Raw genomic sequence first — 72,089 nt, forward strand, 5'->3', positions numbered from 1 at the left:
CTACTATCCAGATGTACCGTAATTTCATCCTTAATAATAGACTCCAGCATCTTTCCCACCACTGAGGTCAGACTAACTGGTCTATAATTTCCTGCTTTCTCTCTCCCACTTTTCTTAAAAAGTGGTATAACATTGGCCACCCTCCAATCCGCAGGAACTGACGCCGAATCTATCGAACTCTGGAAAATAATCACCAACACATCCACGATTTCCCGAGCCACCTCCTTCAGTACCTTGGCATGTAGACCATCAGGCCCCGGAGACTTATCAACCTTCAGACCTAACAGTTTCCCCAACACCAAATCCTGGCAAATATAAATTCCCTTAAGTTCAGGTCCTTCAGCCACTGTTACCTCAGGGAGATTGCTTGTGTCTTCCCCAGTGAACACAGATCTGAAGTACCCATTTAATTCTTCTGCCATTTCTTTGTTCAAAGTAATATATTCCCCTGTTTCTGTCTTCAAGGGACCAATTTTTGTCCTAACCATTTTTTTGCCTTGCACATACCTAAAAAAGCTTTTACTATCCTCCTTTATATTATTGGCCAGTTTACCTTCGTACCTCATTGTTTCTCTGCTTATTTCCTTCTTAGTAATCCTCTGTTGTTCTTTAAAAGCTTCCCAATCCTCCGTTTTCCCACTTATCTTTGCTATATTATACTTTTTCTCTTTTAACTTTATATGTTTCTTAACATCCCTCGTCAACCACGGCCGCCCATGGTCTACATCCCAGGGTACTGAAGGAGGTGGCTCGGGAAATCGTGGATGCGTTGGTGACTATTTTCCAGAGTTCGATAGATTCGGCATCAGTTCCTGCGGATTGGAGGGTGGCCAATATTATTAAGAAAAGTGGGAGAGAGAAAGCAGGAAATTATAGACCGGTTAGTCTGACCTCAGTGTTGGGAAAGATGCTGGAGTCTATTATTAAGGATGAAATTACGGCACATCTGGATAGTAGTAACAGGATAGGTCAGAGTCAGCATGGATTTATGAAGGGGATCTTTCTTCATTTTAGGAATGAACTGATCCTGCAACTTCTGCATTATACACAGAAATATCCGCCATTGTTCCTCCACGGTCATCCCTGCTAAGGTATTGCACCATTGAACTTTGGCCAGCTCCTCCCTCATAGCTCCATAATTCCCTTTATTCAACAGAAATGCTGTCACTTCCGACTGTACCCTCTCCCTCTCAACATTTACAGAGCTTTCCCACAGACTATACAGAAACATCAGGAATGGAGTAGGCCATACAACACATTGAGCCTTCCTCATTATCGTTCCTGTTCAAACATCTCCACAATGCACTTATCCCACACAATGAATATATCCGTTAATGTGATTAACCTTGGGAAGCTATAAAATAGGAAGTGCAATAGTCCCTTTGGTCCATCGAGTTTGCTACCCAATTCAATATAATGATGGTTTGCCCTTTATTTCCACACCGTTCTCCTGCTCGCCCACCATTCCTTTTCTGTCTATAAATCCTTATTTATATTCAATGTCCTGGCTTCCAGGTTCGAGTGCATTCCCCAGGTTCACCAGTCGCTGAGTGCAGACATTTATTCTCATCTCATTGCAGAATGGCCTGTCTGTACCTAATACTGTGGCCCCTTGTTTTAGACACCATAGCCTGGGGAATTATCATCGCTGCTTCCAATCTGTCTCACCCTGTCAGAGCTTTATATATCTCACTGAGATCTCCATCCATTTTCCTAAACCCCATGGAATGCAGGCCCAGTCGCCCCAAACTCTGCTCCCACAACAAGCCTGTCATCACAAAGATCAGTCTGGTTATCCTTCGCTGCTCTCCCTCAATGTCAGGTTTGTCCTTTATGAAGGTACAGAGACCAAACCCGCACACAATACTGCACAGTGTTTTAGATGGGGAGTCACCAAGGCCCTGTATAACTGCAGTACGACACCCTTACTCCTGGACCCAAATCCCTTTGGAATTAAGGTCAGCACACCACTGATCTTCCTAACTGCTTTCTTTCCTGCAATATTGCTTTCAGTGACTGGTGTACAGGGAGATCCAGATCCTTTGCAATGTTACAGCTCCCTACTTTGTGGGTCTATGTACCCTGGTCAGCGTGCCAATGCCATTCCCAGTATTGACTTCTGGCTTCAGACCTCACTGTGCTGCAGGGACCCCGGAGGGCTGCGAAGAAGGAAACAACAAAAATGAGTATATGTCCCTTTGTATATCAACATGTTTCAAACAATCCCTTTACAAACGATAGGCTTCCAATCTATTGTTCCCAACAAAGGGCACACCGTCACCTCTACCCACATTGCTCTCCATCTGCCACGTATTTGCCCATTCACTCCACTTGTCTTCGTCGCCTTGAAGCTTTTTTACAGCCTCCTCACCCACTCACAATCCAACATCCTTTAGTTCTGTCAGCAGGTTGGGATATATTGCATTTGATTCCCACAACCAAATGTTTGATGAGTACTGTGAACAGTTGGGGCCTGAGTACCGATCTCTATGATATCCCAGCAACCTTCTTCTGTTACTTTTTAAAATAATATTTATTTCCTCAATCTAGGTGTGATTGGCTGTCCCTGGTTGCCCCTTGAGAAGGTGGTGGTGAGCTGCCTTGTTGAACCGCTGCAGCCCACTGTGGATTCAGTGACAGTAACACCAATGAATGCTAAGCAGCAGTGGTTAGATTGTATTTTATTGGTGATGGTCACGGTGTGGCATTTGTGTGGCGTGAATATTACTTGCCACTTGTTAGCCTGGATACTGTCCAGATCTTGTCGCATTTGGACATGGCCTGCTTCAGTATCTGAGGAGCCACAAACATTGCTGAACATTGTACAATCATTAGTGAACATCCCCACTTCTTACCTTATAATAGAGGCAAGGCCATTGATGAAGAAGCCCTGAAGATGTATGGGCCTAGGTCACTGCCCGAGCAACTCCTACAGACTTGTCCTGGAGCTGAGTTGACTGGCCTTTATCATCCATAACCATCTTCCTACGTGTCAGGTATGATTCTAACCAACGGGAAGTTTGCCCCTGATTCCCATTGATTCTAATCTTGCTAAGGCCCCTTGATGCCACACTTGGTCGAAGGAAACCTTGATTTAAAGGGCTATCACTCTCACCCCACCTCTGGAATTCAGCTCTTTTGTCCATGTTTGAATCAAGGTACTGAGATCAGGAGCTGAGTGGCCCTGCTGGAGCCCAAACTGGGTGTCATTGACCAGGTTATTGCTGAGCAGGTGCTGCTAAAAAGCACTGACACCTTCCACCACTTTACTCATGATCGAGAGTAGACTGATGGGGTGGTAACTGGCCGGATTGGATTTGTTCTGCTTTTTATGCATGGGAGATATTTGGGGTAATTTTCGATGTAATTGGGGAAATGTCGTTGTTATAACAGTATTGGAACAGCTTAGCTAGGGCAGTGACAAGGGCTGGAGGACAACGTTTCAGTACTATTGCCAGAATGTTGTCAGGGTATGTACCCTCTGGGGTATCCAGTGTCTCCAACTGAATCTGGATATCGCATGGAGTGAACCAAATTGGCTGATGACTGGTAACTGAATTCCTGAGGACCATTGGAGGAGGATGAGATGGATCATCCACTCAGCACTTCTGACTGAAGATTGTTGCGAATGCATGAACGTTATCTTTTGTACTGATGTGCTGGGCTCTTCCATCATTAAGGATAGGGATCTCCTCCTCCAATGACTTGTTTAATTGTCCATAACTATTCTCAACTAGAAGTAGAAGGACTGCAGAGCTTAGATCTGATCCGTTGCTTGTGGGATCACTAAGCTCTGTCTATCACTTATTGATTATGCTGTTTGGCACACAGGTAGTCCTGGTTCGTGGCTTCACCAGGCTGACACCTCATTTTCTGGTATGCCCGGTGCTGCTCCTGCCCTCCTGCACAATCCATTGAATCAAGGTTGATCCTCTGACTTGATGGTAATTGTTGTGAGGGGGATATGCCAGGCCGTGAGGTTATGCGGGAGTACAATTCTGCTGCTATTGATGACCCACAACACCTTATGGAAACCCAGACTTGAGCTGCTAGATCTGTTCTAATCTGTCCTATTTAGCACCGTGATAGTACCACCGAAAATGGTGGAGGTTATTCTCAATGTGAAGATGTGACTTTGTCTCCACAACGACTATGCAGTGGTCACTCTTACCCGATACATCATGGACAGATACTTCTGCAACTGTCAGATTAATAAGGCTGTGGTCAAATATGGCTTATCCATATTGATGGTTCCTTTAGCACCTGCCGCAGACCAAGTCGAGAAGTTATATCCTTTCGGACCCAACCAGCTCGATCAGTAATGCTGCTGCTGAACCACTCTTTTTGTGGACATTGACATCCCCCACCCAGAGTACATTTTGTGCCTTTGCCACCCTCAGTGCTTCCTTCAAGTGTTGGTCAGCATGGAGGAGTACTGATTCATCAGTTGAGAGAGGCTGGTACATGGTAAACAGCTGGACGTTTCCTTTCCCATGTGTAAATTAACGCCATGAGACTTCATGGGATACAGAGACACTGTTGAGGACTCCCAGAGCAATTCCCTTCCAACTGTATCCCACTGTGCCACCACTTCTGCTGTGTCTGTCCTGCTGGTGAAACAGGAGATATCCAGGGAAGGTGATGGGGTGTCTGGGACATGGTCATACTCACTGAATCATACCTTAAAGACAATGTCAGGCTGTTGCTTCACAAGTCTGTTTATTTCTATTCACTGTTTCCTGCCAGCTGTCCCATTCTAGAAGCATGTCCATATATTCGCCCCAATCCACTAAGATTTGATTTTGCAAACTGGGCTTGGAGCTTTACCAAACTTTTTCTGAAAATCCACGTGTTTTATCTCCATTGCTTCTCTTTCATTTGTCTCCCAATCAGTTTCTCAAACATAATTCCCATTTTACAAATCTATGTTAGTGTTGTATATGACCATTACTTTCAGTCCCAATAATTTCTCCCAAACCATTTACTTACTATGTTCTATGTTCCATGTACTATTTCGTTTTCCCACACCAGACTTGGTTTTCCTGGTATTGTCAGAAAGTTCTGTGAAGTAGTGGATTCATAGTTCTGCCATTTCCCTGTTTCCCATTCTCCATTCTCTAGTTTCAAACTAGAAGGAACCCACACTATTTTTTCATACTTCTCACATTGACATAATTTGACAAGCTATAACAGTTTACCCTTATAACCTTTGTGAACATTATCTTCAGAAACCTATCAATTCCTGTCTTAAGCTGCTCAGCTCCACATCATACACGCACAGGAACATAGTCTCTGTACCAACAGAAATACAGCACGATCTATATTAGTCCCACTTTCCAACACCAGGCACATAGCCTTGAATGTTATGACACTTCCAAGTACACTTAACGGTTGAGAGATTAGCCGCGATAACTCCCCTCACAGGAAGTACATTCCAGACCTCAACACACTCTGGGTGAAAAAAAAGTAATCTTTAAATCCTCTCTGAATGTCAAACCCTTCACTTTAAGGTGTGCTCCCTTGTTCTTGACCCTCTGTCTTAAAGGAACAGCTACTGTCTATCCACCCTGTCTATGCCCCTTGTTAACTTATCCTTCTGAATCACATCCCCCGCAGCCTCCTCTGCTCCAAAGTAAACAACCCGAGCTTATCCAGCATCTCTCCATAGCTGATATGCTCCTTCCCAGGGAACATCCTGGTGAATCTCCTCTGCAAGCCCCTCCAGTACAATCACACCCTTCCTGTAATGAGGCTCCCAGAACGACATACAGTACTCCATCATGGACTAAACCAAGCCCTGTACAGCACTTATAATCTACTCCCTGATTAATAAAAGCTACACCCAAGGTTCAGTTCTTAACTTGTCCATTACCCTGTTCAGTCACATTCAGGGATGTGTGGAGAAACACCCTCTGAGCTCCCTCGTGTGCTGCCAATCATTGTGTAAACCCCATGTCTGGTTCCTCCTTCCAAAGTACATCACCTCATATTTATCAGGATCACTTCCATCTTCCATTGATCTGCCCATCTGATCATTCCACTCGAATCTTCCTGTAAAATCGGAACTTCCTCCTCACTGCCAACCACACGGCCAATCTTTATGTCAAACACAAACTTACTTATCGCAACTCCCACCCCTCCACCCACCAACACACCCCCCCTCCCCCTCCAGATTCACATCTATACCATTTATGAATGCTACAAACAATAAGGGACACAGCACTGATCTCTGTGGTACACCAGGGGACACTGGTCTCCAGTCACACAAACAGACTTCTCCCACCACCCTCTGCCTCCTGACACTAAGACAATTTTCGTTGTAACTTGTCAAGTTATCTTTGATACTGTGAGATTTTACTTTATTTTTTTCAATTTCCAATGTGGAACTTTGTCAAAGATCTTGCTGCAAAACTAAATAAGCGACTTCCTCAAACTAATTCAATCAAAGTCATTAGGTGTGACTTCACTCTGATAAAGTCATGATGATTATGCCTGATCAAACCTTGCGACTCTGATTGGAGTTGGATTTTCTCCTTCTCTATTTTCTCCAGTAGTTTCCCGAACCGTGATCTAATACTTGCTCATCCGTAGTTACCTTGGCAAATATCTACCACGCTTACTGTGAAGTGGAATCATATTAGCTGCTCTCCAGTCCTCTGGCACCTCCCCTGTGGTCAGATTCCAAGTAAAATTTCTTCCCTTGACTCCAACAGTGTCCAGACCTGCGGATTTGTCCAATTTTATACCAGACAAAGCCTCAAACCCCTGCTCGTATTTTACATGAATCTCTTCAAGAGCTTTCCGGCCCATCTTCTTGAATTCTGTGCCTGCATCCTCCTTCTCCCAAGTAAAACAGCTGTGATGTTTACATGTACCAATCTATCAATGTTCTCCGGGTTGACGCACTGATTGCCCCTTTGGTTTCTAATGGACACTAACTGTTTGCTGATTATTCTGTTCTACTTGTCCGTGTAGAATACCGTGGGATTCTCCCTAATCTCGCCTGCTTGCACTTCTCCATGTCCCTCTGTTATTCAGTCCCCTCTATGTTCCTAAGCTTCCAAGTTTCACTACAATCACCTCTCATCTTTTGAAACTCGAGATCACAGGCTGAGTTTCCCCATCAGACAATCTTGCCATTTTATGGATTAGTTTGGAGAATACCTTTTGCAGTTCCTCTGTAGTCAGTACATTCTATCTTAGATTGGGACTCCAAATGGAACGCAATACTCTAATTTCAGTCTCAGCAACACTCTATGCAGCTGGTGCATGACATCTTCTATATTGCAATTACATACACATGAATGTTAACCTAATTTTTCGTTTCCTATTTGCACGCGTTCTTCCCAATTCCTTTCACTTTAACTTTTCTTATGAAGTTAGTGGGAGAGTTCTTAAAAAAGATCCTCCTGAATATCCAACCATACGTTATCCATTAGCTCCTTGTTGCCTCCGTCCACAAGAATCATCTTCAAACCGTTCCAAAAAATGTTTGCCACGTATGGTTTTGTTTCATCGATGCATGATCATCCTCCCCAGTTTTCCCATTACCTTCTGTATATCCAGTAACACGTTCTTTGTAATTCAGCCCAGGAGACACCCGACCGCGGATTACAAGTTAACTGATCTGTAGTTCACCACTCTCCATCTTCATCCGTTCTTAAACTGTTGGATAATATTTATAACTTTTGCCATATCCAGAGTGGCTAAATGTCGTTCAGGAATATATTGGAAAATAACATGAAAATTCGCAATGCAATCAATACGTCTATTGCTGCTTCCTCTTGTATGAAGTATATCTGATCTGTCAGATATATAAATACTCAATCCAGTTTTCTTTTCAAAGATGACCTCAACACTGATAAGAATGATCTTAAACTTTACTTACACAAGTCCCATGCTCACTTGGTATTTCTGGGAGAATTTCTGGATATTCTGCCTTGAAAATAGACACAAAGAAACTGTTTCTTTCTCCTGTGATTTCTCTGTTCTCTACAATAAATTACCCTGCCCGCACGCATAGTGTTCCATATTTGACCTTGTTTTTACATTAGTTTCATACACTGATGTACTTTTTTTTAGCAGTCTTTATGTTTTTTTTAGCAGTCTTTATGTTTTTCTTTCGCAGTTTGTATGTTTTTCTTTTGTTTGCATGCTGTTTCGCTTTTTGATTTCCTTCTCAGTTTCTTGGTCATCCGTTGCTGGGTCCTACATTTCTCCGAATCCACTGGCTTACTACAACACTTGGCATTTTTCTAAGCTGCTTCTATTGACCTAATAGGTAGTTAAAGGTGAGGCTAAAAGTGTTAGGTCGGAGAGGAGGGTGGACCAGATTGATGGGAAGGAAGATGAACACATAGGAACGTTCAAAAGGGGGAGTGTGCTGAGTTGGAAGATTGGACTGGGATAAGGTGGAGTTAAGGGAAATGGGGAAACTGGTGAAATCTACATTAATCCCCTGTGGTTGGAGGGTCCCAAGGCAGAAGAGGAACCTTTCTTCATCCATGCTTCGGGTGGTTAGGGTTTGGCGATGGAGGAGGCCCAGGACTCTCATGTCCTTGGCAGAGTGGAAAGGAGAGGTAAAGTGTTTAACCACAAGGTGGTGGAGTTGGTCAATGTGGCTGTTCCAGCGATGTTCTCTGAAATGATCCACGTGTGTCTCGCCAATGTAGAGAAGACCACACTGAGTTTAAAGGATGCAGTAGATGAGGCGTTCTGTCTCCCTTCATCACCTATCACTTTCAACACCACCTTCATCTACCTATCGCATTCCTAGCTACCTGCCTCCTGCCACACCCCCTTCACATTTAACTCTCAGCTCCCTTGACCCAGAAGCCTCATTCCTGATGAAGGGTTGTGCCCGAAACGACAATGCTCCTGCTCCTCGTACGCTGCCTGACTGTGCTTTTTCAGCGCCACTGATCTCCAGCAGCTGCAGTGCCCACTTTCTCCTCACACCTTCAGGGCTTGCATGATTCAGATTTATAACAGTTACTTCAAATAAAACAAAAACTACCGTGTACTCAAACAGCATAAAAGAAAACCAATGCATTGTGGTCACTGTTCCCAAAAGGTCCTTTTAAACTAAAGTTTTCAATTAGCTTTTCTGATCATCCAACATCAATTTCTAAATAACCTGATCTCTAGCTCTGTGCTCAACAAAATGTTAATGCCAGTTATCTAACACATGCTCATGAAATCCATTTTTCCCAGCATTAGCATTCAGTTTGGTTAACACAGTTTAGATATAATGTAAACAGTACATTATTACTGCAGTAGCCACAATTGTGTATATCTCATTTTCCTGTTTTATAACGTGCCCAACATTTGTATTGCAGCTTTCACTTTGATATATAACCCCCATCATTGTTTCCTGCTCCTTGCTGTTTTTACGTTCCACCTTACAAGATTCTGTAGAATCTGAGTGACGTGGACTTTGGGGAGATTAATGGTAGAGATCATCTTGCCACATCATTTATGATCTTCTTAAGCATCATCGTGACATTTTCTCCAGATCTCCCGTTATGCTAGTGGAGTAGAGAAGGACAATGATCGTTCAACAATGCTCTGTATTTCCCCCAGAGAGCTGAGACTGCTCTAACCTGGGTGGGAACCTTACAGCAGGCTGGTAAAGCATTGCTGCTGCTGTACAGGATCTTAGTGAGATCACATCTGGAGTAGTGTGTACAGATTTGGTCTCTTGGATGAAGATAGGATGTTGTTATATTGGAAGCAGCTCAGAGATGGTCCCCTCAACTGATTCCTGCAATGAGGGTGCTAACTTATAACGAAAGGAAGATCAGGTTGATCCAATAGCCATTGGAGTTTACAAAAATGAAAGAAGATCTTATTTCAACGTAGATGACAGGAAGGAGTCAACAACTGAAGCGAATTACACAGATAATGGAGGAATCCATTCCGTTCTTCAGCCTGTTACATACGAACAACAGAAGGATATTCAGGCCTTTGACCCTGTTACACCAGAATAGGGCGAGGCTGTTCACCCCCTGGAGCCTGATGTATATTTACAGGAGGAGGCCAATCAGCCCCTCGAATCTATAACACTGGCCCCTGGGTAATCCATGCTGCACCAGTATCCTATTACACAGCAGCAGGATCAGTCCATTCAGCCTCCTCAAGTCTGTAACATAGGAACTGAAAGCGGTCACACAGTGACTGGAGATTTGTTACACTGGGATAGCAGGAAGCCATTCATACCCACCGAGTCTGTTGCAAGAGAATTGGATAAGGATAAAAACTATTTGAGACTTATTTCATGAGAAAGGAGGAGGTAATTCAGACACGTGTCTGTTGTATGGGAACAAGAGAAGACCAATCGCCATCTTAGTCCCATCTCTGGGATACATGAGGAGACCGTTCAGTACCTCCACCGATTATGGAGAAATATGAGAAGACCCATCAGCCCCTCAAAATGTTGCACAGCAACGGGAAGTTTCCATAATCCCCCACTCCTCTAACGCATCAACAGGGGGTGGTCATTCTGGCCTTGGAGATGATAACATGGGAACGCCAGAAAGACTTCATCCCATCGATTTTGTACACCAGCAGGAGGATGGGTCCTGTCAGCCACACATACCGCTTATGCAGCAAGTGGAGCACACCTCTTAAACCCTTTTGCCAATCAAACAGGAATTCAAAGAAAACGTAAAGGTTTTAGAAAGGGAAGAACTTATAATAACTGCATACATTAGGGAGTAAAATGTAACAATAAAGTATTGTAATTTAAGGCAAATTATTAGAATCCATTGTTGTGGACATTTGCAAACGTAAACCACAATTCATCGGAGTCAACGTGGTTTTACAAAGGATAAACCATGATTGAAGTGTTTTCTTGAGTTATTTAAAGATGTGACAAACAAGGTGGATAGTGGGAATCCTGGAAATGGAATATATCTGGTCTTCGTGAAGGATTCAGATACGTCGCTTCTCCAAAGAGTGCGTGGTAAGATCAGACAGCATCGGTTTAGGAGTAATTTATTGGCTTGGATGGAGGATTGGTTAACCAACAAAATGCAGTCAGATGAATTAATTGTGTCATTTTCTATTGGAAAATGCAATTTGTTGGGTGCCATAGATTTCAGTTCTCATGCTTCAACCATTTGTGATCGACATTATTACTCGGTTGACGGGATAGAAAATATTATAGCTACATTTTCAGATGACACTAACATTGGTGGGAAATTACTTCGGAATGATGATGCAAGAGATTTAAAAACTATATGTATAGATTGGGTGAATGGGCAAACATTTGGCAATGAAAATTAAAGTGGATAAATATGGGGTTATTCAAGTTGGCCAGCCTAATAAAAAGGCAAATTATTATCTAAATGGAGAGAAACTTCAACGTGCTTAAGTGCAGAGGGATTTGGGTGCCTGCTTGCATATCACAGAAAACCACTTGCGGCTACTTGAAGTAATGAGGAATGCAAGCATAACTTGAGCGTTTATTTGTAAAAGGATAGAGTGGAAAGGTTGCTGTAGCTATGCAAGGCGTTAGTGAGGCTGCAACTGGAGTACAGTTTGGGTGTCCTGCAGAATGAGGTATTTCCATTGGAGGCAATTCAGAAGAGCTTCATCATACTGATTCCATATTTGAAGTGTTTGTCTTATGAAGAGAAATTGAGCAGTTCAGGCCTATACTGTCGAGTTTATAAGAATGAAATGAGATCTCATTGAGGTCTGTAAAATGCTAAACGTAATTGAAAGTGTCGATGTGGAGTGGATATTTTTTCATGTGGCGCAATCGACAATAAGAGACTAGAGTTTGAGGATCGAGAGATGGCAGGAAAGTGGAACAGAGGCCGCGATGACATCAGCCATGATTGTATTCCATGGCGGAGCAAGTTCGAAGGGTTGGATTCCTGACTGATGCTCCTTGTTCATATTCAGCTTTACGGCTGTGTTACACAGTAATGGGGGAGGATGATGTATCAAACAGGAAGCAGGCACTCCGGATAAATCAGTCTAAATCAGTTTGACAGAACGTCACCAGAGGAGTCACACAGTGACCAGTGCTGGGTCCTCAACTATTTACAATCTATATCAATGATCAGGAGGATGGAACAGATATAGAGATAATGAGTTTGGTCATGTTGCTGTGATAAGCAAGAGATTAAATTATCAAGAGAGGGTGGAGGGTCTACAGATAGATACAGAGAGGTAAATGCAATGGATAATAATTTGGCAGCTGCAATATAACATGATATAATCTGTCATTTCATTTACAGGAATAACGGAAGGCAGTATGTTACTGAAATGGAGAGGGATCACAGGGATTAATAATACTGTGTATTGGGGGGTTCACTCTGACCCGTTCAGACAGGGGAGGTTTTACTCAATCCCTGATTGTCTGCTCCTTGACGCTCCAAGTGACCCCATTGCTCTCCGTGCACATGGAATACTTTGAAGTGTTTGGTTGGTGATGGGGGATGCTGTTATCAAACGTGTATCAAGGGGATGGCCTTTATTCAAGATACATTCATTCCTTTCTACATGGAGATCTGAAGACGATGGGAATGTCTGCCTGCTTGTGAATGAAGAGGCTGTGGCTGCTGTCAGGACAGGGGTATTCACCAACATGATGTACTGTGATGGGCACGCTGCAAGATTAATACAGAGAGTGCGCCTTCAGTTCCTCTACCTCTCCCCATTGACACGGCTACTCCGCAGATGCCATGTACACCATCGGGAATCCCACTATACTGGATACACCCGGCAGCTCCCTGCTGAGGGAGAAACAATGTATTTACCTCACCTAATATATCCTCCGTCACTGAATGGTTACATTGATGGCAACATGCTGGGAGATGACGGATATGTCACCCAGAACATAGAAGCTGAATGAAACTGTGACCCGAACAGCCACTGGCAGCACCGTCCTTCCCCCTGGTGTGAAGCTTCAGGACGTGTTAAAGGAGTTGACACCGCTCTGTGACCAGCTCCATGTTCAATTAGTGTCCCCGCACACTCTGCTCCTGGGTTAAGTGGAGCTTGGGAAGCTGTTCCGGAAATTTCCGGGGTGGACGCAGCAGTTCTCTTTCCCCACACACACTCACTGCGTGGTTTCAGAGCCTCCCCTCTCTGCAACCTCTGTTCCATTTGTTGTTCATGTTGCAGACCCAGATGTTGTAACTCCAGTCCCCAGGCTCCATCCAAAGTTGGGTCACCAAATCCTCAGGTCTGCCTGTATGTCTGAGGCAGCTCACAGCACAGCCTCCAGCAAACCATCCCCAGCTGCTGCACTAACTTTTCAATAACAGGAGTCAGTTAGAAACCCCTCGGCTACAAGTGTTGTGGACCAGACCAGATTCCCGCAAAATATTTTAAGAAGGCCGCTTAGACTCAAACCTTTCCTTATTTTGAATATAGATGGGAAGTGTGCCTTACAGATATGTTGTGATTGGTCAAACCACTCGACATTAGGCAAAATATAATCTATTTAAATGCTTTAGTTAAAATACAATCAAAGAAAAGAACATTTCGGGATGACTTATATGTTGGAACAATTACACATACAATTGATACCATACCTTATTGGTATACACCGCTTGGCACAAAGATATATTCAAATACAGATTCTGACATTGTAGTTTTCTGATCCAGGAGAAATCAACATAAATAGAGATCGCAGAGAGAAAGGCAGCTGGGGATCAAGTTTTGACACTTCCAACCATTCTGGGACCCGAGCAGCTTCTGAATGCTGCAGCTAAAAACAAAACGAGGAAATCTGGTCTGGGAGAGCTGGCCACTGCCCTTCCATTGTTTTGACCGTTTTAATAAAACCTAAAGGCTTTCTCAGTTATTTACTTAAACTGTTTTCAGACAGCAGTTCTGCACCTCTGCCTTTAAAAGCTCTCATCAAAAAAAAACCCGAAGAGAAAATAACCTTTTTACTGTGATAGTATTCTCACAACTCCACTTTTAATAAAATGATCCATCAATATACACAAATGGATTCATTTTAGACCGCCTAATCTTCCACTATTAGTAGACTGGAATGAACATATATTACATTGACTCTGAGCATACAAATGTTCACAACTCGATTCGATTTCAGTCATTTCACTCCTGCCACAGAATGCCTTTTGTCTTTCTTCATCCAAGTCTCCACAACATGTCAAAACTTAGGTTTTCTCGCCCTGTCAACTTTATAATTTCAATAAGCTCAATAAAAACGGACTGGTATTTTTCTCCCTAAACTTCTCCAAAATCTTTAAGGGTCACGATCAGTGACAAAGATTTGTCTCAGGTATGTTATTGGCAATTTAAATGCTGAAATGTTGTAACGCCAACGCCAAGCTCAAGGCCTCCTTCCCCATTGTGGAATAAATCTGTTGATGTTTCTACTGGACACTCCAACCACACGTTACATAATGGAGCACTTCTCATCTCTCCAACACTCCCTCTGAATGACATAGCTCCTCATGTCTCAGCATAAAAATATTACATCCTTCTGTACCACTTCGTGATGTAACCGCTTCACCTGCTAATGCTGGCCTACGCCAGTAAACCTTACTCTCACAGGGATATGTTTTAAGAAGATCTCGCACATTCTTCTCAATCACTCACAGAAACCAAACTTTGATTTCTGAACCCAATCATCATTATCAGCCATTCAGCTTCTAATCTTGCCATAGTAACTCTCTGCTCTTCCACACGAGTTCTCACGACTGCAGGAAGTGAATTGTTAACTTCTCCAAAATTAGAGTCTCTCTCAGAGTGCCATAACTTTGCTCTGTTTTAATGCCCTTCCCCACCTTTCAAAATTACTTTGTTTGATTCTTTCAAACACAACGTGCGTTTAACCAGGGATGCTATTTTAGATTCCCGAAACACTGTCGGCTTTTGGCACAAGCTCATATGCACTTCAGATGGCTTTCTTCACCTCCTCCGATAGGGATGCAAATACCTATCAGCTTTGTTTGGATAAACTAAATCCACATGTTCTCTGGCCACTGCACTTGTTTAGCCACTTTCTGAAATGAAATTAAAAAGGATCCCCCATCATTCTCATCAAATTTAGATAATGCCTGGATGTATTTAAACAGATCCTGATCAGGCCTTTGGCTACTATAGGGTTGCTCAACCTCACTATCCTCTAATGAAAATCCATACAAAATGAAGAGGAATTTAGAATAGCTTAACTATTGTAAACCTTAACCGAATAATGGATACAGTACGTTCTGCAAATGAACTGTTCAATCTATTAACATCATCTAAACACACCCCTTGGCAAAAAGGAACATTCAGACATGCATTCTTGCATACGGTTCTCCAATCCAGGAGGAAACACCATCAAGTGAGGCTTTAGAGAGAGTAACAGCTAGGGATAATTTACTAAAACTTCCAACCCCTCTGGGACCCCAAGCACCCCGTGATTGTTACAGCTGCAAGAAAAAACAAACTAGAAAGCCTGGTCTGTGTGAGCTGTCCATTGTTACTACTATTTATTAAAAACCCTAAAAGCCCCGTGAGTTATTTACTTGAGCCGTTTTCAGTAGGCACTTTGGCTTTTAAGACCTCTTACTAAAAAAATTGAGAAGCTAACGTTTTATTTAAAAAATAACAGCATTGTCAGGCAATTTAGATGCCTGGTCCTTTACTCAGTGGGCTTGCTCGTGTTACTGATCGCAAGGTCACCTGAGAGGGACAACCACAGGTACAGACCAAGTAACAAGGATTTGTCTCGTAACTTCTGAAACACACCTGCCCATGGACCATAACATGGAACATACCAGGAAGTGAACAACAGTTTGACACGCACCATTTCAGTATTTCTGAGCTACACAATGCCAGCACTCGATACACCAGGGAGCCAAAACCCAAGGCCAGGGACAGAGAGATTCACATTAAAGACAGAAACAGACAATTAATTAACTTAAAAGATGTTGTGGAAATAAGGGGAAAAAGACAGGGCAGTGGGACTAACTGGAGAAGTGAGATCTTCGTGAGTAAATTTACAAGAATTAGAACATTGAATAAAGGCATTGTCAGATCAGCTGGAATGGTTTGTTACATCAAATTCTGAATCTGCTTGACAGAACAGCACAAACAACATAAACTGGGACAAGATGACAGCCCAGCATGGAGAGCTGTGCAGACCATGCTAGTGTGTTGTTCAGTGAACTGCACTATCGGCCCAGCATAGAGAGTATTGCAAACGTTACTATCATATGCTAACTTTCCTCGCATCAGATTACTGCTTGCAATGGGAAGGTTTGCTCTCTGTGTGTGTGCGCGCGATTGGCGTGGTTGAATGCGAAACTCACTGTTTGAGAAGGAACGCACATGGAGGAAACTTTTAAATAAGAAACAACTGGCAGGCTTTTTATTAATCAACAGAGAGAATGAGGGAAGTTTCATGGACAGATGAGATAAAGTGTTTGAGAATATTAAAATTTTGTCATTGCCAGACACAACAGCAATATACATCGGCGTGCACATGAATGACAGATGGATGGGGGTTTGGTGTGAATTCGAATCAGATTTGCTTCGGCAGGTTTGAAGCCGGGAGCGTCAGCAGCAGATTATTTGCTTCATTAAGCCTGTATTTCATAGCTCAAGGTTCAAACAGCAGATGGAATAAGCAGTGAGATATATTCTGGAGTGGTGAGTATTTCAAGTTAGAAATGGTCAGGATGTGGTGTCAATATTAAGCTCATGATCAAAGGGATCACCCAGAGTTGTGACTTGTCTGCTTCAGCTGTAGATACTGGCCAGGGATGGGATGGAAACAGTGGAAGGAAGTGGAGTTTGTAACCAGAGCAGTAGACGGTGACTTCTATACTCTTAACAGCAAAGGCAGTGATACAATGCATTGTGGTTCTCCCCTGAAACTGAATAGATCAACATAGAGACCCGTAGTAACACTGCCAGAGCAGAGAGCGAGACAGTAATTGAGCCCATTCATTGATGTAGTTAGTAGTCGTCTGTAGAGTGAATATCTGGATTGAGAGATTCAATAGGAACAGTAATAGTGGCAGGAAGTGTAGACTACATGAAATAACAGTAATACAGTCATAACCGATTTATAGAAACAAAATCTGGACAGTGACACTCACCAGGAACACCAACGATAGCCAGGAAGGGATAATAAAAATATTGAATAATGAGAAGAGCGTAACAGATCCGCGATGATAATGAGAGCCAATCAAATACAGAAAGATACCAAACATAATTGGATAAGCGCCTGTCTATTGTTGGAACATGCCAGTCCAATGTTCTCAGATTCTGATCCATTGTTTGAATATTCCAGTCTAATGTTCTCAGATTCTGATCCATTGTTGGCACATTCCAGTCTAATGTTCTCAGATTCTGATCTCTCCTTCCCCTCTCTCTGGATCTGTGATCCCTGTCAGTGCTGTCTGTGATGCTCCCGCTCATGTTATGGAATAATACATTGAACGGAGCCCATTTATCATTAAAAGATGGAAATCCTCCACTGGCATAATTAGAATCCATGGAGATTGGCATTAATCGCAGTCACTGAACAAATAGGCTCAGTTAACCTGTTCAAAACATCACTTTTCATTTATTGGGTTTGGATGGAATGGATGAGGGTTGTTGAGGGATGGATCATAAACCTTTCAATCTTTTAACTCTTTTTATTAACTTGTATGTGAGAGTATTAACAGGACACTGCAGGGGTGTATATATGTTCCACTCTGTTTATGAAAGGAGGCAGTTATAAAATAACAGATCAGCCGCATAAAAAAAAGTCGGGTTGGCAAGTTTCTCGATACCTGAACAAAAAGTACGGTACTTATTGACCAGTGTGAGTCTACTCCTGGTGTTAATGCCCTGTTGTCAAATCCTTTCATAACCTTGAGACAGAGCATTGAGACTGCTGCTCAGGAACAGACCGAAGCAATTCTGTCCCTATGGGCCTCTTACAGAGGGATAAGAGAAGGCCATTCAGCCCATATTAGCCTAGTGCTACTTGAAAAGGTGGAAAGCTGGAATATTGGCACATTTTGCCGAAAGATTCATTCAAAACAAAGAGATGTGTCGCTGCATCTGTATAAAGTGTTACTGAGAGGGCACCTGGAGTACATTGTGTTGTTTGTGTTTCTGTAACTCCACCAGATACAGTTTAATGGCTGCTCGTAATCCACGGGTTGCTATCTCATTTAATGTCTCGGATCTGTTACACAGGGTCAGGAGGAGGCCATGAAGCCTCTTGAGTCTATTTCAGAGGGACAAGAGGAGGTCATTTAGCCTTTCCAGTCTATTACAGAGGGACACAAGGAGCCCACTCAGCCTCTCGAGCCTGTTGCAGAGGGGCAGGAAATGTTTATTTAACATTCAAGTCTGTTACGCATAAATGTTAGTTTCAAACTAGTTGTGGAATAGGAAAGACTTGATGTAAACATTAAAGTTCTAACTTTGAATAAGGCCAATTTTGAAAGTGTTAGGCGAGTCCTGTGAAAGGCAGATTGGAATACCCTATTCACAGGTAAAGGGATGGTTGGAAAATACAAGGCCATCAAACGTGGTTTCAGAGAGTCCAGAGCCAACATGTTCCTATTAGTGAGATGGGCAAGGCTGGTGGGTGCAGGGAGTGCTGGATGGCTAGATATATTGATGTTATGGTCAAGGTAAGGAAGGAGGCATATGTCAGGAAAACAGAGCTGAGATTAAGTGAATCTCGAGGGGAGTATAAGGGCAATAAGTGTATTATCAATGGGGAAATTGGGCCAGAAAAATGTGGACATGAGATGGCTTCAGAAATAGTGTTAATGAGCCATTGAAGAAATTCTACAAATCCTTTAATGGCAAAATATTAACTAGGGAGACAATAGGGCACATTAAAGGTCAGTAAGGCTACCTATGTGTGGAACCATAGGAGATGGAAGGGATACTAAACAAGTATTTTGCCTCGTATTTAATGTAGAAGAGGTTACAAGAGCGAGAGAATGAAGAAATATATAGTGATATCTTGAAAAGTATCTATATTACAAGGAGATGTTGGACATTTAAAAACATATAAAGGTGAACAAAGCCCAGGGACCTGATCAGTTGTATCCCAGAATATTGTGGGAAGCTAGGAAAGAAATTGCTCAGCCTTTTGCTGATATATCTGTAATATTGATTTCCACAGATGAGGTGGCAAGAGACTGGAGAGTTGCTAACATAGTGTCATTATTTCAGAAATTAAGGAAAACCCAGGTAATTATAGATTGGTGAGCCTGACGTCAATGGTGACTAAATTGTTGGAGGGGATTTTGAGGGAAACGATGTATATGCATTTGGAAAGACAAGGACTGAAGAGGGCTTTGTACATTGGAGATCACGTCTCACTGACTCGGTGGAATTTTTTGAGGAAGTGATGAAGATGATTGATGACGGCAGGACAGTGAATGTTGTCTTTATGGAATTCAGTAAGAAAACCAAAATGTTCTACATGGTAGACTGGTTAACTAGGTTAGACTGCCTGGAATCCAGGGAGAGCGTGCAATTTAGATCCAAACTTTTCTTGAATATCGGAGACAGGGTGTGACTGTTGGCATTTGTTCATTAACTTGGAGACCTGTGACCAGTGGCGCTGCTCGCAAAGATCAATAGTGGGTCCACTGCCTTTTATTACTGAAACAAATCATTTGCACTTGAGTATATGACGTATTGTCAGTAAGTTTGTAGATAATTCCAAATTTGGTGGTGTAGTCGACATGAAGAATGATCTCTCAGAATATAATGGGAACTTAGTTAGGTGAGCTGAGGAGTGGCAGATGGATTTTATTTTAGATAAATGTGAGGTGTTGCATTTTGGCAGGAAAAGTCAGGGCCAGACATATAGGTAGGGTCCTGTCGAAAGTTGCCAATCAAGGAGAACTCCATAGAAATTATAGAATCCCTACAGTTAGGGGACAGGATTTTCGGCCCATCGAGGCCACACCGTCCCTCTAAACAGTATCCCACTGGACAAACCCCTACCCTATCCCTCTCAGCGTGCATTCCCGTCGCCCTCAGGTACTATGCACAATTTAGGATGGCCAATCTACCCTTACCGTATATTGTTATACTGTCGGAGGGAAACATAGCACCCGAGGAAGCTCACACAGACATGGGGAGAATGTACAAACTCCACACAGCCACTCATTCAAGGATGGAATTGAACCAAGATCGCTGCGCTCTGAAGCAGCAATGCTAGCCACTGAGCTACTGTGTCACCTTGTGGTGCAGTTTCTCAGTTCCTTGAAAGTGCCGTCACAGGTAGACAGTGCAGTGAAGAAGACACTTGGTGATCTTTCCTTTATTGGTGCGTGCTTTGAGTCTAAGCAATTGCATGAAACGTTGCATCTGTACAGGACATTGGTTTGGCCACTTTTGTAATATTGCCTTTAATTCTGGTCAACCTGCTGTCGGAAAGATGTTGTCAAACTTGAAAGGGTGCAGAAGAGATTTAAAAGAATGTTGCAGGTGTTGTAGGGTTAGAGTTACAGGGAGAGTTTGAATAGGCTGGGCGTATGTTCAAGTGTTGAGGCTGAGGGTGGACCTTAAAGAGGTACATAAAATAATGAGGGGCATAGAAAAAGTAAACAGTCAATGTATTTTCCCAGGATAGACGATTCCAAATATAGAATATAAAGGCTTAAGGTGAGAGGAGAAAGATTTAAAAAGGGACGTGAGGGACAACATTTTCACACAGAACTGCTGCGTGTATGGATTGAACACCCAAAGAGGTGGTGGAGGCAGGTACAGTTACACCATTTGGATGGGTATGTGCACGGGAAGTGTTTAGAGGGAGATGGGCCAACTGCTGGCAAGGGGGACGAGATTAATTTAGGATATTTGGTTGGTATAGATGACCAGACCCGAAGGATCTTCTTTCATGTTATACATCTCTGAGAGTCGATTGACACTTGAGTGTTTAACATGGGAGCAGGTGGAGGCTATGCAGCTTCTGAAGTTTATCAGTCAGCGTGTTTGCTCAATTACTGACAGTCAAATACAAAAATACATCATTCACATTTTGATGGTGTTTTACAGAAACAGGAGAAAGGCTTTTAGTCAAGAAAAGCTGTAAAGAATGTGAACAGGCCATTCAGTCCCTCAATCCATTCCACAGGAGCATCAGTTGAGCACAGAGCTATTGGAGCCTGTTACTATGGAGCAGTTGGAGGATATCTATTTTCACAAACTTGGGATCAGGAGGGAATCATTCAACTGCTTGAAACTTGGACATAGGAGCAGGAGGCAGTCACTCAACTGCTCGAGACTGGGACACAGGAACAGGAAGCAGTCACTCAACTGCTCGAGACTGGGTCTCAGGGACAGGAGGCAGTCATTCAACTGCTCGAGACTGGGACACAGGAACAGGAAGCAGTCACTCAACTGCTCGAGACTGGGTCTCAGGGACAGGAGGCAGTCACTCAATTGCTCGAGACTGGGTCGCAGGAACAGGACGCAGTCACTCAACTGCTCGAGACTGGGACATAGGAACAGGAGGCAGTCACTCAACTGCTCGAGACTGGGACATAGGAACAGGAGGCAGTCACTCAACTGCTCGAGACTGGGACATAGGAACAGGAGGCAGTCACTCAATTGCTCGAGACTGGGATATAGGAACAGGAGGGTGTCATTCAACTGTTCGAGACTGGGACACAGGAACAGGAGGCAGTCACTCAATTGCTCGAGACTGGGACATAGGAACAGGAGGCAGTCACTCAACAGCTCGAGACTGGGATATAGGAACAGGAGGGTGTCATTCAACTGTTCGAGACTGGGACACAGGAACAGGAGGCAGTCATTCAACAGCTCGATACTGGGACACAGGAACAGGAGAGAGTCATTCAACTGCACTAGACTGGAATACAGGGACAGGAGGCAGTCATTCAACTTCTCGAAACTGGGACATAGGTACAGGATGGAGTCACTCAACTGCTCGAAACTGGGACACCGGGAAATCTAGAGGCTTTGTGAGGCCCGAGGATCCTGTTATGCAGGAACAGGAGGAGGGGACTCACTCCCCACCAGTATGGGACACTGGGAGACAAGGGGAGTTTGCTTGGAACAAACACAAATATATGAATAAGTTGCATTCGTGGTCCACACAATCCTGCCCCAACATTCACTAAGACCACGGCTGATCTGATAGTGATTCCCTCATTCCATTTTACGGAGACTGTTCTCTCTGCAGCCTCTGCTCCATTTGTTGGTCATGTTGCAGACCCAGATGCTGCAACAACAGTCACCATGACTCATCCAGAGGGTCGGGTCTAACCGGATGAGTCTGGATTTGAAGGGTCCAATAACAAGAATGAAAACACAAAATGAAGGTATTGCCAGATGTTTAGTTCTCTCAATTTCGCAATCCAACTCACATAACCAGCTCATCCATTATACTTTCAGGTTGTAGCACTGTGTCGATATGGCTAGCGTACTGCTGAATGCAACCCAGCAATATCCAGAATGGAACGCTGTGCAGCCCACACCAATACTTGATCTATAATCATGGGCTAATTGTCCAGCTTGGGGAGCTCTGCAGACTGCACTGGTTCATTCATATATAAACCCAGGCTGTTGCATTGTTTGGTAACATTGTGTTAGATCACTGCCCAGTGTGGGGAAACTTGCAGCCAATGTTGGAAGTGACAGGATGTGCAGCTCCCATCTATTTTTTTTTATATTACATTACAGCGTGGAAACAGGCCCTTCGGCCAAACAAGTCCACACCGACCCGCCGAAGCGCAACCCACCCATGCCCCTACATTTACCCCTTACCTAACACGACGGGCAATTTAGCATGGTCAATTCACCTGACCTGCACATCTTTGGACCGTGGGAGGAAACCGGAGCACCCGGAGGAAACCCACGCAGACACGGGGAGAACGTGCAAACTCCACACAGTCAGTCGCCTGAGGCAGGAATTGAACCCGGGTTTCAGGCGCTGTGAGGCAGCAGTGCTAACCACTGTACCACCGTGCCGTCCTTTTGTTATGATGAGCTGTATTATTTATTCATTATTTTTTGTTTAGTTTTGTTTTTTCTTCTGTCTGTGTAGTGTTTTAATTTGTTTTGTATGTACATGAAATTGGATGTAATTTTTTCAGTTATTTGAGTTGTGTTGTTATTGGTTTATTATAATACTAAAAATCTCTTCTTAAATATTTGTTTTAAATTAAAATGCTAACATTGATAGAATACAGTCCCAAAAAAACTCTCATTAGAAAGACCACTCATGGTGGTTTATCCTGAGGATCACCACATCTCGGGTGATGGGGTGAGGCTGAGAGAGTGTCCCCTTCATGGTAATCTCTGTCAGTGTGAGGAACTGAACTTGCGCTGTTGCTCTGCCTCTACATCACAAACCTGCCGTCCTGCCAACCGAGTGGGAGACTGTGTCACTGTTACAGACAGAAACAGTCACAGACAAAGTTTAAGAGAAACATGCATAATAAGGAAAGTGGTACAGTTCAGAAAACGGTCAAGATAACGCCTGAGGGTAAAAATGTTTTTTTGCTCGAAATTGTATTTATAACGAGACGTGTTTAGAAGTTGTTTTTGTTTTGATATCATTAAGGTGAGTCAAGTAACTCTTATGTGTTACACACTGGCACACTACCATTTTCCTGAAACTGGGAAATATTTGGAACATTATCTGGAACATTCTATAATCGGCATTCTCCAGAATATTCTCTGACTGTGTGGGAGGTATTGCAAAGGAGAGAGAGAGAGAGAGAAGGTGTTGTATGCAGTAGTGAGAGTGGGGGACCATGAGCCTTGTTCGGGGGTAGTTGCAATCACAGATATACAGTGATTGTGAGGGAGCAGACAGAATACGGTGACCCTTATCCTGACAGAGCGGGGAAGGTTATTGATTCTTGTCCTGTATTGCTGGACATTTCTTCAGACCTCAAATACTGCACTGAACTCGGTAGTGAGCACAGACCATGCTCGGTGGGTCTGGTGTTGTGGCACCTTCTGGGATGGGAATGTTCACCCTCTGTACTCGCCCATCCAATACGCCCACCGTGCTCTGTAAACAAACCATGGTGTAATTGCACCTTATTTACCAATCTGCCATTTCCCTGCCTTTGCTCTGTATCCATCTAATCCTTTCCTATCTGTGTATTTGTCCAAATGCCTTTTCAGTGTTGTTATTGTACCCACTTCAACCACTTCCACTGGCAGCTCAGTCTAATTTGTCAGTTCACCTTGGATTCCATGCGATCGAGCCTTCTAGAGCGGCCTCCTATGTGAAACCTTATCAAAGGCCTGACTGAAATCCATATATAATATGTCTACAACCCTGCTCTCATCAACCTTCCTGGTCACTTCCTCAAAACTCTCTAACAAAATTTGTAAGGCATGATCCGCCACGCACAATGCCATGCTGACTGCTCCAAGTCAAACTCTGTCTTTCCAAATGCATGCACATCTTATTTCTCAGAACCTTCTCAAGTGGTTCAGCGAAAACAGGTGTGAAGCTTACTGGTCTATATTTCCCAGGCTTTTCTTCGCAGCCTTTCTTGAATAAGGGCACAACATTTACTACCGCCCAGTCTTCCGGGATCTTGGTCCCTAAGCTTTTTCTCTCGTCTCTTACAGTGCTCTAAGATATATCTGGTCAGGACCAAGAGATTTGTCTGACTTTGTGCGTTCTAATATGTCCAACAGCAACTCTACTGTGATATGGACGGTACCAAGATATGACAACTAACCTCTTACAGCTCCATATCTCCACTGTGTCTTGGCAAGGGGTGCCATGAATGTGAAAATCACTGCGATGTAGAGACGTAAATGGAAACAGTTTAAATACCAATAGTTCTGATTAAGGCGAGTATTACACCAATATTTAAAGTTGTAATACTTGAGATAATATCCAATGAGGTTTCTTGAATGGTGCAAAGTAAATAAAGGGGGATGGTAATGTTATAGTGGTTGCACTATAATCAATAATGTGAATTAGAGGAACAAATATGCAGGGGGACTGGGTAGACTTGCAGGCACAACAGGGTTGTTAGAATAGTGATTTCAATTTTCCTAACATAGACAGGGGCTTCCAGATGGTTAAGAACTTAGATGGAACGTAATTTGTTAAGTGTGTTCAGCAAGGTTTCCACAATCAATATATAGAGTATCGTACTCGGGAAGGGACAAACTTCCACTACTGTTGGGAAATAGGGCAGGATAGGTGAAGGAGATAAAGTGGGGGAGCATTTTGTTAAAAGTGATCAGAGTTGTATTAATTTTAAAATAGGTATGGTAGGGACAAAATTGGTCCACAGATTCAAGTTCTAAATTGGGGCAAGGCGTATGTTGTTGGAGTTAGAGAGGGGATTGCAGGGGATGATTGGAGCTGTTTGTTTCCAGGTAAAAGGATCTCGGGCAAGTGGGAGGGCTTTAAAAGTGAGATAGCTCGAGTTCACGGTTTCCATTTTCCTATGAGGATGAAGGTTATGTGAGACTGGAAGAGAGATCCCTGGATGTCAAGAGATACTGAGGCTTTGACCAGAAAAAAGGAGGCGTGGCTCATGTTCAGGCAGCTCGTATCAAGGGAATCCCTGGAGTATTACAGGGGATAGAGGAGATTACTGAAGAAGGAAATCAGCGAGACCATAACAGGGTATGAGGTAGTCATGGCTGAGAAGATTAGAGTGAATCCAAATTCAGTATAGGAAAGATAAAGAGCAACTAGAGAGAGAATAGGATGCTTCAAAATCCAAAACCGATATGCATGCGTAAAACCTCAAGAGATGGGTGAAGTCCTCAATTTCCCCTCTGTGTTTATTATGAAGAAAGACGTGAAGATCTGTGACCTTTAGGAGGTTAGTTGTCATATCTTGGTACCGTCCATATCACAGTAGAGTTGCTGTTGGACATATTAGAACGCACAAAGTCAGACAAATCTCTTGGTCCTGACCAGATATATCTAAGAGCACTGTAAGAGGCGAGAGAAAAAGCTTAGGGACCAAGATCCCGGAAGACTGGGCGGTAGGAAATGTTGTGCCCTTATTCAAGAAAGGCTGCGAAGAAAAGCCTGGGAAATATAGACCAGTAAGCTTCACACCTGTTTTCGCTGAACCACTTGAGAAGGTTCTGAGAAATAAGATGTGCATGCATTTGTAAAGACAGAGTTTGACTTGGAGCAGTCAGCATGGCATTGTGTGTGGCGGATCATGCCTTACAAATTTTGTTAGAGATTTTTGAGGAAGTGACCAGGAAGGTTGATGAGAGCAGGGTTGTAGACATATTATATATGGATTTCAGTCAAGCCTTTGATAAGGTTTCACATAATAGGCTGCTCTAGAAGGCTCGATCGCATGGAATCCAAGGTGAACTGACAAATTAGACTGAGCTGCCAGAGGAAGTGGTTGAAGTGGGTACAATAACAACACTGAAAAGGCATTTGGACAAATACACAGATAGGAAAGGATTAGATGGATACAGAGCAAAGGCAGGGAAATGGCAGATTGGTAAATAAGGTGCAATTACACCATGGTTTGTTTACAGAGCACGGTGGGCGTATTGGATGGGCGAGTACAGAGGGTGAACATTCCCATCCCAGAAGGTGCCACACCAGACCCACCGAGCATGGTCTGTGCTCACTACTGAGTTCAGTGCAGTATTTGAGGTCTGAAGAAATGTCCAGCAATACAGGACAAGAATCAATAACCTTCCCCGCTCTGTCAGGATAAGGGTCACCGTATTCTGTCTGCTCCCTCACAATCACTGTATATCTGTGATTGCAACTACCCCCGAACAAGGCTCATGGTCCCCCACTCTCACTACTGCATACAACACCTTCTCTCTCTCTCTCCTTTGCAATACCTCCCACACAGTCATAGAATATTCTGGAGAATGCCGATTATAGAATGTTCCAGATAATGTTCCAAATATTTCCCAGTTTCAGGAAAATGGTAGTGTGCCAGTGTGTAACACATAAGAGTTACTTGACTCACCTTAATGATATCAAAACAAAAACAACTTCTAAACACGTCTCGTTATAAATACAATTTCGAGCAAAAAAACATTTTTACCCTCAGGCGTTATCTTGACCGTTTTCTGAACTGTACCACTTTCCTTATTATGCATGTTTCTCTTAAACTTTGTCTGTGACTGTTTCTGTCTGTAACAGTGACACAGTCTCCTACTCAGTTGGCAGGACGGCAGGTTTGTGATGTAGAGGCAGAGCAACAGCGCAAGTTCAGTTCCTCACACTGACAGAGATTACCATGAAGGGGGCACTCTCTCAGCCTCACCCCATCACCCGAGATGTGGTGATCCTCAGGATAAACCACCATGAGTGGTCTCTCTAATGAGAGTTTTTTTGGGACTGTATTCTATCAATGTTAGCATTTTAATTTAAAACAAATATTTAAGAAGAGATTTTTAGTATTATAATAAACCAATAACAACACAACTCAAATAACTGAAAAAATTACATCCAATTTCATGTACATACAAAACAAATTAAAACACTACACAGACAGAAGAAAAAACAAAACTAAACAAAAAATAATGAATAAATAATACAGCTCATCATAACAAAAGGACAGCTCTTGTTCATCAAGAGCATTAACTGATACACATTTTTATGTTCATAGTTCTTCCTCTCCGGGGGTGGGGGAGTTCAGACATCCAACACAACAGAATATTTTTCCTAGCACGGAAAGTACAGAATGATAGTATAAAACTTTTTTCCCATATTTATCTTTGGAAAGTACCCTGGGCAGGCCCAGGAAAACAGAAACCAAGTCCATCTCCAATTCAGTCCCCAATACACACTTTATCACATCTGACACAGTGCTCCAATATAGATGAAGTCTGCAGCAGGACCACAAGCAATGAGTAAGAGTGCCTGTAGACATTCTGCATTTAGGACATGCTGAAGATAATCCCACTTTGCATTTTGAGAGACGATTTGGGGTCAGATAGACGCTACGAAGAATTGTCAACTGCATGGAATGGGTCCTATTACAGATCAAAATCCTTCGAGCATTTTCACAAATATCCTCCCATGTCTCCGAGGTGTTCTGAACCCCAACTTTCTCTCGGAGATATCACAACGCTGCACAGTCTCATCTGAGGGGACACTCTCCAACTAATGATAAAGGGTATTGACACAGAGTGTATTCTAAGCAATAAGCGCCCTCTTCCCTTTATCGGATCTGTAAGAGTGTGGTAAAAGTGTGTTTTTTTTTTAAATCAAATCTCTGATCTGGAAAAAAAAAACAGAAGAGATCTCTACTAGGTAGTCCATACGTACGAGTTATTTGATCAAATGATATCATTGTTTCCCCATCAAATAGCACGTGGTGGCTCAGTTGTGAGCATTGTTGCCTCACAGCACCAAGGTCTCGGCTTTGGTTCTGGCCTTGGGTGACTGGCTGTGTGGAGTTAACATTCTCGCCGTGTCTGTGTGGGTTTCCTCCCACAGTACAAAGATGCTCATGTTAGGTGAATTGGTGATTGATAAATCACCCATCGTGTTCAGGGATGTGTAGGTTTGGGCATTAGTCAGGGTAAATATGGGATGTTAGGGGAATGCGTCTGGGTGGGTTACTCTTCAGAAGGTCGAAGTGGACTTGTTAGGCCCAAGGGCTTGTATCCACACTGTAGGGATTCTACTAATTCTAAATCACTCAAGCAAGGTACACCCCTTGCTGTCGACAGTTGAAACCTGGAATCCATTATTCCCAGATGACAACCCGGTGTACCAATTACAGGGGTAAGAAACATGGCTGTATAGTCGTCGATCTGACGCATTGTCATTCATGCTTTCACAATATTGATAATTATTGGGTTATGACAATACTTCATAAATGTTGTCAATTTAGTTGAGAAAAACAGACTAATAAGGGTTCACTTTATCTAATAGGGTTCAATATCTCACAGTATTGAAGCCGAGTCCTCAGCAGCCAAGGCACTAACATAGGATAAAAAGAGCTTAATTGATAGTTTTTTTCTGGGCGATCTACTCCCCACAATCTGTGGGGTAGTTGTAATTTGGTTAGCCTGATAAAGAGTCGCTCATGCTGCCAAATAAAAGAGCTAAACCAGCCATTATGTCTCCTAAATACCTATGTGGGAAACATCAAAGGAAGCATTCGCACGGGGTGTAGTAAATGAGGAAGGACATTCTTTAATAAGAGCTATCCGAACACGCCAGGATATTGGAAGTGCCTCCCATCTTTGAAGGTTTTGTTTAATTTTGTCAAACAAATGGACATAGTTCACGTTAAATAAATGATCAAAGACGGATGTAATGAATATACTGAAATCGAGAACCTCGCCCCCCTACACCCCCGTGACCATTTAAAAGGAAACCAGGATTTGCCCTCATCAGGAATTTCCCCAAGACCTCCCACAGACATGGCCTCCAATGTTGTAAAATTAATCATAGAGCCCGAAAAGGCGGCAAGCGAATTATTGCATTCCATCACGTGAGCTGCCGAAATTGCGGGATTTGACAAAAACATAAGACAATCTGCATACAACATAATTTTATGTGACTTTTATCCCACTTCTGGGGCAGGCATGTTAGGGTAATATTCCCAATTGTGCAGGATGCCACCGAATCTAAGATTGTTGCAGGGATGGGGAAGAGATCAACCCTCGTGTGCCATTTCTGCGGGTTAAAGAAGAAAATAAAATCCCTACTTGTGAGGGAGATCTGCCTCCAGACATCCACCAGCTCTAGTTCTAGACACAAATCCATTAATTGCTTACATTATAACGAGGGCATTGGGGGAACTTTGGACATTCTGTCCATCGTGGGGTCATAAGACAGTCGAAATTTCCTTCTGCAATCATGTGCCATGAAGCAAGATAAGTGAATTTAGAAAATGCATCTACCAGGATTTGAAAAGGGTGCACCGGGTGGCAATAAACATTTAAAATACTGTATTAATTCCCGTAGTTCAAGACTTTGCGATTATGATCCTTCCATGGGTGTTTCATACAATCTAGTAATTTAAATGGAAGATTCTTCCTATCCATGATGACTTTCCCCCCACTCTTAGTATTAAAAGACGAGAAATAAACCCGATCGAACCCGCCCTGCTGTAACGTCAAATGTTTGTGTCATCAAGGTGCATCTCCTGCAATAGGACAACTCTCTCTTTTTTAAGATGAGAAAGTATATTTTTCCTCTTGACTGGCAGATGGCTCCCCTTAATGTTCCAGGTACACCATTTAAGCACATCATTATCCATAACACACTGCAGCAACACTTGAACTCCAGAGAATTTCATATCGAATGAGCATTAATGACAAAAGACTCATCGAGCCTTAAATCTGTACAAACTAAAACTACTGCAACTCACAAGCTCTCAAAACTTTCCAAAGCTAAAACCATTAAAAAAGAACGAAACAAAATCCAAAGTACCAATGACACTTGATAGGGTTTTTACCCCCCACCGCCCAATGGGGACGCTGACGGCATAGGTCTCTGTTCTACAACACTGCCAAAGGCCCTGCTTTTAATTGTATAGGTCCTGCTCTTGTTTGATTTACCAAATCCAATACCTCGCATTAATCCAAACTAAACTCCATCTGCCACTCCTCAGCCCAGTGAGTGATATTACTGCCACCTCACCTTCCCCTCTCCAGGAGGCCTGCACACTCCGGCCTTGATTTTCACAAAGACCCTGAGCTTGGTTGGCCTTCTGTGGTTAGGGGGAGGAGGGACAGATTGCAGACACAGTCAGTGAGGAGGAGAGGCTGGACAGTAATCAGCGGCCTGGTATCACTTCATGGTTTTAGGAAGAAGGCAGTCACACGTGAGAGTTGGATAATACTGATCGGTTTTTTGGGGCCAGATATTATGGTCTTTTTCCGTCTCTGGTATTCAGTAATGAAAATCTATTCGAGACCCTTCATTGTGCAGAGTGTGTCTGCAGGATTTCTTTCCCTAATATTGCAGACTACAGATAATAGCGATTAAAGCTGTTCATAGTTAACTTCGATGGCACAGCACGTACACCCAACAAAGTAAATACAATGACTTCAGATGCTGGAAATCAGATTCTGGATTAGTGGTGCTGGAGGAGCACAGCAGTTCAGGCAGCATTCGAGGAGCAGTAAAATCATCAGGAAGTGCTTTTGCCCGAAACGTCGATTTTACTGCACCTCGGATGCTGCCTGAACTGCTGTGCTCTTCCAGCACCACTAATCCCGTACACTCAACATCCTACAGTTAAGACAAATATTTTGCACTTGTTTAATACAAAGTGTTTTGTGTAGTTCAGTATTGGTAGCCTGATTATAATAAATCCACACCGAGCTGAAAGCTGACGCTTAAAATATGACCCAAAATCTGGATATGGTAGTATCGTGGGTAATGTCCCTGCCTCTGAGCCAGAGGTCTGGATTTGATTCCTGAACGTGCGTGCTGGTGTTCCAAGCTCTGGACTAGAAGTTCTGGATTCAAGTCCTGCCTGTTGCAGAGGTATGTCACAGCATGTCAGAAGAGGCTGATGAGCAAACACACAGGAGAATAATGGTACAGCTTTATGGATATTGCCGAGTGATGCTAGTGTCCCTACCTCCGGGCACAAAGGTCCAGGTGCAAATACCACAGAAGTGTTTCATAACACACCTGAACTAACTGATTAAAACGGATTTAGAATTGTGGCCTGATGGAGAAGGAAGAGGTGTCAGTATTGCATTTCAGAATTTAGGCCTAGGATGGCTGAAAGTACAGCCATTCGTGTTGATTGGAGTCACATTTTGCAGCAATAAAGGTTTATAAAATCAAAATGGTCATGGATAGGGTGAGTAGTCATGGTTTTATCCCCAGATTGGGGCATACAAAACTTGAGGGCATTGGTTGAAATTGAGAGGGGAAAGTTTTTGACGAGCCCACGAGCACCATTTCACAGAGAGGGTGTGCATGTGGAATGAGCTGCCAGAGGAAGTGGTGGAGGCTGGTACAAATACAGCATGTAAAAGACATCTGGATGCTGACAGACCTGCCGAGCTTTTCCAGCAATGACTGTATTTGTTGCAAAATGCATTCATTTTAACACAATATTCGGAATACATTAAACATTTTATTTTTTAATGACGCAGCGACATATAAACATATCTTCAAATAGACTGAGACCATTTTCTGCTAAGGGTATGGCTCTGTGTATGACAGTAGCAATGATGCATCAACATGGAACAGGGAATGTGATGGAGACATAGTTTGGACAACGTACAAGGAGACCTCACATGGTCCAGTTTGGGAGAGGATGACATTATTGTGTGATTCCGCTCAGATAGAGAGAAAATGTAATCTGCCCGAGAAGGAATGGCCGATTACACTCTCTCTCCTTCATTGTTCCTCATGACAGCAATGTGTGCGAGCTAAAACAAAAAATCTACAGTCATCGTTACCATTCTTATTTTTATAGAATCCCTACAGTGTACAAACATGCTCTTCGGCACAAAACGTCCATACCAACCTTTCCAGGCCCGCTCCCTGACATTTACTCCAACCGATGCACCTAACCTAGAAACCCCTGAACACTTCGGACAAATTATCATGACCAATCCATCTAACCAGCACAGATTTGGACTGTGGAAGGAAACTGGAGCAACCATTAGAATGGGAGAATGTGCAACCTCTACACAAATAGTCACCCGAGTCTGGAATTGAACGCAAGTTCCTCGTGCTGTGAGGCAGCAGTGCTAACCACTGAGCCACTGTGATACCCTTGGGCGATCCCTGGCCAGAATTTTTTGGAATCTCTCCACTGCCTAATGTAAAGGGAATTAAGCCAAATCCAACTGTTCCAAGATGAAATCCCATTGCTAGCAGTTTGTGTGAGTAGAATGTCTTCAGAAGCAGAATAACATTTTGAACAATCTCTCAATTTTTCCTTTTGTCATGAGTTACAATAATATAGGGACTAAGCGCGTTCAACTTGAAATTGCAGAGATTTTGTTTATGTGTGTATGTGTGTGTGTGTGTGTGTGTGCATGTGTGTGTGTGTGTGTGTGTGTCTGTGTGTGTGTGTGTGTGTGTGTGCATGTGTGTGTGTGTGTGTGTGTCTGTGTGTGTGTGTGTGTGTGTGTGTGTGTGTGTCAGTGTTCTTAAAAAGGGAAATATCGATTCTTTATTTGAAATTTCCAAACAGTTTGCCAGTCACCTCGCCACCATAGTTTAAGTGACATTGCTCTGGATCATAAACGTGCTATTTTAGCAGATTAAAGAAACTAGCCTGACTTGTTGCTAAAACTGACCCTGACCCAGTCTGAGATCGATATCATCGGCCTTATCACAAACCTGGTTACATTTGACATTTGTTGTGAGCAGTGGAGCAGTGGGAATTGAAAAGGAAACATGATGCGAAAAGTCGGGGAACTATAGACCGGTGAGCCTGATGTCAGTGGAGGGTCAGTTCTTGGAGGGGATTCTGAGGGAAGAGATTTACATACATACTTATGCCCGAAACGTCGATTCTCCTGATCCTTGAATGCTGCCTGACCTGCTGCGCTTTTCCAGCAACACATTTTTCAGCTCATACATTTGGGAATGCAAGGGCTGATCGGGGTAGTCAACGTGGCTTTCTCCATGGGTAATCATGTCTCTTTAATTTGATTGAGTTTTATGAAGAGGTGACAAAAAAGATTGGTGAAGGCAGTTTAGTAGACATTGTCTACATGGACCTCAGTAAGGTGCTCACAATGTTCCAATAGGTATGCAGATGAGTAATGTTCGGTCACACGAGAAACAGAGGAAACCAGTCACAATTGGCTTGAAGGAAGAGGGATATTTTTCAGACTGGAGGCTTGTGAGCAGCAGTGTGCTGTATGAATCGGTACTGACTTCACTGCATTTCATCATTTGTGTAAAAGATTTAGATGTGAATATTGGGGCCAAAGTTAGTAAGGTTACAGATTACATCAGAAAGGTGGTGTGCTAGATTATCTCAGAGTACAACGAGACCACAATTAGATGGGACAAAGGGACAAGGAGTGACAGATATAGTTAAATTTAGATAACTACGAGCTTTTGCATTTTGGGAAGGCAAATCAGGGCAGAAATTATACACTTAATTGTCAGGTCCTGTTGTGGATCAAAGGGACATAGGGCTGCAGGTACATAGTTCCTTGGAAGTGGAGTCGCAGGTAGACAGAGTAGTGCAAAACACATTTGGCACATTTGCCTTAATCAGTCTGAGCATTGAGTATAGGAGTTGTGGTGGCATGTTTCCTCTGTACAGGATGTTGGTGAGACCACTTTAAGAATACTGCGTACAATTCGGTTGTAGAACTGGAGATTTGAGCTTCAGGGAAAGGTTGATTAGGTTGAGGTGTTTCCCCCTGGAGTGTCAGAGGCTGAAGGGTGACATTATAGAGGTTTGTAGAATCATCAGAGGCATGGATATTCTGAACAGCCATGTTCTGCTCCCCAAGATAGGGGAGTCCCGAACAAGAGGGCATAGTTTGAAAATGAGAGGGCGAATAATTTAGAATGGACCTGAAGGTAAATGTTTCACACAGAGAGTGGTGTGTGTGCAGAAAGTGCTGCCAGAGGAAGTGGTGAAGGCGGCTACAATTGCACATTTAAAATGTATCTGAAAGAGGAGGGATATTGGCCAAATGCTGGCAAATAGGACTAGGTCAGAGTTGATGTCTGATCAGAGTGAACAGATTGGACTAACGGGTCTGTTTCCGTTCTGCATGACTGTCAGATTCTATAAGAGGGATGGCGAAGGATTCTGAAAGTACCTTTCAAGTGTGAATTTTCTTCACTGGAAGTTTATTGTGCCTCTATGTTCACATGAATTGAAAGCTGTTTAGTTAAATATTTGACAGGGAAGTGAGTCACGGGTAATAGTGTACAAACAGGAAAGTGGGGCTGAGTCCACAATCTTAGTACCTGGTGGAGAAGGCTCAAAGTATCTAATGTCCCACTCCTGCTCCTCAGTCCCATGTTTCTGCATTCCATCCAGCCCCGCATACCTGCTGGACAGGAACAGTTGGAGGCCACTTACTCCTATGACCTGTTGCACAGAAACAGAGGAGACTAGTCAGCCTCTCAAGACTGTCACACACGCGTTGACGTGATTTGGGAAATGCAATTGGAAAATCCAGGCACGGGTATGAAAGACGCCCCTCATCTCTCTTTACAGAGCTTTCCCTCTCTGCAACTTATGCTTCATTTGTTGGTCATGTTTAGACTCAGATTCACTGAGAATACAGCCGCCATACCTCACTCAGCGCTGGCTCACAAAATCCTCTGGTCCCCTTGCGTGCAACATTCCATAACAGACATTCATGAAAATAACACCCACGAACGTTCCAATAACAGAATGTGAGAGCATCAGAAACAGGAACCGGTCGTTCACTCCCCAAGCCTGCCTTGCCCTTCACTAAGGTCATGACTGATCTGCTCTCTGTCTCAAATCTTCTTTCACACCCAATTTATCATTGCCCACAACTCTCTGACAGGTCAATATCTATCTACCTCCTCTTCAAATACTTTCAGTCATTTTTTCTCCCCAACACTCTTGAGACGAGAAATCCTGACATTCATTCCCACCTGTTTGAAGAAAACACTTGCTGCTCCTATATCATGGTTTATTGATATGAACAAAAGAGGTTGAGACAAGGGTTCAAGTAAAAATGACTGGCCCTGATATCAAGGCAGTGGTTGACGTCTGCTGACATCAAGAAGCTAAACAAAACTGGACTTAATGGGAATCAGAGTAAACTCTCCAGTGTTTGGAGTCAAACATGGCACAAAGGAAGATGTTCATCATCTCAGTCCTGGGTCACCTCTGTGCGAGATCCTCAGGGTAGCGTCCTCTTCACAAACAGCTTCAGCTGCTTCATCAATGTCTCCCGTCCCCACCCTCACCAACATAAGATCAGAATGTGGGGATGATCACTGAAGATTCCACAATGTTCAGAACATTTTGTACCCCCTTCAGCTCCTGAACTAATCTGTGTCAATGTGCAGCAAGACCCAGACTCCATTGAGACATGTGCTGTTAAATGGTCCGTAACATTCATCCACCAGCACTGCCTGACACTGCACATTACCACAGTAAAATAAGAGTTCATTCAGCACCTCACGCTGGTTTCACAGGAATATGGGGAAGCCATTCAGCCCATTGACACTATTGGAGAAGAACAGGGACAGCCCATTCAGTGCCTCCAGCATATTACTTAGGAAGAGAAGGAGTCTAGTGTGATGGACCACACCAGAGCCCCTCGAAAATATTGGAAGGCGGTAACCTAGACTTTTTTTTATTTTAAACGGAATATAAAGTGATTGTTCCAGATGCAATGTGACAGGTCAAACTACTCGGTGTGAAGCTAAACACTATTTATTGAAATACGAAAGATAAAATGAAAGCAAAGAAAGAGGAATTTAGAAAAACGTAATTCTATTGGACAAGTTAACAGAATAACAAATCTAGGAACTATTACTAATTAACTGAACCAATATAGGAAAATCCCATAAACACAGCCCTGGCAAAAAGGAAAATTCAGACACAGATTGTCACAAACATTTCTCTAATCCAGGAATTAAAAACAGCACCAAGAGAAAATTCAGAGAGCGTAGCAGCCAGGAGATAGTCACTGAAGCTTCCAACTCTGTGGAGACCCCAATAGTTTCTGATGCTACTTAGAAACCAAAACCCAGAGATCGTAATTTGTGAGAGCTGGCCACACCCATTCAGTCTGCATTAAAATTAACCCAAAACCTCCCTAGCTGTTTACTCAGTGGCCTTAACTAACCAGGAGAAAGTGAGGTCTGCAGATGCTGGAGATCAGAGATGGAAATGTGTTGCTGGAAAAGCACAGCAGGTCAGGCAGCATCTCGGGAACAGGAGAATCGACGTTTCGGGCATTAGCCCTGAAGAAGGGCTAATGCCCGAAACGTCGATTCTCCTGTTCCCAAGATGCTGCCTGACCTGCTGTGCTTTTCCAGCAACACATTTCCATCTCGGCCTTAACTAACCAGTTTGGTAACGATCATTCAATCTCTCTCTGAAAAGAAACCAGGACAAAATAACCTCTCAAAGACTGCGGCATCATCACACTTGTCAGCACATCGAGCTGTCAAACAGGATTTAGGGGTAACCCAAATAGGCCCTTGGTCCTGTCCAATCGGAAGAGGAAGAAGCCATTCAGTCCCTTGCGTCACTTACACAGGAATAGGAGGAGGCCATTCAGCCCCTGGAGTCTCTTACACGGGAACAGGGGAAGGCCATTCGGCCCCTAAAGCCACTTCCACAGCAACACGATGAGGCCATTCAGCTCCTTCAGTCTCTTACACAGGAACAGAAGGAGGCCATTCAGCACCTAAAGTCACTTACACAGGAACAGGGAGGAGGCCATTCAGCCCTTAAGTCACTTACACAGGAACAATACGAGGCCATTTCCCCTCAACGCACTTGCAAAGGGACAGAATGAGGTAATTGATGCTGATTCCTGATGAATGGCTTATGCCCAAAACGTGGATTCCCCTGCTCCTCGGAGCTGCCTGACCTGCTGTGCTTTTCCAGCAATCTACTCTCTACTACAATCTCCAGATCGGCAGTCCTCACTATCTCCAGATTGATGCTCCAACATGATGAACAAGTGGAGCAGAGGCTGCACAGACAGACTGCTCCACGTTGTTCCTCCTGGCTCCGTTGCTCATGATACACACGTGGGACTTTAACGTGGTTTTCTAGTGTTGAGGAGGGAAGCTATATGTCTTGTGTGAAGTCTCAAAAAGGCACCTTCCATCTCCAAGAAGCCAGCCTGGTGTTCTCTATGTAGGGCGGAAGTTGGTGGGAATGGCTACCTGTTTCAGATCGAAGGTACTGTGGCTGCTGTTGGGGATTATATGCAACATGACGTTCAGTCCGGGCTCACATGCCGACTGCACAATAACATGGGATAGTTAATTTAGGCATATAAACTATTAGGAAAGTCATGTTAGACTGATGAATCGACTCTCTATGTTCAAATAATGCTGATCTTGCTCATGTTGATCTTGTCGAGTGCTTGTCTTGTGCAGTGTAACCTGTATGCCTTACTCTGTCGAAGTCTATTTCCATACTATGATCTGTCTGGCCATGCTTACTGTGATCTGCCTTCACTGCTCAGAAAGAAAATGTTTCCTTGGACTGAGGTACACGTGACAATAAATCACACCAATCAGTCCTGGGTAAAGTATGGAATTTCTCACCCTATCAATGTGTCTTTTGGAAATACACCTGCTACACCTCGTTTCAGCATCACCATTTCTTCGTATTTCACAGCTTTGCAGATTAAACTCTCAGGTTCTTCACTCTACCCTCATGATACCGCCATCTGTATCTGTGGGAAGGATAGCATTCCTTACAAAGGAGATCAAATCCGTAGAGAGTGTCCCAAAAGCTCTCTCCGCAAGGCTCTACAACAGCAGGAAGATGGCTTTGCTGATGTACTCGAATCATCTTACAATGAAGGACAGCATACCATTGACTGCACCCGTTACTTACACAGGGTTTGATTCAGAGCAGTCACAGTAGACTTGTGAGTGGGCGATCATGCTTCCCAAATTTGTTAGCGTTCTTTGATAAAGTGACCAGGAAGGTTTGCGAGGACAAAGCTGTAAATTTAGTCTCTATGGATTTCAGTAGGGCCTTTGATAAGTTTCCACATGACAGGCTGCTCTGGAAAGTTCCATCACGTGGAATGCTGGGGCAACTGGCCAGTCGGATACACAGTTGGGTTGATGATCGGAAGCAGAGGGTTGAGTGGAAGGATGATAGTCAGACTGGAGACTGTGCCCATTGCTGTTTGTTATCTATGATTTGGTTGAGAATGTGCAAGGCATGATTAGTACGTTTGCAGATGACACTAAAATAAGTGGTAGCGTGATCAGTGAGGAAGTTTATCAGAAATTGCAGCAGGACTTTAATCAGGTGGGGAAGTGGGCCGAGATATGGCAAATGAAATTTAATATAGATGTGTGACGTCTTGCATTTTGGAAACTCAAATCAAGGTAGGAGTTTCACGGTGAATGGGAGGGTCTTAAGGGGTGCATTGGGCAGAGAGACCTTGGTTTTCACGGGCACGGTTCTCTAAGAGTAGAGTCACTGGTAGAGAGGGCAGTGAAGAAGACTTTTAGCACATTGGCCTTCATCAGGCAGGATATTGAGTATAGAATTTGGGAACTTAAGCTACAGTTACACAGGACTTTGGTACGGCCGCACTTGGAGTATTGTGTTCAGTTTTTGTAATCTTGTTATAGGGAAGATGTTATTAAATTAGAAAGAGTGCAGAAGAAATTTACAAAGACGTTGCCAGGACCCAATGGTCTGAGTTACAGGGAGAGGTTAGACAAGCTAGGACCTTTTCGTTAAAGTGTAGGAGACTGAGGGAGTCCTTATAGTGCTGTATAAAATCACGAAGGGTATGGATAGGGTTAATGATCTCAGTCTTTTTCCCAGGTGTACAGAATTGAGGATTAGAGGGGATCAGTGTAAGGTTCGAGGGGAAGGAATAAAAGGGAACCTGAGGGGTCACTTCTTTACACAGAGGCTGGCACATGGATGAGCTGCCAGAAGATATGGTTGGGGGGTGAACATTAACAACATTTCAATGCATTTGGATAAATATTCGATAGGAAAGGATTGGAAGGATATGGGCCAACTGCAGGGAAATGGGGCTAAAGTGAATGGACATTTACAAGGTGGAGATGAACCCCTCTGTTAATTAAAGCCAAACACCCAGAAAAGCTCGCCTCACCTCGTAATCTATTAAAATATGAGTGACACAGATCTCCTATATTCGACTATTTAAACAAAAATTAACAAGTTTGTTTCTTAACTTTAATAGTGAACACTAAACATCAACTATTCACAGATACAAGCTATTTACTACCTGACTCTAACTCTGTAAAAATATGCTGTTCCAACAGCCCACATATTAAACATTACAATCTCAAGACCACACAGTCTCTATCTTCCCCACTGTGTTCACTCTTTCAGCTGCTGATCTCCCTGGTCATTTTCTTTATTGCAAGTACGTTTGCATGAACATGTATCTTTGATAGAGAGTGTTTGAGATGGCCAGTTAGCACTCCTGCTCTACAGCAGTGGCTCTGCTGTTGGATGGCAGTAGCTCTCCCACCAGTGTTCAAAATGCTGGGTTTGTATACTCCCCATGATATAGTAATTCTCATAATTTGGTTGCTGTCCAGCTATCCAAATAATAATATTCAATTCTGTTGGCTTCTGGTTTCCTGAGCGTTATTTAAACTCTTTGGTTTCATTTGAATGGCTGTCAAGACAGCAACCAAAACTCAGGTATCTATTTCTCAGCTAATGGTGACATGTGGAACAGTGTGACATTTAGCTGGCATCTGTGGCTTTAATTTCTATTCGGCAAAAGCCGTTCTGTTTTAAAGTACCCTACATGTTTTTGGCTTCGTAACATCTCCCCACTTCAGGAAATAAAATGAAACAGCAGAATGAAAAGATGGCTACATTTCTTTTCCTCCAATTCTTAATCCCAATTTTATGAAATACAGAAGTATTGATCTCAGTTATATCATTCATATCAATTCTGCACACCATTATAACATTGGAATAAGGCAAATCTTACCTATACTTTTTCCTTTAAATCCGTGAAAACACATCTGCTATCACATTGTAGGATCCGCAGCATGTACATTTTGTGAGTTTAAAGTCGGTAAGGTAAGACTCCAATGAAATAGTCTCATATTCTGCTCTTTACCTATTCAAAAAATGCAAGAGATTTGTCATTGTCCACAACCATCTCCGACAATTTGTTTGTCATATTCACATTAAAATATTGTCAGGCCAGTGTGAAACTTAATCATTCTTGTTCAATAATGGAGATTTTGTATTTTCTTTCTGGTGGATATTGAGTTTTTTCGACAAGTAGCCAATTAGCCATTCAGTTCCATCATCATCTTTCTGTATCAATACATCTCCGAGCCCTATATCCCGAAAATCAAACAGAATTTTCATAGGGTTTCAGAATATTTGGTGCAGCTAAAACTGGTGCGGTGATTAATCCTGCTTTAAAATTCTCAAATGCCTCCTGGCATTGTTCTGTCCAACACAATACTGTGTTCTTCTTTAATAAATCCATCAGTGGTGCCCATACACTGCTGAAGTTTGGAACAAACCTATGATAGAATCCACTCAGTTCCAAACATCGAAGCACCTCTTTCTTCGAGGATGGTCGTGGAAATTCCTCAAAGCCCTTCGTCTTTGTGTTCCATGGAGGCATCCTTCCATGGCCAATGTAATGTCCCAGGAACGTCCCCTCTGCTTTCAAGAATTTTGTTTTCTTTAAGTTTATTCCCAAGTTTGCTTTTTGTAATCGTTCAACATGCTCTGTCAACTGTAACATGGGAGCTTTCAATCACTTGCTAAAGATCACTACATCATATAGATAACCTGCACAATTTGTTCATCTGGCCACAGCTCTGTTCCTGGGTCTTAAATGTGGTGGTGCATTATTCATTCATATGAAATACTCGGTAAAGTTTTTTTGTCATCTCTGCTATCTTTACTAGATAGTTTAACTGACTCCACATTTTTTTTTAATTTGAAAGGGGCCACTAAACCTGGCTTTGAAGAGATTTCTTACCACTGGTGGCAATACTAATACGTCATCCCCACGGGAAATCTTCAAAGTTTCAGTGTTTATATCTGCCACCTGCTTCACTCTATGTTGTGCTCTTCAGATACTGTTTAGCAAACTCACCTACTCCATCTACTCTCTCCTTCACCTCATACACATAATCCAAGTGTGAGATTTCCGACTTCGGTCCTGTCAATTTTTATTTAATTAATTTCAAAGGAGCTCTCACTTCATGTACGAATATTAACTCAAAGGAAGTAAAGTGAATAGATTTATTTGGGGCATCTCTAATTGCAAACAATTTAATGGGGCACCTTTATCCCAATCATTTGGCCAACCCTGACAGTACGCTGTTAACATAGTCTTCAGCGTCTGATGCTAAATTTCCAAGACTCCCTGGGATTCAGGATGGGACGCCCATGATTTGAAGTGTTGTATTCCTAAGCCATCCATGACTTCCTTAAACAGTTGAGTGGTAAAATGAGACCCTTGGTCTGACTGAATCTCTCTGGGCAGTCCACAATGAGTAAAGAAAGGTACCAACTCCTCCACCTCCCTTTTTGCCTTGACACTCCAATAATGGAATTGCCTCTGGAAATCTGGTAGACGCATCCACTATGGTCAGCAAATATTGTTTTCCACTTTTACTTTAGAAAGGGGAGCTACACAATTAATCATAACCCACGTGCAAGGTTCTTCGAATGCAGGAATTGGCAAGAAAGGTGCTGGTTTTATTACTGCCTGTTACTTACCTACCATTTGGTATGTATGTCACGTACAACAAATATTAACAGCGTCCTTGCGCATTCCAGGCCACTAGAAATGCTTCTGTACCTTAGCCTGAGTCTTCTGTACTCCTAAATGACCGCCTGCAGTTAGTTTATGAGCTACCTGTAACACTGTACGTTACTGCTAACACAATCTGGTGCACATCGGCCCATTTCCCTTCTGCAGTAACCTATCGGGGTCTCCATTTTAATTTTATGATTCTATCTTTAAGTTAATAACGTTCAACAATATATTCTGATTCCTTTTCTGTGCCTGTTCAGGTTTTTCCTGCACCGTTCCATCAAACGGGGGTCAGTTCATTGAGCATCAACCCATTTGTCTTTTTCGTTCGTTTTTCCTTCCTGCTGTAACTTATGACAGTGGGATCATGTTACTACACAGTCTGGAAAAATTCCTGGTTAACTTTCTTTTAACTCACCAATTCCCTAGTCTTCCTTTGGCTGCTCCACCACAAGGGGTGCCTATCGCACCTCGCCTCCTGCTAAATCGTTCCCTAGAATAAACTGTATTCCTGGAACTGACATTCTGTTACTCACTGTTACTGTTACTTCCCTTATCTTGATTTGGCATCCCATTCTGATGTTACACAAGGGAATGCTTAATTTCTGTCCCCATTCCACAAATTAACATGCTCTTGATTAACATGCCAGAAAGAGTGAAAAAAACTTTCATTTCTTACTATTAGAGGGTGAGAGAAAGTGAGGGCTGCAGATGCTGGAGATGAGAGTTGAAAAGTGTAGGGCTGGGAAAGCACAGCACGTCGGCAGCATCCGAGATGCAGGGGCGTTGACGTTTCAGGCATAAATGCTTTTTTTTTAGATTACTTTACAGTGTGGAAACAGGCCTTTCGGCCCAACAAGTCCACACCGACCCGCCGAAGCGCACCGACCCAGACTCATTCCCCTACAGTTACCCCTGCACCTAACACTACAGGCAATTTAGCGTGGCCAATTCACCTAATCTGCACATTTTTGGAGTGTGGGAGGAAACCGGAGCACCCGGAGGAAACCCACGCAGACACGGGGAGAATGTGCAAACTCCACACAGTCAGTCGCCTGAGGCGGGAATTGAACCTAGGTCTCTGGCGCTGTGAGGCAGCAGTGCTAACCACTGTGCCACCGTGCCGCCAACTAAACAGATCAGGCAGCATCCAAACAGCAGGACAATCGAATATCAGGCAGAAACCCATCGTCAGGAACATGAGGCGGGGACAAGGGGGCTGAAAGATAAATACAAGAAAAGTGGGGGGTAAGGGAGGGGGAAGGAGTTTGATAAATAAATGGGAGGGTGGGGGTGGAGATAGGTGGAAGGGAGCTTGGAAGGCGATAGGTAGATGCAAGCGGGGTATGATGGTGGTAGGTCGGACAGGAGGGTGATAGGACTCCTATCGGTGGTAGGACAGCTGGAATATTCAAACTGTACAGCATCAACGTTGACTTCACCAAATTCCAAATCTCCCCTCCACCAACCTTTCCCCGATCCAACTGTTCAAACTAGCACTGCCCTCTCGGACTACACTAACTAGCCATCTTCCTTTCCACCTATCGACTCCACCCTACCCTCGGACATATCACTATCACTCCCACCTACATCTTCTTATTGCCTTCCCAGTGACCCTCCCACCAGCTCAGCTACTACCCTCGTATTTATCTTTCAGCCCCCTTGTCCCCGCACCATGTTCCTGACGATGGGTTTCTGCCTGATATTCGATTGTCCTGCTGTTTGGATGCTGCCTGATCTGTTGTGCTTTTCCGGCGCCTCACTTCTCAACTATTAGAGACTGAGTAGATCCCGTATCTCACAAAATTCTAACTTCTTGTCCAACTCCCCCGTTCTTTCTGTGTAAACTTTATCTACAGAGGTGAATTCTTTAGAGAGATCAGGCACTGCCTCCATACCCAGCCCTTGCCAAGGCTGTGCAATTTCCTGCAGCTCCTCGGCTCCACTTGGCGTCTCCTTTACCAGTTTCACTAATGCCACTGGGCTGAGCCTCTTCTACCGCATCTTTCCCCAAAGTGTTTTCCTTTAACGCCCAGCACGGTGTGTCCCAGCTTACTGCAGTGAAAACAACTTTTTTCCTGTGCCCTTTTTAAACCACCAGCACTGTAAGTTTATGTGTTCCACTCCGTTGTAGTGAGAGCACCGGAGGCCTTTCACCATCTTCCAACCCTCTTGGGCTTCTTTCTTCACCTGTGGTAAACTATTGTGAGCTACTGTTCGCTTTGTAATGTGTGATCGTCCATTCTCCAAATGTCTATCCCTCACAGGATGAAATTCCTGCCAGAAGCTAAATTTCATCACATGTCACAATGCATATTTACCTGCCATTTCTGCCGTGCTTCTCACTTCTTGAACTTTCTATTCATTCACATGAATTCTTACTATCTCTAGAAGTGAGTCTTTTAACTTCTCCAGCAGAATACTCTCCCCACAAGCCTCACAGGTGTTATCCATTTTTAAGGCCAGTACCCACCTGTCAAAATGACTGGTTATTTCTTTCAAACTCAATATAAGTCTGACCTGGTTCCTTCTCTATTTTTCTGAACTTCTGTCTATATGCTTCTAGTACCAAATCATAACCAATCAAAATAGCCAGTTTGACATCTTGATAATCTCTTGATCCCTCATCTGAGAGCGCTGCACATATCCCACCAGCTGTTCCCACCAGCTTAGTCTGAACTAGCATTACCCACAAGTTCACTGGACACGTCATCTGCCTAGCCATTTTTTCAAATGAAATAAAAAAGATTTTGACATTTTTCTCACCGAAATATGGCAAGCTACTAACCTAGTTGTATTCATCCCTACGTTCTCCCTTCATCTCCATCCTGTTAATTTAACTTTCTTGTCTAATTCCCAACTTCTGAATTTCAAATCCCCTCTCTCTTTCTTTTTCCTCTCTTTCACTTTCGTCTCTCTCTCTCTGTTTCCGTCCCTTCATTTATCTTCTAACTCCAGTTGCCACATTTGCAATTTAAGTTTTTATAACTCTACTGCAGTTGCCTGTTTCTCTGATACATCAAAGTGCTTGACCAACTCCATTACAATTTCAACTTCTCTTTTATCCCTGGTTAAACACAATTCCAACCTATTTGCTAATTCTAAAAAATGTCCTCCTTCTGTCTTTCTAAACTTCCTTGGAAAATTTGGGAACCTCTTTAGTAATGTTTAAAGCCATTTCCCTCACTTTTCATTTAACCAACCACAAGTAACAAAATAAAACCAATTTTCCCACTGGTTTTATTTGAAGATCAAAGTCACTAATTGCAATGAGTTGGAATTTTCTGGGGCCTGTTGTATCTCAAATCTGTTCACGTTGGCCCAAGTGCCACACGGCAAGGCCCCAAACTGTTATGACATCAATGTCGAGCCCCTCTGTAAATTAAAACCACACACCCAGAAAAGCTCACCTCACATCATAATCTGTCAAAACGTGAGAGACAGAGAACTCATAAATTCCACTAATAAACAAAAAATAACAATTTATATGTGTGCAAGTTAGCTCGCTGAGCTTCAAGGTTTGTTTTCAGAAGTTTCGTACCCATGACTAGGTGACATCATCAATGAGAGTATCTGCTGAAGCTCTGGTGGTATGTGCCACCTCTCTATTTATAGGTCTTGGTTTCTTAAAGTGGGTGATGTCATTTCCGGTTACTTTAACAAGAGAATGCAGACAGGATCTAAATTGATGCGTTTATTGATGGACTTCTGGTTAGAATACCATTCCTTTAAGAAGGTCCTTGCGTGTCTTAGTATGTGTGTGTGCTTTGTCTCAGTCAAAGTGGTGCCCTTCTTTGTCTGTATTTATGGAACATAGTGATAGTGCGTCATGTCTTTTGGTGGCTAGTTGGTGTTCATGTATCCTCGTAACACGACAACAGGACAGTTTCAATGGTGGAAAAATGATTTTATATACACTGTTTAATCAATGTGTGTGTGCAGATAAGTCGCATTTTTCATATGTGCACAACACATTGTCAAAGAACAACAGAGACACAGTTAACGAAAAATGATGCATATGATGTATAAAATTGATAAAATATTAAAACATGATTTGATCCTCTCAACGTTCCCTCCTTTTCTGGGATTCCCAATTCTAGTCTCTCATTCTTACCAGGAAGTGTGCTCCAAATTCTTGATTCTGGTGTCCCAACTTATTTCAGTTAATCCCCTTTCTTCCGGGATTTCAATATGTTGCCTGCTGTGTTCTTTCCAAAGCTAGTGTCTGTCATATTATTGGAGATAAATATTCTGGCATCAGACCCAGCATTTGAACATATTACTCTGTTGTACATGCACTGTACAAAGAACCACAGCACACAGGCATTGCCAAAACATTGGGGGATGTTCATCTACTTCTTTCGATAATGTAGTTTTCTCATTTTCCACATTTCCATATCTATGTCCTTTCTCTCATTGTCCCTTTGTATCTAGTTAAGAAATCCACGAATTATTCTTCGTGTCCCATCTCCAAAAACTCCTTCTTTCAGTTTATATCTAATGCTCTCTTCAAGATGTAATGTGGCTATAATTAAGCAATGTAACTACAAGGACATGCGGGTGGAGCTGGCCAGAGTTAATTGGAAGGGGAGCTGAGCAGGTAAGACCATGGAGCAGCAATGAGAGGAGGTTCGGGGGATAATTCGGAAGATAATACAAGAAATACAACCCCAAGAAATTGAAACATACTCATGGGAGAACAAGGCAGCCATGAGTGATAAGGCATCAAACCAAACGAGAAAATATACAATGTGGTGAAGATGATTGGGAATCCAGAGAATTTATTGGCTCTGCAACTAAATAATGCTGGCATCACTGACACTACAAAGCTCTTAATCATGGTCAGGGAAAGAAACAGAGGAAACACATTGACTTTAAACACAGCAGATGGTATTTCTCAAGGAAAAAGATTCAGGTGAATTAACCATTTGAATTAAGATCAGTTAAATGCTTCTGCGGATTGTGTCAGCTTGGAAGCATGACCCGGGGAGACAGACCCTCAGCAGAATGAGAGTATGAAAATGGAAGTATTTCCAAATCAGAAACCAGGTTAGGTCACTGACTGCAGGGCTGATGGGTGAATGGGTGTCAGTGAGAATTGGGGAAAAGACAGCAGAATTGCATTGCAGGTATTGCAGCTCGAAACTGCGTATTCATGTAGTGCTGTAGACCACAGCAGCAGTAGAGGCAGACCTGCATTCAACCACAACCTGTGACGTTTTGCCCAGGATAACACCTCAGTCTGTCATGACCATCAACACCATCTTTGGCTCAGTGACGAGTGTGGGTGAACATGTCAGAGTCAGAATCACATGAACCTTAATTTGATGCAAACTCAATGTTTGGGTGAAGATTTGTACAAAATCCCATGCAAGGACTGCACAAAACACTCTTTAGGACAATCAGGAAGACAGCTAATGATCCGCATCCATGAACATCAACTAGCCATGAAACGACACGACCAGCTATCCTTAGTCGCCACACACGCAGACGACAAGCAACATGAATTCGACTGGGACAACACTACCATTATAGGGCAAGCCAAACAAAGAACAGCCAGGGAATTCCTAGAAGCATGGCGCTCATCCACAAACTCCATCAACAAACACATAGACCTGGACCCAATATACCGGCCACTACAGCGGACAGCTGAAACTGACATCCAGAAGCGGCAGGGACAGGCCACTATAAATGCCGGAGGAAACACCACAGAAGCGGTTCACAGGAGGCTCCCAAGCGCTGAGGATGTCACCAAGACAGGGGACGAAACGTTTGCAACAAAAACTTCCTGCTCGGCGAACAGAACCACAACAACTGATGCTAACTCATTAAAGCTACCAGACATGACCAACAGATCTGATCGAAGCCCTGCAGTTCTGCCACATTCAGTCATAAATGGTGATGGACGATTAAACAAATGACTGGAGGAGAGGGCTCCACAAACATCCCCATCCTAAATAATGGAACAGACCTGCACATCAGTGTAAAAGAGAAGGATGCTTTATCTGCACCATCTTCTGCCAGAAGTGTTGAGTCGATGATACACCTCACCCTCATCATGATGCCCACAAAATCACAGATGCCAGTCTTCAACCAATTTGATTCGCTGCCCGTGACATGAAGAAACAGCTGAACACAGTAGATACGACACATTCAATGGGTCCTGGCTCCATTCCTGCAATAGGACTGCAGACTTGTGCTGCACAACAGGCCGTGCCCCTAGGGAAGCTTTTCTATTCCAGCTCCAACTCTGACATCTCCCTGGCAATGTGGAAAATTACTCAGCTATGTCCCGTTCCTTAAGACGGGAATAATTACATTCTGACCAATTACCACCTCCTCATTCCCATCATGTCAGTCAAATTGGTGGGATTTCTTTTTGACAGAGCAGTCAAGCAGCACAGAAATAACCTGCTCAGTGTGATTTTTGACAGGTCCCCATGTGGAGATGGTGCTGTGGAAATGTCACTGGATTATTAATCCAGACCAGGCTAATGCTCTGGCAGCGGGTGGAAGTTAAAGACAATTAATAAAATATCGAGATCTAAAATCTGGGGTCAGTAACAGAGACCTTGAAGCCAATATGGATAATAAACAGAATTTCCTTCTCCAATGTACTTTTAGGAAGTGAATCTCCCGTGATTTCCTGGGCTGGCCTAATAGTGACTCCAAAGACCCTGACATGTGATAAACATTTCAATGGTCTCTGAAATTGCCAAGCAAGGGCACTCATTTGTATCAAACTACTCAGAGGTCTGAAAGGATGAAACTGGACAGAACACCCGGCCTCAAGAATCAATGTCGGAAAAGGGAATTGGAACAGAGTCCTGTCGACCCTGCAGAAACCTCATTCCTAACATTTGAGAGCTTGTGACAACATTTACAGAGCTTTCCCACAGACTGCACAGAAACATCGGGAATGGAAAACACATTTAGCCTCCCCATTCTAGTTCATGGAAAAAATCTTCTCAATACACTTACCCCATAGATATACATATCCGTTAATGTGAGTAACCTTGGGAAGCTATAAAATAGGCGGTGCACTGGTCCGTTTGGACAATCGAGTTTGCTAACCAATTCAAAATAATGATGGTTGGCCCTTCATTTCCACACCGTACTCCTGCTCTCCCACCATCCCTTTACTGTCTCTAAATCCTTATTTATAATCAGTGTCTAGTTTTCCTAGTGCGAGCGAATTCCCCATGTTCACCAGTCAGTGAGAGCAGACATTTATTCTCATCTCAATGCAGAGTGACCTGCCTGGACCGAATACTGTGGCCTTGTTTTAGAAGTCCTAGGGGAATTATCATCCCTGATTCCAATCTGTCTCACCCTGTCAGAGTTTTGTATGTTTCACTGAGATCTCCACTCATTTTCCTAAACCCCATGGAATACAGGCCCAGTCTCCCCAAACTCTGCTCCCACAACAAGCCCGTCATCCCAGAGATCAGTCTGGTCATCCTTCACTGCTCTCTGTCAATGTCAGGTTTGTCCTTTATTAGGTAAGGAGACCAAAACTGCCCACAATACTGCACAATGTTCAAGATGATATCTCACTCGGCCCTGTACAGCTGCAGTAAGATACATTTTCTCCTGGACTCACATCCCCCTGAAATGAAGGTCAACACACCGTTTATCTTCCTCACTGCTTTCTGTTTCTGCAATATTGTTTTCAGTGACTGGTGTACAAGGAGATGCAGATCCTTTTCAGTATTGCAGATCCCCACTTGGTGGGTCTGTGTACACTGGTCAGCGTGGCAATGTCATTCCTAGTATTGACTTCTGGTTACAGAACACACTGCGCTGCAGGGGCCTCAGAGGTTTATGCAGAAGGAAAGAACAAAAAGGAGCATACGTCCCTTTGTAGATCAACATGTTTCAACCAATCCCTTTCAAATGGTAGGCTGCCAATTTATCGTTTCCAACAAAGGGCACACAGTCGCCTGGATCCACATTGTTCTCCCTCTGTCACGTATTTACCCATTCACTCCACTTGTCTTAGTCTTCTCGGTGCTTTATTACATCCTCCTCACCCACTCACAATCCCACATCAGTTAGTGCTGTCAGCAGGCTGGGATATATTGTATCTGATTCCAGCAACCAAATGTTTAAAGGGCATTGTGAACAGCTGGGCCCCAAGCACCGATCCCTACGACACCTCAGCAACCGTCTTCTGTTAATTTCTATTTATTTATTTCGTGAATCTGGGTGTCACTGGCTGGGCCAGCATTTATTGCTTGTCCCTAGTTGCCCTTGAGAAGGTGGTGGTGAGCTGCCTTGTTGAGCGCTGCAGTTCACCTGCTGTGGTTGACCTCCAATGCCATTAGGAAGGGAATCCCAGGATTCTGACCCAGTGACTGTGAAGGAGCGGTGATATATTTCCAAGTCAGGATGGTGAATAGCTTGGAGGCGAACCTAAAGATGATGGTATTCCCATACATCTGTAGTCCTTGTCCTTCTAGATAGACATGGTCGTGAGTTGGGAAGATGGTATCTGAGGATCTTTGGTGAATCTTTTCATTGCAGCATGTAGGTAGTAAAACACTGCTGCTGCTGCTGAGCGTTGATGGTGGAGCATTGTGGATGAAGAGACAGCCAAACTGGCTGCTTTGTCCTAGATGGTATAAAGCTTCTTGAGTGTTGTTGGGGCTGCACTCATCCAGGCAAATTGGGAGTCTCCTATTATACTTCTGACTTATGCATTGTAGACGATGGACAGACTTTTGGAAGTCAGGATGTGAGTTACTCGCCGCAGTTTTCCTAGCTTCGGACCTGCTCTTATAGTTACTGTGTTCATGTGGCGAGACCAGTGAGTTTTTGAGCAATGATTACCAACCAGGAATCTGATACTGGGGGATTCAGTGATAGTAAAGCCATTGAATGCCAAGGGGCAGGTTTGATTGTATTTTATTGGTGATGGTCCTGGTCTGGTATTCGTGTGGGCTGAATATTACTTGCCACTTGTTAGATTGGATACTCTCCAGATCTTGTCGCATTTGAACATGGACTGCTTCATTATCTGAGGAGCCACAAATGTTGCAGAACATTGTACAATCATTGGCGAACATCATTGGCGAATGTACAACATTCTGACCTTAAAATGGAGGGAAGGTCATTGATGAAGCAGTCCTGAAGAAGTTTTCGGTCACTGCTCGAGGGACCCCTACAGATTTGGAGCTGAGTTGACTGACCATCATCAAACATGACCACCTTCCTACGCGTCAAGCATGAATCTAACCAGCAGGGAGTTTGCCACTGATACCCATTGATTCCAGGGTTGCTAACGCCCTTTGATACCACACTTGGTTGAGTGCAGTCTTGAATTAAAGGGCTGTCACTCTCACCCTACCTCTGGATTCAGCTCCTTTGTCCATGTTTTAACCACGGTACTGAGGTCAGGAGCTGAGTGGCTGGTGGAGCCCAAAATGGGCGTCATTGACCAGGGTATTGCTGAGCAAGTTGCTGCTTAAAAGCACTGAGACCTTCCAGCACTTTACTGATGATCGAGAGTAGACTGATGAAGTGGTAATTGGCCGGATTGGATTTGTTTTGCTTTTTATATACAGGAGATACTTGGGGTAATTTTCCACATAATCGGGGAAAGCCATTGTTGTAACTGTATTGAAACAGTTTGGCGAGGGGAGTGGCAAGTTATGGAGCACAAGTTTTCAGTACTATTGCCAGAATGTTGTCAGATTATGGACCCTATGGAGTATCCAGTATCTCCAACCGTTTCTGGATATCATGTGGACTGAATCAAATTGGTTGATGACTGGTAACTGAATTGCTGAGGACGACTGGAGGAGGCTGAAATGGATCATCCACTCAGCACTTCTGACTGAAGGTTGTTGCGAATGCATCAACCTTATCTTATACATTGAAGTGCTGGGCCCTTCCATCATGGAGGAAGGGGTTATTTGTGGAATCTCTTCCTCCAGTGAATTGTTTAATTGTCCCCACCGTTTCTCGACTAGATGTGGAAGGACTGCAGAGCTTAGATCTGAACCGTTGCTTGTGGGATCACTTAGCTCTGTCTATCACTTCCTGCTTATGCTGTTTGGCGCACAAGTAGTCCTGTTTGGTGGCTTCACCAGGCTGACACCTCATTGTCAGGTATGCCTAGTGCTGCTCCTGCCATCCTGCACACTCCATTGAACCAATGTTGATCCTCTGGATTGATGGTAATTGTTGCGAGGGCGATATGCCAGGCCATGAGGTTATGCGGGAGTACAATTCCGCTGCTATTGATGACCCACAACACCTTAAGGACACCCATATTTGAGCTGCTAGATCTGTTCGAAGTCTGTCCTATTAAACACCGTGATAGTACCACCGAAAATGGTGGAGGTTATTCTCAATGTGCAGGTGTGACTTTGTCTCCACAATGACTATGCGGTGGTCACTCTTACCGATACTGTCATGGACAGATACTTCTGCAACTGGCAGATTAGTAAGGCTGTGGTCAAGTATGTATTTTCCTCTTGTTTGTTCCTTCACCACCTGCAGCCAGTTATATCCTTTAGGAACCGGCTAGCTCGATCAGCAATGCTGAAGCTGAGATACTGTTGGTGGTGAACATTGAAATCCCCCACCCAGAGTACATCTTGCGTACGTGCTACCCTCAGTGCTTCCTCCAAGTGCTGGTCAGCATGGAGGAGTACTGATTCATCAGTTGAGAGAGGCTGGTACATGGAAATCAGCAGGACGTTTCCTTTCCCATGTACAAACTGATGCCATGAGACTTCATGGGATACGGAGTCACTGTTGAGGACTCCAAGAGCAATTCCCTTCCAACTGTATCCCACTGTACTGCCATTTCTGCTGTGTGCGCCCTGCTGATGAGACAGGAGCTATCTGGGGAAGGTAACGGGGAGTCTGGGACATAGTCATACTCACAGAATCATACCTTTCAGACAATGTTAGGCTATTACTTGTTGAGTCTGTTTATTTCGATTCACTGTTTCCTGCCAGCTGTCCCATGCTAGAAACATGTCCATATATTAGCCCCAATCCACTCAGATTTGATTTTGCAAATTGGGATTGGAGCATTACCAACATTTTTCTAAAAATCAACATGTTTTACATCCATTGCTTCTCTTTCATTTGTCTCCCAGCCTGTTTCTCAAACATAATTCCCAATTCATAAATCTATGTTAGCGTTGTCTATTACCATTACTTTCAGCCACAATAATTTCTGCTAAACCATTTACTTACTATGTTTATTGTTCCATGTACTCTATCATTTTCCTACACCACACTCGGTTTTCCTTATATTGTTAGAAAGTTTTGTGAAGACAGAACTGAAGTAGTGGCTTCATAGTTCTGCCATTTCCCTGTTCCCCATTCTCCATTCTCTGGTTTCAAACTGTAAGGAAACTGCACTTGCTTTCTCATATTTCTCACATTGACATAATTTAACAAGCTAATACAGTTCACACTTATAACCCTTATGAATATAACTCTTCAGAAATCCATCAATTCCTGCCTTAAACTGTTCGATAATTGACCTTCCACACCATACACTCACAGGGGCATAGACTCTGTGCCAACAGAAATACAGCACGATCTATATTAGTCCAACTTTCCTACACCAGGCCCATAGCCTGGAATGTTATTACACTTCCAATTGCTCGTCCAAGTACTTTTTAACGATTGTGTGTTGATCATTCCCCTCTCAGGAAGTAATCACAGAACCCCACACCTCGAGGTGAAAAAATGTTTAAATCATCTCTGAACCTCAAACTCTTCACTTTAACAGTGTTCTCCTTTGTTCTTGACCCTCTCACTAAAAGGAACAGCTGCTGTCTATCCACCCTGTCCGTGTCGCTTATAATCTTATCCTTCTGAATCACTGACCCCTCAGCCTTCTCTGCTCCAAAGTAAACAACCCGAGCTTATCCAGCTTCTCTCCATAGCTGATATGCTCTATCCCAAGGAACATCCTGGTGAATCACCATTGCACCCTCTCCAGTACAATCACATCCTTCCTGGAATGTGGTTCCCGGAGCTACATACAGTACTCCATTTTGGCCGAACCAAAGCCCTGTATTGCTCTTATAATCTACACCCTGATTAGGAAACGCAACACCCAAGGTAGCGTTAACTAGTCTTAACTAGTCCATTAACCTGTCCAGGAGAAAGTGAGGAATGCAGATGCTGGAGATCAGAGCTTAAAAAATGTGTTGCTGGAAAAGCGCAGCATCAAAGGAGCAGCAGAATCAACGTTTCGGGCATAAGCCTTCTACAGGAATCTGCCCGAAACATCGATTTTCCTGTTTCTTTGATGCTGCCTGACCTGCTGCGCTTTTCCAGCAACAAAGTTTTAAGCATTAACCTGTCCAGTCAAATTCAGGAATGTGTGGAGAAGCACAATCTGAGCTTCCCAGTGTGCTGCCATTCATTGAGTCCTCCACTGCCTGGTTCCATCTCCCAAAGTGCATCACCTCATATTTATCAGGGTTACATTCCATCTGCCATTGATCTGCCCATCTGACCATTCCATCTGCATCTTCCTGTAAACTTAAGATCTTCCTCCTCACTGCGAATCACCCAGCCAATCTTTATGTCAAACATACACTTACTTATTACACCTTCCCCACTCTCCACCTAGCCCCCCTCCACATTCAGATCTATATTTTGTTATGAATAACACAAACAATAAGGGACACAGCACAGATCTCTGTGGTACACCACGTGACACTGGTCTCCAGTCACACAAACAGCCTTCTCCCACCACCCGCTGTCTCCTGCTACTAAGACAATTTTCGTTGTAACTTGCCAAGTTATCCATCATATTGTGAGATTTTACTTTATTTTTCAGTTTCCCAGGTGGAAATTTGTCAAAGGCCTTCCTACAAAACTAAATAATCTACCTCCTCAAACTAATTCAATCAAATCCATTGGATGTGACTTCCTCCTGATAAAGTCATGATTATTATCCCTGATCAAACCTTGCAACTCTGATTGGAGTTCGATTTTCTCCCTCCCTATTTTATCCAGTAGTTTCCTTAACAGTGATCTAATACTCGCTCGTCTATAGTTCCCTGGTCTATCTCTCCCACCCTTACTGTGAAGTGGAATTGTATTAGCAGTTCTCCAGTTCTCTGGCATCTCCCCTATGGTCAGATTCTAATTAAAATATTCAGTCAGGATCTTTCCTCCTTTGACCCCAACAGCCGCCTGTAATACAACTCATTCAGACATGGAGATTGGTCCAAATTTGTACAGAACAAAACCTCAAATCCAATCTCGTATTTTAAATCAATCTGTCCAAGAGCTTCCCAGTCCACCTTCGTGAATTCTGTATCTGCCTCCTCCTTCTCCCAAGTAAAATAGATGTGAAGGTCTTATGTAACAATCCATCAATGTTCTCCAGCTTGACACAAAGATTGCCCCTTTGGTTTCGAATGGACACTAACTGTTTGCTGATTATTCTGTTCTACTTGTCCGTGTAGAATATCGTGGGATTCTCCCTTATCTCGCCTACTTGTACTTCTCCATGTCCCTCTGTTATTCAGTCCTTTCGATGTTTCTAAGATGTACGACAATCAACTCTCATGTTTTGAAACTCGAGATCACAGGCTGAGGTTCCCCAGCAGACAATCTTGCCATTTTACGGATTAATCTGGATAATACCTTTTGCAGTTCCTCTGTAGTCAATATATTCTTTTTGAGATTGGGACTCCTAACGATACACAATATTCTACGTTTAGTCTCACCAACGCTCGATGCAACTGGTGCACGACATCCTCTATCTTCCAATTACATTCACATGAATGTAAACCGAATTTTTACTTTCCCATTTGCATATGTTATTCCCAATATCTCTCGGTTTAACTTTTCTTATGAACTTACGTGTGAGTTCTTTAGAAAAAGCTCATGAATATTCAACTATATGTTATCCAATGGTTCATCATTGCCTATGTCCACAAGAACTATCTTTAAACCATTCCAAAACAATGTTTGTCACTTCTGGTTTTCCTTTCATCGGTACATTCTCACACTCCCCAGTTATGTTATTACCTTCTAAATATCTAGTAGCATGTTCTTTGTTATCGAGTCCAACAGATACCTGACTGCGGATGACAAGATAACTGGTCTGTAGTTCACCACTCTCCATCTTCATCCTTTCTTAAACTGTTGAATAATATTTATAACCTTTGCCTTGTCCAGATTGGCTAAATGCCTTTCGGGAATGTGTCTGAAAATAAAGTGACAATCCACGATGCAATCAACATGTCTATTGCTGCTTCTTCTAAAATTCTTGTATGATGTGCATCTAGTCTGTCAGATTTATAAATACTCAATCCAGCTTTCTTTTCAAAGATGACCTCAACACTGATAAGAATGATCTTAGACTTTACTTACACAAGTCCCATTGCCACTTGGTATTTCTGGGAGAATTTCTGGACATTCTTCCATGAAGATAGACACAAAGAAACTGTTTCTTTTCCTTGCGATTTATCTGTTCTCTGCAATAAATTATCCTGAACGCACACCAACTGCTCCACATTTGACCTTGTTTTTATTTTTTTGTCGTACATTGATAGACGCTTTTTAGCAGTCTTTATATTTTTCTTTCGTTTGCACGCTTTTTCTCTTTTTGATTTTCTTCTCAGTTTCTTGGTCATCCTTTGCTGGGTCCTACATTTCTCTGAATCCACAGGCTTACTGCAACACTTGGCATTTTTCTAAGCTACCTCCTTTCGTCTGAAGGTGGGGTTGAAAGTGATAGTCGGAGAGGAGGGTGGACCAGATTGATAGGGAGGAAGGTGGACACAGGATCATTCAAAAGGGCTGTGCTGAGTTTGAAGGTTGGAGTGGGATAAGGTGGGATTAGGGGAAATGGTAGAATCCACTATCACCCCCTGTGGTTGGAGGGTCCCAAGACAGAAGAGGAGGCTTTCTTCCTCCAGGCTTCTGGTGGCTCGGGTTTGGTGATGGAGCAGGTCCAGGACCCTCATGTCCTTGGCAGAGTGGGAAGGGGAGTTAAAGTGCTCAGCCACAAGGCGATGGAGTTGTTCAATGTGGCTGTCCCAGACATGTTCTCTGAAATGATCTACAAGTTGACCTCCTGCCTCGCCAATGTAGAGAAGACCACATTGGGTTTAATGGATGCAGTAGATGAGGCGTTCTGTCTCCCTTCGTCACCTATCACTTTCAACCCCACCTTCATCTACCTACCGCAATCCCAGCTACCTCCCCCCTGCCGCACTCCCTTCTCATTTATCTCTCAGCCCCATTGGCCCAGAAGCTTCAATCCTGATAAAGGGCATATGCCCGAAACATCGATTTACCTGCTGTTAGTATGCTGCCTGACTGTGATTTTCCAGCACCACACTCTTCGATTCTGATCTCCAGCATCTGTAGTCCCCACTTTCGCCTCACACCTTCAGAGCTTGCATGACTCAGATTTTTCACGGTTACTTCAAATAAAACAAAAACTGCCGTGTACTCAAACAGCATAAAAGAAAACCAATACATTGTGGTCACTGTTCCCAAAAGGTCCTTTACAGCAAAAGTTTCAATTAGCTCTTCTGATCACTCAACACCAATTCCTAAATAACCTGATCTTGAGCTCAGTGCTCGACATAATGTTCATGTAAACCATCTCAAACGTGGTCATGAAATCCATTTTTCCCAGCATGAGCATTCAATTGGGTTAACACAGTTTAGAAAGAATTTAAACAGTACCCTATTACTGAAGTACCCACCAATGTGTATATCTCATTTCCTGTTTAATAACACGCCCAACATTTGTATTGCAGCTTTCACTTTGAAATATAACTCCCATCAATGTTTGCTCCTCCTTGCTGTTTTTGCGCTCCACCTTACTAGATTCTGTGGAATCTGAGTAACGTGGGCTCTGGGGAGATTAATTGCAGAGACCATTTCATTCATCATTTATGATCTTCTCAAACTTTAATTTCTCCATATCTCCCGTTATACCGATGGAGTAGAGAAGGACAATGATTTTCCAACAATGCTCTGTATTCCCCCAGAGAGCTGAGACAGCTCTAAGCTGGGTGGGAACTTTACAGCAGGCTGGTAATGTGTTGCTGCTGCTGTACAGAGAGATCACATCTGGAGTAGTGTGTACAGAGTTAGCCTCTTCTATGAAGATAGGATGTTGTTATATTGGAAGCAGCTCAGAGATGGTTTCCTAAACTGATTCCTGCAATGAAGGTGCTAGCTTTTAACGAAAGGGTGATCAGGTTGACCCAGTAGCCATTGGAGTTTACAAAAATCAAAGATGAACTTATTTGAACATAGATGACAGAAGGAGTTAACAAGTGAAGTGAATTACACAGATAGTGGAGGAATCCATTCCGTTCTCCAGCCTGTTACACAGGAACAACAGGAGGATATTCAGACCTTCGACCCTGTTACACCAAAACAGGACGAGGCTAGTCAGCCCCTGGAGCCTGATATACATTTACAGAAGGAGGCCAATCAGCCACTCGAGCCTATAACAGTAGGCCATGCTGCACCAGTATCCTGTTAAACAGCAACATGATCAGTCCATTCAGCCTCCTCAAGTCTGTAACATAGGAACTGGAAGAGGTCACACAGTGACTGGAGATTGTTACACTGGGATAACAGGAGGCCATGCAGACCCACCGAGCCTATTGCAAGGGAATTGGATAAGGATAAAAACTATCTGAGACTTCTTTCATGAGAATGGAAGAGGTAATTTAGACACGTGTCTGTTGTATGGGAAGAAGAGAAGACAAATCACTCCCTCGGTCCCATCTCCGGGATACACGAGGAGACTGTTCAGTATATCCACCTGTTATGGAGAAGTATGTGAAGACCCATCAGCCCCTCAATGTTACCCAGCAACAGGAAGATCCCATAATCTCCCAATCCTCTCAAATATCAACAGGAGGACGTCATTCTGGCCTTGGAGATGGCAACATGGGAACACCAGAAAGACGTCAGCCTATCGAGTTTGTACACCAGCAGAATGATGAGTCCATTCAGCCACACATGGCTCTGACTCAATTGGAGCAGACCTCTTAAAGCCTTGTGCCCATTAAACAGGAATTCAAAGAAAACGTGAAGGTTTTCGAAAGGGAATAACTTGTAATAATGTTATACATCAGGGACTAAAGTGCAACTATAAATTATTGTAACTTAAGGCAAATTTTTAGAGTCCATTGTTCAGGACATTTGCAAACTTAAACCACAATTCGTCAGAGTCAACATGGTTTTACGAAGGCTAAATCGTATTTGAATTGTTTGCTTGAGTTGTTTGAAGATGTCACAAACAAGGTGGTTAATGGGAATCCTGGAGATGGAACATATCTGGTCTTCCTGAAAGCATCGGATATGTTGCTTCTCCAAAGAGTAAATGGCAAGATCAGACAACATGTGTTTAGGAGTAATTTATTAGCTTGGATGGAGGATTGGTTAACCAACAAAATATAGTCAGGTGGAATAAATGTGTCATTTTCTTTTGGCAAATGCAGTTTGTGCCATTGATTTCAGTACTCATGCCCTAACCATTTGCAATCGATGGTATTACTGTACTCGGTTGACGGGAGAGAAAATACAACGCCACCTTTTCAGATGACACTAGCATTGGTGGGAAACTACTTCGGAATGATGATGCAAGAGATTTTAAAACACATGGATAGGTTGGATGAATGGGCCAACATTTAGCAAGGAAAATTAAAGTGAATAAATATGGAGCTATTCAAGTTGGCCAGTATAAAAGAAAGACAAATTATTATCTAAATGGAGAGAAAGATCAAAGTGCTTAGGTGCAGAGGGATCTGGGTGCCTGCTTGCATATCACAGAAAACCTTCCTGTGGGTACTGCAAGTAATGAGAAATGCAAGCATAATTTCAGTGTTTATTTATAAAAGGATAGAGTAGAAAGGTAGGGAGTGTTGCTGTAGCTATGCAAGGCATGAGTGAGGCTGCAACTGGAGTACAGTTTGGGTGTCCTGCAGAATGAGGTATTTCCATTGGAGGCAATTCAGAAGAGCTTCATTAGATTGATTCCATATTTGAAGTGTTTGTCTTATGAAGAGTAATTGAGCAGTTTAGTTCTATACTCTCGACTTTATAAGAATGAAAGGAGATCCCATTGAAGTCTGTAAAATGCTAAAAGTAATTGAAAGTGCAGATGTGAAGTGGATTTTTTCATGTGGTACAATCTACAACAAGACACGAGGGTTAAGGATGGAGAGATGGCAGGAAAGTGGAACAGAGGCCGCGTTGACATCAGCCTCATCAAGGGGTTAGGTTCCTCACAGATGCTCCTTGTTCTTATTCAACTCTTCGACTGTGTTCCTCAGGAATGGGGGAGGACTAGGTATCATACAGGAAGCAGGCACTCAGGATAAATCATTTAGAGAGAACGTAACTAGTAGGGTCACACAGTGACCAGCGCTGGGTTCTGAAATATTTACAGTCTATATTAATGATCAGGTGGATGGAACAGATATACAGATGCTGAGATTGGTGATGTCCATAAGACCATAAGACATAGGGGTGGAAGTAAGGCCATTCGGCCCATCGAGTCCACTCCGCTATTTAATCATGGCTGATGGGCATTTCAACTCCACTTACCCGCATTCTCCCCGTAGCCCTTTATTCCTTGTGACATCAAGCATTTATCAATCTCTGCCTTGAAGACATTTAGCGTTCCAGCCTCCACTGCACTCCGTGGCAATTAATTCCACAGGCCCACCACGCTCTGGCTGAAGAAATGTCTCTGCATTTCTGTTCTGAATTTACCCCCTCTAATTCTAAGTCTGTGCCCACGGGTCCTAGTCTCCTCGCCTAACGGAAACAACTTCCAAGCGTCCACCCTTTCCAAGCCATGTATTATCTTGTAAGTTTCTATTAGATCTCCCCTTAACCTTCTAAACTCGAACGAATACAATCCCAGGATCCTCAGCCGTTCCTCGTATGTTAGACCTACCATTCCAGGGATCATCCGTGTGAATCTCCGCTGGACACGCTCCAGTGCCTGTATGTCCCTCCTGAAGTGTGGGGCCCAAAACTGGACACAGTACTCCAAATGGGGCCGAACCAGAACTTTATAAAGTCTCAGTAGCACATCGCTTCATTTATATTCCAACTCTTTTGAGATAAATGACAACATTGCATTCGCTTTCTTAATCACGGACTCAACCTGCATGTTTACCTTTCGAGAATTCTCGACTAGCACTTCCAGACCGCTTTGTATTTTGGCTTTATGAATTTTCTCACCGTTTTGAAAGTAGTCCATGCTTGTATTCGTTTTTCCAATGTGCAAGACCTTGCATTTGCTCACATTGAATTCCATCAGCCATTTCCTGGACCACTCTCCCAAACTGTCTAGATCCTTCTACAGCCTCCCACCTCAGTACTACCTGCCTGTCCACCTAACTTCGTATCATCGGCAAACTTTGCTAGAATGCCCCCAGTCCCTTCATCCAGATCATTAATATATAACGTGAACAGCTGCGGCCCCAACACTGAACCCTGCGGGACACCGCTTGTCACCGGCTGCCCTTCCGAAAAAGAACCTTTTATCCCAACTCTGTGCCTTCTGTCAGACAGCCAATCCTCAATCCATGCCAGTAGCTCACCTCGAACACCATGACCCCTCACCTTATCAAAGGCCTTTCGGAAGTCTAGATCGACCACATCCACTGGGTTTCCCTGGTCTAACCTACTTGTCACCTCTTCAAATAATTGTTATGTCGTTGTGATAATCAAGAGATTAAATTATCAAGAGAGGGTGGAGAGTCTGCAAATAGAGAGGTAAAGACAATAGATAATAGTTTGGTAGGTGGAATTTAACATGATATAACCTATCATTTCATTTACAGGAATAATGGAAGGCAGTATCGTACTGAAATGGAGAGGGATTACAGGACTTAATGATACTGTGTACTGGGGGGTTCACTCAGCCCCGTTCAGACATGGGAGGTTTTGCTCCATCCCTGATCGTCAGCTCCCAGACACTCCAAGTGACCCTATTTCTCTCCGCACACATGGAATACTTTGATGTGGTTGATTGGCGGTGGAGATGGTGTTTTGACACATGCATCAAGGGGACGGCCTTTAACCAAGATATATTCATTTATTTCTACGTGGAGACCCGAAGAGGATGGGAATGGCTGACTACTTCTGAATGAAGAGGCAGTGGCTGCTGTCAGGACAGGGATATTCACCAACACGATGTACTGTGCATGGACACAGTGTAACATTAATAGAGAGAGAGAGAGCTCCTTCAGTTCCTCTACCTCTCCCCATTGACGTGGGGACTCTGCAGATGCCATGTACACCATCAGGAGTCCCACTATACTGGCTACACCCGGCAGCTTCCTGCTGAGGGAGAAACAATCTATTTACCTCATCCACCATATATATCCTCCATCACTGAATGGTGACATTGATGTTGAGATACTGGGAAATGATGGATATGTCTCCTAGTCCTGCCTGGAAAGGTCTGGTTCATAGAAGTTGAATGAACCAGTGACCCTAACAGCCACTGGCAGCACCATCCTCCCACTGGTGTGAAGCTGCAGGTCGTGTTGAAGGAGGTGACACCGCACTGTGACCAGCTCCTTGTTCCGTCAGGGTCCCCTCACACTCTGCTCCTGGGTCAAGTGAAGCTTGGGAAGCTGTTCCTGGAAAACCCGATATGGATACAGCAGATCCCTTTCGCCACACGCACTCACTGCGTGGTGTCAGAGCTTCCCCTCTCTGCAGCCTCTGCTCCATTTGTTGTTCATGTTATGCACCCAGATGCTGTAACTACAGTCCCCATGCTCCATCCAGAGTTGGGTCACCAAATCCTCAGGTCTCCCTGAATGTCTGAGGCAGCTCACAGCACAATCTCCAGAAAACCATCCCCAGCCTCTCTACTAAATTTTGAATTACAGGAGTCAGTCAGAAACCCCTCGGTACAAGTCTTGTGAACCAGACCAGATCACCACAGAATGTTTTAAGAAGGCCGCTTAGACCCAAACCTTTCCTTATTTTGAATATAGATGTGAAGTGTGCGTTCAGGTATGTTGTGACTGGTCAAACCACTCGGCATTGAGCAAAATATAATCTATTAAAATGCTTTAGTTAAAATACAATCAAAGAAAAGAACATTTTGGGATGGCTTATATGTTGGAACACTTACACAAATAATAGATACCGTACCTTCTTGGTTTACACCGCTTGGCGCAAAGATATATTCAAATACAGATCCTTACAGCAGTTTTCCAATCCAGGGGGAAACAACATCAACAGAGATCTCAGAGAAAAGCAGCTGGGGATCATGTATTGACACTTCCAACCTTTCTGGGATCCCCAGCAGCTTCTGAATGCTGCAGCTAAAAACAAAACGAGGAAACCTGGTCTGGGAGAGCTGGCCACTGCCCTTCCATTGTTACCACCGTTTTAATAAAACCTAAAGGCTTTCTCAGTTATTTACTTAAACTGTTTTCAGACAGCAGTTCTGCACCTCTGCCTTTAAAACCACTCTTCAAAAACAATCCAAGAGAAAATAACCTTTTTACAATGATAGCATTCTCACAATTCCATCTTCAATAAAATAATCCATCAATACACAAAGGTGGATTCATTTTAGACCTCCTAATCTTCCTCTATTCGTAGACTGAAATGCATATACATTACATTGACTGTGAGCATACAAATGTTCACAACTAGTTTCGATTTCAGGCGTTTTACTCCTGCCACATAATGCCTTTGTCTTTCTTCATCCAAGTCTCCACAACGTGTAAAAACCTAGGCTTTCTCGCCCTGTCACCTGTATAGTTTCAAACTGAATGGCAGCAATAATAACCTCAATCGAAACAGACTGGTATTTTTCTCCCTAAACTTCTCCAAAAACTTTAAGTGGTCACGATCAATGATAAAGATTTGTCTCGTGTATGTTATTCGCAATTTAAATGCTGAAATGTTGTAACACCAACACAAAGCTCAAGGCCTCCTTCCCCATTGTGGAATAGATCTGTTGATGTTTCCACTGGACACTCCAAACACACGTTACATAACGGAACACTCCTCACCTTTCTAATACTCCCTCTGAATGACATAGCTCCTTATGTCTCAGCATAAAAGAATTACATGCTTATGTACCTCTTAATGCTGTAACCCCTTTACCTGTACTCCTGGCCTATGCCAGTGAACCTTACTCTCGCAGGTAAATGTTTTAAGAAGATCTCGCACATTCTTCTCAATCTCTCACAGCAACCAAACTTTGATTTCTGAACTCAATCATCATCATCAGCCATTTCAGCTTCTAATATTGCCATTGTTACTCTCTGCTCTTCTACATGAGTTCTCACGACTGCAGGAAGTGAATTGTTGAACTTCTCCAAAATAAGAATCTCTCTAACAGTGTCATAGGTTTGCTCTGTTTTAATACCCTTACCCACCTTTCAAAATTACTTTGTTTGATCCTTTCAGACTCAATGTGCGTTTAACCAGGGACCCTTTTTTAGATTCCTGAAATGCTGTCTGTCAACTTCTGGTCCAAGCTCATATGCACTTCAGATGGCTTTCTTCACCACCCCATACTGGCCAGATACCGTCTCCGATAGGGATGCAAATACCTATCAGTTTTGTTTGGATCAACTAAATCCACGTGGTCACTGGGCACTGCATTGGTTTAGCCACTTTCTCAAATGAAATTCAAAAGGCTTCCCCATCTTTCTCATCAAATTTAGATAATGCCTGGGTGTATTTAAACAGAATCCCATTAGGCCTTTGGCTACTACAGGGTTGTTAAACCGCACTATCCTCCTCATCCCGCCGACCGTCTACCTTCATCTCCGCCTTCTATGTCAACTTTTCTCTCTAATTACTAACTGTTTAAGTTGAAACTCTCTGCTTTTCTTCTCTTTTTCTCTCTTTCTTCTTCATTTCCTTTTCTTTTATTTCTGCTTTTCGTCATAATTCAAACTGCTTCAATTCCTTCTCATGTTCAAAGTGCCTCATTTGAAATTGAATTCTTGCCATTTCCAAAGAGTCTGATGGTGTTTCCACCAAATGTAATTGCCGAGCTGTAGCTGTAATTATCTTCATTTTCTCACAGACAAACACAACCCCAACTCCTACAGCTGCCAATTCCTACAGCATTGCCTTCATTACCTTTTGTAAAACCCCCAACTTTACTTCTTCCACACCCAGAGAACTCTTAGTGACTGAAAGAATCTTTATACACAAAACACTGTTGAAACCAACTGAATTCAACATCCGGAACAAAAGACACTGACAACTATCATACGCGACCTTTGAACCCAATAGCCTCCTGGTGCATAATCTCCAGTGTCTGCATGAGCTTATTCTGGATTCTCCGGTTTCCTCCCACGATCCAAAGGTGTGCATGTCAGGTGTATTGGCCATGCTAAATTGTTCATAGTTTTCAGGGATGTGTGGGTTAGGTGCCTTCGTCGGGATAAATGTGTAATAATAGGGTAGAGGAATGGGTCTAGGTAGGTTACTCCTCGGAGGGTCGGTATAGACTTGTTGGGTCGAATGGCCTGTTCGCACACTGTAGTGATTGTAATTCTAAACCCACTTTGGTATTATCGATTTAGAACCAGATAAGAGTCCCCAGTTTGCTATAGACCAACCAGACTGCCTCAAACTATTTTAAGAAGGTAGCTTGAATGCCAAACCTTTGTAATTTTAAAGGTAAATGGGAAGTGGGTGCTACAGATGTGATGCTACTCGTCAAACCACTCACCATTATGCAAAACACAATATATTTAAACACTCTAATGAAAATCCACACAAAATGAAGAGGAATTTAGAATAACCTAACTATTGGAAACCTGAACTGAATGATAGATACAGTACCTTCTACAAATGAACTGTTCCAATTTATTAACATCACCTAAACACAGGGCGGCACCATGGGTGGCGTGGTGGTACAGTGGTTAGCACTGTTGCCTCCCAGTGCCAGAGACCCGCGTTGAAATTCCCACCTCAGGCGACTGACTGTGTGGAGTTTGCACATTCTCCCCGTGTCCACGTGGGTTTCCTCTGGGTGCTCCGGCTTCCTCCCACAGTCCAAAAATGTGCAGGTTAGGTGAATTGGCCATGCTAAATTGCCCGTAGTGTTAGGTGAAGGGGTAAATGTAGGGGAATGGGTCTGCTTGGGTTACTCTTCGTCGGGTCGGAGTGGACTTATTGGGCAAAAGGACCTGCTTCCACACTGTAAGTAATCCAATCCATTAAGACATGCATTCTTGCACACAGTTCTCCAATCCAGGAGGAAACAGTATCAAGTGAGGTTTCAGAGAGAATAGCGTCGAGGGACAATTTACTAAAACGTCCAACCCTTCTGGGACACCAGTCACCTGGTAACTTTTACATCTACAAGAAGAAAATCTGAAAGTCTGAAAATCTGTGCGAGCTGGCCATTGTTACTACTATTTATTAAAAACACTAAAAGCCTAATAAGTTGTTTACTTGAGCCGTTTTCAGTAGGCAGTTTGTCCTTTAAGATCGCTTTCTACAAAAAAAGGAGAAAATAATCTTTTTTAAAAATAAGTGACAGCATTGCCACACAATTTAGATGCCTGGTCCTTTACTGAAGGGGCTTCCTGGTGTTACTGATAGTAAGATCACCTGAAAGGGGCAAACACAGGTACAGACCAAGTTACAAGGATGTGTCTCATAACTTCTGAAACACGCCTGTCCATGGACCATCACATGGGACATACCGGGAAGGGAACAACAGCTTGACACACACCATTTCAGTATTTCTGAGTTACACAATGCCAGCACTCGATACACTAGGGAGCCAAAAGCCAAGGCCAGGGAAAGATGCAGAGGGACAGAGAGATTCACAGAAAAGACAGAAACAGATAGTTAATTAACTGAGATGATGTTGTGGAATTATGTGGAAAAAAACAGGGCAGTGGGAGTAACTGGAGAAATGAGACCTTCGAGAGTAAAATGACAAGAATGAGAGCATTGAATAAAGGCATTGTCAGATCAGCTGGAATGGTTTGTTACATCAAATTCTGAATCTGCTTCACAGAACACCACAAACAACATAAACTGGGACAAGATGACAGCCCAGCATGGAGAGCTGTGCAGACCATGCTAGTGTGTTGCTCAGTAAACTGCACTATCTGCCCAGCATGGAGAGCATTGCAAGCTTTACTATCATATGCTAACTATACTCGCATCAGATTACTGCCTACAATGGGAAGGTTTGCTCTCTCTGAGTGTGTGTGTGTGTGTGTGTTCATCAGAGAATGTGTGTGCGCGATTGGTGTGGTTGAATGCGAAACTCATTGTTTGAGAAGGAACGCACATGGAGGAAACTATTTTAATTACGAACAACTGGCAGGCTTTTTGTTAATCAACAGAGAGAACGAGAGAAGTTTCATGGACAGACACGGTAAAGTGTTTGAGATTGTTAAAATAAAGGCATTGCCAGACACAACAGCAATATACATCGGCGTGCACATGAATGACTGATGGATGGGAGTTTGGTGTGAGTTCCAATCAGGTTTGCTTCGGCAGGTTTGAAGCCAGGAGCATCAGCAGCAGATTATTGGCTTTATTAAGAATGTACATCATAGCTCAAGATTCAAACAGCAGATGGAATAAGCCAATGAGATATATTCTGGAGTAGTGAGTATTTCAAGTTAAAAGGGTCAGGGAATGGTGTCAAGAGTCAGCGCATGTTCATAGGGATGTCCCACAGTTGTGACTTGTGTGCTTCAGTCGCAGATATTGGCCAGGGATGGGATGGAAACAGTGGAAGGAAGTGGAGTTTGTAACCAGAACAGTAGAGAATGACCTCCATGCTCTTAATATTTAAATAACAATACAGTAAATTGTAGTTCTCCACTGGAATTGAGTAGGTCAACATAGAGACCCGTGAGTAACACTGCCAGAGCAGAGAGGGAGATAGTAATTGAACACCTTCGTTGGTGTATTTAATAGTGGTCTGTAGAGTGAATATCTGGATTCAGAGTTTCAACAGGGACAATAATAGTGCAAGATGTGTAGACTATATGAAAGAACAATAATACAGTCATAACTGGTTTATAGAGAATAAAAATCTGGACAGTGACACTCACCAGGAACACCAACGATAGCCAGGAAGGGATAAGAAAAGTATTGAATAATGAGAAGGGCGTAATAGATCCGCAATGCTAATGACCACCAATCAAATGCAGAAAGATACCAAACATAATTGGATAAAATCCTGTCTATTGTTGGAATATTCTTGTCTAATATTCTCAGATTCTGATCCATTGTTGGAACATTCCAGTCTAATGTTCGCACATTCTGATCCATTGTTGGAATATTCTAGACTACTGTTCTCAGATTCTGATCCAATGTTGGAATATTCCAGTCTAATGTTCTCAGATTCTGGCAACGCTCCTCCCCCTTTCTCTGGAGCTGCTGATCCCTGTCAGTGCTGTCGGTGACGGTCCGCTCATGTTATGGGATAACACATTGAATGGCGCCCATTTATCATTTAAAGAAGGAAGCCCTCCACTGAGATAATTAGAATCCATCGAGACTGGCATTAATCACAGTCACTGAACAAATAGGCTCAGTTAACCAGTTCCATGCATCACTTTGTATAACACTATAAAAAGGAACATTTGGATGGAATGGGTGAGGGTTGCTGAGGGATGAACCATCAACCTTTCAATGTTTTTAATCTTTTTTGCCTTGTATATGAGAGTATTAACAGAACACTGCAGCGGTCTATATATGTTCCACTCTGTTTATGAAAGGAAGCAGCTATGGAATAACAGATCGGCTGCACAAAAAAAAAGTCGGCTGGGCAAGTTTATAGATACCTCAACACAAAGTACGGTACTTATTGACCAGTGTGAGGCGACTCCTGGTTTTAATACCCTGTTATCAAATCTTTGCATAATCTTGAGACAGAGCATTGAGACTGCTGCTCAGGAACAGGCTAAAGTAATTCTGTCCCTAACAACCTCTTTCAGAGGGATAAGAGAAGACCATTCAGCTCATATTAGCCTGTTGCTACTTGAAAGGTGGAAAGCTGGAATATTGGCATATTTTGTCAAAATAATCATTCAGAACAAAGGGATGTGTGGCTGCAGCTGTATGAAGTGTTACTGATAGGGCACTTGGAGTACATTGCGTTGTTTGTGTTTCTGTAACTGAGAAGGAATGGGCCTCCATTAGGTACAGTTTACCGGCTGCTCACACGGATTGCTGTGTCATTTAATGTCTCGAGTCTGTTTCACAGGGACAGGAGGAGGCCATGAAGCTTGTCGAGTGTGTTATCGAAGAACAGGAGGAGGCCATTATGCCTCTTGAGTCTATTACAGAGGGAAAGGAGGAAGTCATTCAGTCTCTCAAGCCTGTTCCAGAGGGGCAGGAAGTGTCTATTTAATTTTTCAAGTCTGTTACGCATAAATATTAGTTTTACACTCGTTGTGGAATAGGAAAGACCTGATGTAAACATTAAAGTTCTAACTTTGACTAAGGCCAATTTGGAAAGTGTGAGGCGAGCCCTGTGAAAGGCTAATTGTAATACCCTATTCACAGGGAAAGGGATGATTGGAAAATGGAAAACCATCAAGACTTGGTTTCAGAGAGTCCAGAGCCAACTTGCTCCTATTAGTGAGATGGGCAATGCTGGTGGGTGCAGGGAGTGCTGGATGGCTAGATATATTGATGTTATGGTCAAGGTAAGGAAGGAGGCATATGTCAGGTAAACAGAGCTGAGATCAATTGGATCCCCAGAGTGTACAAGGGCAGTAAGTATATAGTCAATGGGGAAATCGGGCCAGAAAAATGTGGGCATGAGATGGCTTTAGAAATAGGGTTAACGAGGCACTGAAGAAATTCTGCAAATCCTTTGATGGCAAAAGATTAACTAGTGAGAGAATAGGGCCCCTTAAAGATCAGTAAGGCTAGCTATGTGTGGAACCACACGAGATGGGAGGGATTAGAAACCAGTATTTCTCCTCAGTATTTAATGTGGGGGGGGGGGGGGGGCGGTTAGAAAAGCCAGACAATGATGAAATATATAGTGATATCTTGAAAAGTATCTATATTACAAGGAGTTGTAGGTCATTTTAAAATATATAAAGGTCAGCAACTTCCTGGGACCTGATCAGTTGTATCCCAAAAGTATGTGGGAAGCTAGGAAAGAGATTGCTCAGCATTTTGCTGATATATTTGCATCATTGATTTCCACAGGTGACGTGTCAAAAGACTGGAGGGCTGCTAACATGGTGTCATTAAGTAAGGAAAAAAACAGGTAAGTATAGATCGGTGAGCCTGACGTCAATGGTGACTAAATTGTTTAGACTAGATTACATTACAGTGTAGAAACAGGCCCTTCGGCCCAACAAGTCCACACCGACCCGCCAAAGCGAAACCCACCCATACCCCTACATTTACCCCTTACCTACGGGCAATTTAGCATGGCCAATTCACCTGACCCTGCACATCTTTTGTGACTGTGGGAGGAAACCGGAGCACCCGGAGGAAACCCACGCAGACACGGGGAGAACGTGCAAACTCCACACAGTCAGTCGCCTGAGGCGGGAATTGAACCCGGGTCTCAGGCGCTGTGAGGCAGCAGTGCTAACCACTGTACCACCGTGCCGCCCACGGTGGAGGGGATTTGGAGGAAAAGGATCTCTATGCATTTGGAAAGACAAGGACTGAAGAGGGCTTTATTCATTGGCGATGACGTCTCACTGACTCGGTGGATTTTTTTGAGGAAGTGATGAAGATGATTGATGAAGGCAGGACAGTGGATGTTGTCTTTATGGAATTCAGTAAGAAATCCAAAATGTTCTACATGGTGGACTAGTTAACAAGGTTAGACTGCCTGGGATCCAGGGAGAGCTCGTCATTTAGATCCAAGGTTTTCTTGAATATTGGAGACAGGCCGTGACAGTGGATGTTTGTTCATTGCACTGCGATCAGTGGCATGCCGCAAAGATCAATAGTGAGTCCACTGCCTTTTGTCACTTATACAAATCATTTGCACTTGGGTATATGAAGTATAGGCAGTAAGTTTGTAGGTAATTCCAAATTGGTTGGTGTAGTCGACAGTGAAGATTGATCTCTCAGACTATAATGGGACCTTGATTAGGTGAGCCGAGGGGTGGCAGATGGAGTTAAATTTAGATAAATGTGAGGTGGTGCATTTTTGCAAGACAATCAGGGCAAGACATGTAGGTAGGGACCTGTCGAAAGTTGCCAATCAAAGAGAACTCTATTGAAATTTTCGAACCCCTACAGTGAGGAAACAGGCTATTCGGCCCATCGAGGTGACCCCTCTAAACAGTATCCTACTGGACAAACCCCTACCCTATCCCTTTGAGCCTGTATTTCCCATGGCTAATCCACCTTGCCCACACATCCCAGGGTACTTGGGGCAATTTAGCATGGCCAATCTACACTTGCCTGTATATCTTTGTACTGTGGCAGGAAAACGTATCACTCGAAAGAAACACACGCAGACACGGGGAGAATGTGCAAACCCCACACAGGCAGTCATTCAAGGATGGAATTAAATCCAGATCGTTGCGCTCTGAAGCAGCAATGCTAGTCACCGAGTTACTGTGTCACCTTGTGGTGCTGGCTCTCCGTTCCTTGCAAGTGCCGTCACAGGTAGACAGCGCAGTGAAGAAGGCACTTGGTGATCTTCCCTTTATTGGTGCGTGCTTTGAGGCCAAGCGTTTGCATGACATGTTGCACCTGTCCACGACATTGGTTTGGCCACTTTTGTAATATTGCCT

Source organism: Chiloscyllium plagiosum, unplaced genomic scaffold, assembly GCF_037043375.1.
Source record: "Chiloscyllium plagiosum isolate Xiang-an unplaced genomic scaffold, Cpla_swu_hap1 HiC_scaffold_38, whole genome shotgun sequence".
Taxonomy (NCBI): Eukaryota; Metazoa; Chordata; class Chondrichthyes; order Orectolobiformes; family Hemiscylliidae; genus Chiloscyllium; species Chiloscyllium plagiosum.